Genomic DNA, 60948 nt, shown 5'->3' with positions numbered 1-60948 from the left:
GTGTATTTGGCGCCTTTAGAAGGAGGCTGTCAAATGATGTGATTCCCGCCAGCGCCTGGCTGTTAAGTCATGTTCGCAGCAACAATACGACGCACCACCAACGCGTTCCTCTAAATAGTCCCCCCAATGAAAAAGAAAAAAAAAATAAGCAGTTTCCATCTTAACGGCATCGGTACCCAAACGAGTCGATTTCCACCTCGTCTCCTAAAGGGTCGTCCCTGTCAATCAGATGATGCCGAGCTCATGCTGTCCACGTCTTCACTGGCCCTCAGTTGACTTTGAAGATGCTGAAGACGTGGGGCGAGGCCGAGGCGGTGCCCACTGCGTGCAGCCTGTAGGACGGGCCCGTGATGGCCTGGAGCTCAGTCCCACGGTCCAGCCTCAGCAGGCCGGATACCTGGCAAGGCTTGAGGAAGTGGAAGGGGTGCGGCCCGGCGGCGGGCGTGGTGCCATAGCCTTCCATACACTGGAGCTTCTGAAGCTTGTGCCCTTTGGCCACCAGGTCCAACTTCACGTACTGAGACTCCTGCTCATTGAACAACACCTGCAAAGAAAAAGGGAACCAATGGGAACATGTTTTACTGAACTGACATACCTGCTATTTGAAATAAATAAAATTCAGCCATCCTTGTTCAAAAGACAAAACTTCTCGTCAGCTCTTATTTAACACCCAGTCAAATGACTCCAGACTACAGATTCAAACCAGTGAAAATCACGTTTTCCCAATCTCATGTATTTCTTTTTCTTTTTGGATTTTTTTTCCCCCCATTTGTACCTGGCCAATTACCCCACTCTTCCGAGCCGTCCCGGTCGCTGCTCCACCCCTTCTGCTGATCTGGGGAGGGCTGCAGACTACCACATTCCTCCTCCGATACATGTGGAGTCACCAGCCGCTTCTTTTCACCTGACAGTGAGGAGTTTCGCCAGGGGGACGTAGCGCGTGGGAGGATCACATTATTCCCGCCCAGTTTCCCCTCCCCCCTGAACAGGCGCCCCGACCGACTGACCAGCGGAGTACATACCCACATCTGACTTCCCACCCGCAGACACAGCCAATTGTGTCTGTAGGGACACCTGACCAAGCCGGAGGTAACGCAGGGATTCGAACCGGCAATGGCTGTGTTGGTAGGCAACGGAATAGACCGCTATGCTACCCGGACACCCCCCAAAGTGTCGATATATGATGCACAAGGCATGTGTATGAGATGCGGTGCATCAACCACTAGCTTCAACATGACCTAACCTGTGTGTCAGTGATATTTACAAATCAGGGGGAACATTTCACATTTGAAATGACACCACTGGATGAGACTATGCATTTTTTAACAGACAGTTTGCAGATGTAAAGTTACCCAAAATATTAAAACTGCTTTTGTTGTGAAAATCTGACTAAGCCCCCTTCCTGGTTGTCAGCATAATTAAACCGTTTCCCGAAAAACCAATCAGCTTCCTGTGATACGTTAAAGCATCTAATTCCCTGATTTGATTCGACAGTCAATGAATTGTCATCATCAGTATCGGTGGGTCTGTTTGTCAATAGTTGCCTAGCAACATCAAGTCAGCAAGCTAGCTAGCTGTCAACAGTCATGTGATCTAAACGCCACGTCCCTGCAACCTCCTGAGAGTTGGCTGTGTTCAGAGACTAAAACAGTTATAAATCAAAAGATACTTCTGACGCTGAAAAAAAAACCGACACTCCTAACATTAATATTTCACAGTAAAAAATCACAAACTAAAATTAAAATCAAAGAACTGGATCTGGGCAGCACGGTGGCACAGTGATTAGCACGGTCGCCTCACAGCAAGAAGGTCCTGGTTTCAACCCCGGGGTAGTCCAACCTTGGGGTTCGTCCTCTGTGTGGAGTTTGCATGTTCTCCCCGTGTCTGCGTGGGTTTCCTCTGGGGGCTCCGGGTTCCTCCCACAGTCCAAAGACATGTAGGTCAGGTGACTCGGCCGTACTACATTGTCCCTAGGTGTGAATATGTGTGTGGGTGGGCCCTGTGTGAGGGCCTGGCAGCCTATCCAGGGTGTCTCCCCACCTGCCGCCCAATGACTGCTGGGATAGGCTCCAGCATCCCTGAGAGCAGGATAAGCGGTTCGGATAATGGATGATGGATGGACTGCATCTTAAAAAAAAAAAACTGGATCCTCATCAAAGCTCACTTATAAGTTACGCCTTTGGCTTACAAAATTGTACGAAAAGGATCTTCTATTCAGTATCTCCAAAATCTGTAATCAAAAGCGTTATTTCCCCACTCTTTAGCCACTCCCCGGGCTGGATAAACACGAATGTAAGCGAACGGTCTGGAAGAGAACAGCTGGAAGGAAACATCGAGAGGAAGAACGGGAAGATGGTGTGAGAACTCCATTCTCACACCATCTTTGTTAAAGAAATGCAAATTAAAGAAAAATAAAACACAAAAAAGTCTAAATTAAAAAAAAAAAGAAATTCAAAAATGACTACTTATGAATATCTGAAACCACCAAAGATGTGCAGAAGTTTCAGAAGCCATCGGGGGGTAAACAGGATCAGAAATTGACACAGTCAAGCTCTTTCCTCCGAAAGATGACGAATGTGACAAATGAATACAAATTGGAGGTTAAACAGAAAGGTGAGAGTCATCAAGTTGGACTGAAACACCTCCGCCACCCACGAGCTGTAAGGCCGGGCTGGACTGAAGCCAGTAAAGCCCAGTTGGTTCTTCACATGTTTCCATTACATGCAGAGCTAATGGGATTCAGTTCATCTGCTGTCCATTATGCATTAATAGCTAGCTAGCTATAACTCCCATTAGAGCTTGAGCACTGTCATTAGTCCAAACTAAGATTCGGTTTAATTATGCACTTAAGTCAATCTATCAAATATTTACTGGGATGTAAAATTCAACAAGTTCAACAAGTCTGTGTTTTATTTTTGTGTTGCTTGACATCATCTGACAGGAAACCGGTGTGTGTAACATCACTCCATGGTCCCATTCTAATTAAGCCTGCACCAGAGTTCAAACCAGGCCAAAGATGCAATGGGAATGAATGAGGAACCGGATGAATCACGACATGACTCCGTAGTGTAGAAACTGTACGTGACTGATGCGGTCTCTCGCCTTACTGATGGGCTGGTGGCCGTGAATACTGACCTGACAGTAGAGGAAGTAGACGCCCGCTTTCTCCACGGTGAAGACTCCTTGCTCCTTGTTGTATTTGACTGCTTTGCTCATGTTCAACGTCTCCTCCTCCCAGCCCTTTATCACACCTCCCTCTCCCACTGACACACAGACACAGATTATACACAGATTGATCACTGAAGTCTGGGTCTGCTAAATGACAAATGCTGAGATCCACAGACCACGCATCCTCAGATAGTGGTTGTCATGGTTCTTACCTTGCTGAGAGGAGACTTTGGTAACTAGTGGGGAGAGAGAGAGAGTGGGAGAGGGGGGGAGAGAGATAGGGGGGAGAGAATGAGTGAGAGAGAGAGGGGGGACAGAGTGAGAGGGAAGAGAGAGGGGGGGGGGAGAGAGAGAGAGAGCAATAGAGGGGAGAAGAGAGAGAGGGGCAGGGGAAAGTCAATTAAGCCTTTATGACTGTAATTGTATAGGGTTATATGATTGAAACCACTTCAGCAGATGCTGCATAAGGAGGCTATAAGGGATCTGCCAAGTCACTTACTCTCAAAATGAGAAGCCACTTTCCTCCCGTTTCCATTCTTCCCTCGCACTGAGCCCCCTTATGAAGAGGAGAGAGAGAGAGAGAGACTATGAGTTGCAATGACAAAAGGGAAGCGTCTATTTTTAGAAGGGAAAAAAAAAACCCCGGTCACAACCATAGCTTGTTGACATCGTGTGTTAATTTGCAGTAATTTGGGCTCCACCTGAATCGCTTTTAACGTGGCGAGCAGATGGAGGAGGATTTCCTTTCTCGTGCCTTGATATATTTCCTCAAACTTATTTTCAGTGTGTGTACTTTTCTCTTCTCTCTCTTTTTTTTTTTTTTTGTCTGTTGGCGCTAATCTCAGTGCCAGCTGCTTCCAGTCATCCAGAAAATACAGAATACAGTGAACGGAGAAGATGGGAGGAGGAGGAGGAGAAGAGCGGCATAGACAGAGATCTACAGAGAGAGACAGAGGGAGAGAGAGAGAGAGAGACACGGAGATGAAAGGAGATCAGAAGAGGGAGTGTGGGGGAGACGGAGGGGGGCAGGAAGACGAAGTGTAAAAGAATTGGCAGGGGAGCGTCTGAATGAGAGAGCGAGCAGTCGAGTGCATGGGGAGGAGTTAGCGAGAGAGAGAGAGAGATGGGGGAGACAGAAAGTCAAGAATGCAAAAAACAAAAAAACAAAAAAAGGAGAGAAATGAAGTGACAGATAAAAAGAGAGAGAAAGGTCTTTGGCTGTCCTGTGACCCAAAAGAGTTGCAAAGAAAGACCCCGGGCAGGAAAAACAGAGTGAAGCAACAGCCGTGGCCCCGGTTCAAATAAGTCCGATAAATTAGACCCATCTCGGGAAAGGCCATAGAGGACGAACGAGGGGCCTCGTTTCTCACCAAAGGGTTGTTTTAGCGCTGTTATCTGGCCTGCGGGGAGTGATCTCAAACAGCGATGTGGTCCACGATGCTGCATGCATATAAAGTATTTTATATCTCAAGTGAGAGCAGGCAAACACCCACCCCCCCCCTCTCTCTCTCCCATATTGGGATATTGTGGCCCCTGCCAAAATAACTCACAGGTGGGGGACCCTGTAGATTTAGGATTTGCTATGGGGTGAGCGGTAAGCCCTGAGGCGGGTCAGATTTTCTGTCTGAAACTGTCAGTCAAAGCAGAAGGGAGCACAACACCGGTGTCTTGCAAAAGCGCCGAACCTCGATCAAATGTGTGCGGTTTGCAGGTGGGGGGTGGGGGGTGTGTGGGGGGGGGGGGAGCAACTGTGATTTATTTTTTCTATCAATACTACAGATTTCTGATCGTTTCTAAAACTACTGCGGGCTGTCAAATTGGAAGGTGAAAAAACTGCCCGATTTCTTCAGAATATCGGCACGAAAAGCTGCTTTGGCTGGACGTCCGCTACGATCCCCGAGCGATTCATCCCTCGACCGACCCCCCCCCCCCCCCACACACACACGTTAAAAAACACCCCATTGTCAATCATGGTTTACTTTCCGGCAAACTGCGAACAATGCTCAAATTAGGTTATTCAGCCATTGTGACGCATAAAGGACCTATAAATACTGCAATGATAGGTCATCAAATATCACCGCTTTCTCAACAAATCACAGCCGCGTCAGTCGCATCCAGGAAAATGAAAAAAACAAAAAAAAAACACAAAACCCTGTTTCGTTCCCCCCGAAGCGTGCAGCAAAGGCCTCGCTCGCGGCCCCAGCTGGTTTTCCGGGCTCGAGAGCGCTCTGGGCAGACCTGTAATTTGGGAAACAGTCATCCCAAACTGCCTACTTTTTCCTGTGTCGACTTTTAGCAGCGGGCTGTGCCCGCGGCTCGCTAGGCCTGACCAACGCGGCTTACGGGCCAAGTCTGGCCAAAGTTTGTGTTAAATGGTCTCCCCCCCCCCACCACCACCCCACCCCAACCCCCCCCCCCAAACACAAAAAACAACGAGGGAGCAGTTTGTAAGTATATCGTGTCTGTTTTGATACGGGAGACGACTTAAGTACAGCTTGGTGACGTGCGATGTCGAATCAGTTTAGCTTTGGCTGACCTTGTTAAGTACACGACTCACGGTTCAGAATAGACGCATGGCAGATATGGAAGCACGCACACACACACACGCGCGCACACACACACGCACACGTAGCAGCGGGAAGATGGCTGCTCGCAGACTCGAACCCCGGCCATCAGGGTTTCGCGCGTCCGTCTCTCATTCGCCATTACAAAGAGCCGCTCAACGTTTGCCGCGAATTCGCAGCCACGTCACGCCGGCGGCTCTTGTGTGACACTAATTGAAGTCCCCTCGCTACAACAGGTAAACCGGAACTACATATTCGCTCGTTAACCACAAGGTTGGTGATATATAGACTATATAAGAGAAAATATGACACACAGGCTTTGGGGGATGTTCAAATATAAAATAAAGATGACATGCGCAACATATTGACTCAGCTACACACACACATACACACACACACACACAAATGTAATACCGTCTCTCTTGACTCTCTGGCCCACCAGCAACTCTCTCTTCTCCAGGATGAGCTGGACAATGGCCTTCCTCTGGGTGTTCACCTAGGAGGAGACGGGGGAGCGAGACAGACACGTAAGACACAGAGCGAGGGGGAGAGACGGACAAAGAGAAAAAGAAAAGACTCCATCATCAAGAGACCCTGGAGTTTATTATGACACCGAGTTGGCATCGGCCCCAAAAGCTGGCCGGCGTCTCATTCCAGACGGGCAAGTCACACAAACAGAGCCGACTTCTCCAGTTATCTCGCCCCCTCGGCTGCCATGTCGGCCGGGCGCAGAACGGGTCAGCCGCTTCCTCCGAGGGCACTCTCGGCACCTAATGCGCGTTTTTAGTGTTTTGCATTCCTCACATTTCTCCACTGCCTTACCTAGAGAGGGGGGGAAAAAAGGACGCTGAAATTTGTTAAGCCAGCAAAGTTTCCAATCCCTGGCCGGGGGCCTACTTAACTTCCAGAGGGGGCCCTATTTGAGACGGCTAGAAAGAGGAAAAGTGGCTTCGGGATGGTAAACTGAAGTATTTGGCGACTGAAAGGAGAAAAGGGGGGCAGCTGGACGCTTTTCAACCTCCACACATTTAAACCACCGCCTCTCATCAGGAGTTGGCTAACAGTCAAATAGACCGAATGGGGGTCCTTGGGATAGTCTCCAGCATCAACACTCCACGTGTCCAATCTAGGGTTGTTTGTGAGAGCGTGCATATTTGTGTGCACGTGAGCGAGCAAGTGCAAGAGGGAGAAAAAGAGAGAGAGAGAGAGAGAGAGAGAGAGAGAGAGAGAGAGAGAGAGAGAGAGAGAGAGAGACTTGTGTGTGCCTGCATGTGTCTGTCTGAGACTGTGAACATGATACATGGCCAACCTGTCCCATGATCTCAAATCCAGTGCATCCTGTATTTCAAAATAATGTGAACTTGAAACCGTAAGCATTTCCATTTCTGCTGTTCCCCTCTGGAGAAACTCTCCAGAAAACCATTTTCTACGCCTGAGTGCTGAGAACACGTGCTACTAATGCAAAAAAATGTAAAGCCTGCTCCCTTGAATGAGGCTAAGAGAAATGACCACCATCTGATAATAAGACTTGATGAAGTAACACAACCAGCAAATGGGAGGGAGGGGGGGGGTGTCAGATGACTTCAGATGTTGCAGACGACTTCAAAATCAGTCGTACACTCCGACCCCTTATTTTCAACGCTTCGGTGCAGAATCAGTAGGCTTCAGTGTGCAGACATGCCATGAAGTTGAGGGTTTCCAGTAAATTGGGCTAAAATTGGAAACACGACTGGCAGTCGAGTAATTAAACTTGGCGGGGGACTGGAAGCGAAAATAAGCCATGACTCCACAACTTGAGCACACTTATTGGTAAGCAATAAAAGTGCCAAGTACCGACCACATATTACCAACACAGACGAGCTGCACTCGAGAACTTGCAAGAGTGCAAAGAAAAGGAGCGGGGGGATGAAATGTGGTATTGCATTTTTCCATACACCCCCCCCACGAAGATTCCAGTAACCGCAGCCACAAAAGAAGTTGCACAACAACAACAAACACTAAAAATACACTGTATGAAAAGGGAGTAAATAAACTTGTTGATCCGGCCGTTCGAGTGCATGCGATTGAAAGGCGAAGGTGTTTGGCGGTGCACCGTTGCTTTAGATAATGACACAAACCTGCTCCAGTCGGTCCTGCAGGATCTTAAAGGACTGAGACAAGTCCCGGGTCTGTCTCCAGGTCCACGCCGTGAACAGGGCGCTGCAGGCGGCCAGCGACAGAGCCACCAGCGCCAGAAAAGCCCAGACCACCCGAAGCCTGCGCACTCGCCTCCGCTGCAGAATTCGATGCATGTTGGTGCAGACTGCACGGCTCTTTTACCGAAATGCCCGATTCAACTCCATTCTTGCAACGTACGGACTCCCACCAGATAAACTCCGGTCCATAGGTCCATTTGAAACGAGAGGAGATCTCAATACCCGTCGGAGTTTCCCCCCCCCCCCCAAAAAAAAATTCTTATGTGCTCGGATTGTTTGCAGGATTTTCAAAACTGCAAAACACCCGCTGGCTCCTCTGCACAGATCAAAGCCACCATCATCCGTTTAAACCAGGGTCCAGTGCCAGAGGATCTGTGCACGGTGCAGCCCGTTCACATCAACTGTTGCATCCTGCTCATTTCCATTCGTTGACTCAGCTTTCTTGCCTTCCCTTTAACAGCTCGCAGGGGGGTCACCGTATTAGACACAGACAGACGGGACCGCGTGCGATCGTGCACGCAAGACGCGCACGTGAAAGTACGCTTTCCTTGAGGAACCGGTCAACTTGCGACCTGTCAACTTGCGTCTGAGCACCATCCAGGCTGAAACGTGGAGAGAGGCGCAACAAACGGCTTCAGCTTCTCCAATCTCTTTCATCAAACTTGCAGGTCGAAAGAGAAATGCAAGTCAGGCTTTCACAGAGTGCCAGGTGTAACCACACAGTGGCGCTAGTGTATTGCAAAAAATAACAATACTACTCTGTTTACAGCAGGAGCGCCCATGCTTTTTCATGCCACGACCCACCTGTGGCGATGCCGAGTATTTTGTGCAGTAAAATAAGCAATTCATTCTCCCTCCCTATAAAAAACGCAATAATCATCCATCCTCACTTTCATCAATACAGGACTTCAATGTTCAGTCTTCATGCAGGGCCAACCAATGATTATACATAACAGACAAGGCATGTCAACGTTGATATTATTTTATGTGATATTTTGGGGTACAATTAAATCATTGCTGGAGCCTATCCCAGCATCCCCGCCACCCTGACAGCAGGATAAGCGGTTTGGATAATGGATGGATGAAATCATTGCATTGTTTGTTGAAACTCAATTAGTATTTCCAAGGCAATGCCGTTGCACGATGCATTTTTCCCCCTCTATCTCCAAATATAGCCGAGCCAAATTTCTTATTTTATTATATTTCTTCATTTTCCCTGAAAAAAAATATTTTTTTAATTGCTGTGCACTTCCACAAAATTAGTTCCTACCTGTAAAAAGGTTCCACCCTAGCGGTTTTAAACGCATACCTTTTGTTCCCCGCGGGCGCTGTTCTGGTGTGACACCTCTGGGCCTAGCTTCACTGAGCACGCATGCCCGGAGCTGGTGAGTCACGTTTTCTAATGCTCTGTCCATTATCATCATCTTCTTCTTTGTTTTTGTTTAAAGCTATATTATGGTGATACACACAGTATTGTGAGGCGCTGACGAAGTTATTGGCCTATCCTCCATTGTATAAATGATTTGTTATTTTGATTTAGACTATTATTCACGAGTGTTTGGCTAATTGAATTAGCCTCGTGCTAGCTTCAACTGGGCTTTGTACATGCTGGTGTCAGCTCCAGGCAGGGCCGTGGTCCCTGGGCCCGCCGGACAAAGTAGACCAGGCTCCCTCAGCCAGACACCCTCGACACACCTCCCCGCACTCCACACGACGACACTAAAACACAGTCAAGACCAGGGGAGGCCGCCGCCAGACCGCCCTCAGTGTTATCGGAATTGCCAGTCTGCATGGGCTTGCGGTTAGTTTAGCCTGCCCCGCTTCCGCGTCCCGTCAGACCGCCCTCGGGGCTTCCTTTTCGGACGCAGCTCCAGGCAAGGCCGTGGTCCTCGGGCCCATCGGACGCGGCAGACCAAGCTCTCCCAGCCGATCCAACATTAGCTCTCCCAGCCATTAAACGGAAAAAAAAAATAAGATCAAAATAAAAACGACACAAACTTAGACTTAGACGACCAAGACGCTGCATAGTCGGTACTGGGTGAAGTCGCTGCAAAACGTGAGTTCGCGCCGCCATCTTCCCACACCGGTTTCCGGGATCAACAGGCCGGAAGCTAGTGGTTGAATTTTAATGGCGTCTCCTCGTAGGTGATCGTGGCTGTATTCTATAGAGGTGATGCGATGTTTTTGATCATGTGAAGGTTTGTTTTTTTTTGTAGTATGGAGATGCAGAGGACAAGATATTTGGCTGATGCCTGTGTTTTTTCCCCCTTTGGAGGTATGCTGAAGTATTTATTTTAGCCTATGTTTCGTATGTTTTTGCACTATAAAAGAAAATGGGTTGATGTGGGTAAAATAATTTAATGGTGTGCACTATGATAAATGTGTTTTATACTGTTTTCATTGCACTTTTTGTTTTACTATATTTTGGACACTGTTTATACTGCGCATTCGTTATACAAACAGAATGTGTTTAATGTGGATAACCCACATCCCACCCGGCCCTCTGCTGCGACCCACAGCTTGAAAACCAGTGCTGTACAGGATGACAGCCTGCAATGTCCTGCATGCAGTTCAGTGATGGTGTAAAATAAGTAGTCTACCAGTGTGTGCAGACCGTGCATGGTCTGTGTACTACACACAATGTGTAGTGGATATCGCACAGTCAGTGAAATAAGCTTCATATGAAAGCAGTATTCTATAATGCCTCGGTAATTAAGAAATAAGCATGTAAATAGATTTCACATTCATGGAAGTCCAATGGCATAATGGGACACTTGGGTGCTGTTCCAAGTTTTATTTTGTTTTTTATCCCCCCCCCCCCCTTTTCCCCCCAATTGTATCCGGCCAATTACCCCACTCTTCTGAGCCATCCCAGTCGCTGCTCCAACCCGTCTGCCGATCCGGGGAGGGCTGCAGACTACCACATGTCTCCTCCGATGCATGTGGAGTTGCCAGCCGCTTCTTTTCACCTGACAGTGAGGAGTTTCACTAGGCAGACGTAGGAGGATCACACTATTCCCCCTAGTTCCCCCGAACAGGCGCTAGTGCAGCGATCAGGACACATATCCACATCTGACTTCCCACTCGCAGACACGGCCAATTGTGTCTGTAGGGATGCCCGACCAAGCCAGCGGTAACACGAGGATTCAAACAGACAATACTCATGTTGGTAGGCAACGCTACGCTACCCGGGCAACCCCTATTCCAATTATTTTAAATGTATTTTTGTAAAATCATTCAAGTTACTTATGAAAGTGCTATCGTCTTACTAGCGTTGCACTACTGATCATTTAAATCAAGTGGATGTAAGGATAAAGACATCTGTGATGACTAAGGATCTACATCAAGCATGTGTGTCAAGCCATGAATGGGTGACATTAACTACAAAGTGAATGGGAGCACAGAACAGGACATTCATTAGAACAAGGTCACACAGCACGTCACTTTATTACCGTGTAAAACGTGACAAGTTTCGTTTTTCCAACGCCGGCTCAACACAAGAACATGAAGTAACAAACGGTTTGCTTTTGCAAATGGGTGACGACAAGAGGAGGCACCGAATACATTAGTGAGGTCAACACTGAAGTCTTCCGGGAGTCCTTATGAGACCCCCCCATGAAACACAAGACAGAAGTTTTGCACAACTTTTGCCACATCAGACGACAAAAAATCCCTAAAAGGTGACTGACTGTCTTGCACAACCTACACATGTATCTGAAAGACGACACCATTAACGAGAGATGTGTGTTTAACAGTCTCAGAAACACAAATTCAGTCTAGTCTGACCAGGATGAAGATGTTTAAGAGAGAAAAAAGAAACCAAACAACACCCGGCTGACCACAAAGAGGTAATTGATAAAGGATCCGTAATGTTGCACATTACAGTTGAAAATACACTGACACATGGGTATCAATGAAAAATAATCCACCACTGAAGTAAAAAACAAATTGAAATGGTGCATTGGTTAACATTTCAATGACAAGCCAGTGACCTGAACTGCACTGAAATGCATGCATGAAATAATCAGGACCATTCTCTATTCCGGTTACACAGACGGGAACCGTGTGCTGTGCTTGCATCCATCTCTTACCAACAACACGACATGTCAAGAGTTTAATAATATGTGCTCTTTTAGCATGATTGTGCCTTTTACGCATGATATTGTTGGGAGATTTTCTCTTTTATTCGAGAGTTAATTCACAGAAACGTGTAATTGTAAGTCAGGGCTTACAGGATGCTGGATCGTCACATTTGGGTTTCTAGGTGAACACCGGTGTTGGGAATTGCATGATTTTGACCCGAAACATGGCCGGAAACCGAGTTTGGTTTTGTGCCATCTATAACCAGGGGGAAGCTGCAGACCAGGGGAGATGCGACTACTTCCCTCACACATTCGTTTGATTTCTATGTTGACTTTAGTACGTACATATAATGGGAACAGTTTGTGTAACTTTTTTCTCGTTTATGAACGATTTGATCTAACATCACAAAGTCGCTCCAATTCCATCAAACCATTTGACGTAATTGCACAACTCCATGTCTTGCTAACTTGGTAAATATTATGCCGCTAAATTATTCTGTAAACTTTTATTAAGGAAGATTTATTGGTGCAAATTGCAGCACTAAGTAGGTAGGATTGTTCTCTTTGTTGCCTCAATGGTCAAACCACATCCATTAATCCACGTCTGTCAAACAGCTGGACATGGATGAGGAGTTTCATAAAGCTCACTACGGTCTGAATGGAGGGACATTTTGGTGCAATTATAGAATATTAATTACAGTATAATAACCTTTTTTTTGTTTATATAACCTTGTCAGAGTAGTAATTGATAACCCAAGCACACAAAACCATGAGATGAAAACAGAACTAAATCTCATGTTGCAGCCCATCTGGTTAACAAGAAGAATCCAGTGCAAACACAACATTGTGCTTTACAACTATTGTGCCGTACCTGCCGTGCGGCAGACGAGGGGACATGATGACATCTTTGGTTGCTTTTGCCTTCATTTGTCATATGATACCAAAGGACACCTTAATGCCCAAGTTAAGAAAAGGTGGTCACCGGTTTTAACAAGAATCAAAACACAAAATATTTCAGCACCATGGCCATGTAAAACGTGTTTGTATTGCACGGGCCCCATTCCAATTCAAAACTTTAAAGTGCACCCTCCACTTCAGTGCTAAACCATCACTTATTTGATTCCGTAGCAAACTGAAGAGGGATCAAACCAAACGATTTGCCAATAATACTTCACAACATCATAATATTGTGATGTTTCATCATCATAACGATGTTTTATCATCATTATATTATCTTAATACTATTATGCTTGTCAAGGGATTAGCTTAGAAAGTACCAGTAATATTGAATTGTTTGGAACGGGGCCACTGACTAGACCGCTTTCCCTGCTTTCCCTGCCGCCCTGCAGGTTGACCTCCCTGTTGTAAAAGGTCAAGAGGTCCCGCCTGCCCTGCCGTGTTAGGGTTGGGCCAGCCGCTGCAGCCCCTCGCCCTCACAGCGCATACAGTGGTAGCCCAAGTCAGCCGTCACATCAAAGCAACCCTGGCTGAAGTAGAAGTCCAGAGATGGTTTGTTCCAGTCCAGCACGGTAAAGTTGAGCTGAGTACACCCTGCAGCCAGGCCCAACTAGTGTAGATGCGGGGGACATGACGGCGGAAAAGATTTAGCACAATTACTACAGTCGTTATTTATGGTTATTCCAGTTGCAAAGCTAAGTAAATGTGCACATAATGTGTTTTTCAACACCTACGTATTTATACATGAGTAACTTTGACAGATGAGAAGGTCAAATACAGTGACAGGTAGTGCCCTCTACCTGTCACTGTGAGAGAAGACTTTTTTTTTAATTTAATTTTTTTAATTTTGCCCCTTTTTTTCTCCCCAATTGTATCCATCCAATTACCCCACTCTTCCGAGCCATCCCAGTCACTGCTCCACCCCCTCTGTCCTCTGTCAATCCAGGGAGGACTGCAGACTACCAAATGCCTCCTCCGATACATGTGGAGTCGCCAGCCGCTTCTTTTCACCTGACAGTGAGGCGTTTTGCCAGGTGGATGTAGCGCGTGGGAGGATCACGCTATTCCCCCCAGTTCCCCCTCCCCCCCAAAACAGGCGCCCCGACCGACCAGAGGAGGCGCTAGTGCAGCGACCAGGACACATACCCACATCTGGCTTCTCACCCGCAGACATGGCCAATTGTGTCTGTAGGGACGCCCGACCAAGCCGGGGGTAACATGGGGATTCGAGAAGAGGTATTTTCAAGTCTCTCATACCTCCTTCCTACCTGGTGAGACGTGACTTTGTATCATGGTGGACTTTAACTCACCTGTGCTACTTTGCTCATCAGCGCTTTCCCAATCCCTTTCCCTGAAAGATAACATACATTACAAGAGATATTTGTATTCACATACGTATGCCTCATTACTCTTCCATACAACTCTTATTGATCAGAGTTACTCTGACTAAATAATGCCACGTAGCAATATTTAATATACAAATGAAGATTTGCATTAGCTTGCTCTCAATATGTGTGTGTTTCTTCTTCCGGGTCTCTGTCATTTAAGGAGGACCGATACTGAACCACTAATATTTTCTAACATCAGTTAATACTTTTTTTGTGGAGTTCCCCCCCCCCCCCCCCAAATTGTACGTGGCCAATTACCCCACCTTTCAAGCCATCCCGGTCGCTGCTCCACCCCCTCTGCCGACCCACGGGGAGGGCTGCAGACTACCACATGCCTCCTCCGATACATGTGGAGTCGTCAGCTGCTTCTTTTCACCTGACAGTGAGGAGTTTCGCCAGGGGGACTTAGCACGTGGGAGGATCACACTATTCCCCCCCCGTTCCCCCTCCCTCTCAAACAGGTGCCCCGACCGACCAGAGGAGGCACTAGTGCAGCGATCAGGACACATACCCACATCCGGCTTCCCACCCGCAGACACGGCCAATTGTGTCTGTAGGGACGCCCAGCCAAGCCGGAGGTAACACTGGGATTTGAACCGGCAATCTCCGTGCTGGTAGGCAACGGAATAGACCGCTACACCACCCGGATGACCCCAAGTTAGTATTTTAATCTTCTTGCGTTACATACTGTCTCTTTCTACTGGAAAAAAAAAACACATTTCAAGGGTAGAATACAGTTTTTCTATTTTTCTCTTTTTAAAGGAGCTCCCCCTAGTTCAGCTCCTCTCAGCCTATCGTTTTTTATTTCCGATACTCTTGATGTCATCAGACACTCATTTACAAACCACCAATCAGATCACATCATCAAACTATGAGACCCTGCCCACTCTCACTGCCAACTCCTGCCTTGTATTTGTCACTCAAAGGTTGGCTCATGAATATTAATGAGGACTAGACCACTCCCTCACAATACTTGATATGATTGAGAACAGTTACGGATAAAGGTATTAAACACATTAGTGATTTAATAGTAAAAAACTGTTACTTAGTATCTATGAACGGTTAAATCTGATACCCGATTTTGGTCCGACCTTCAAAATAATTCAGGCAGATTGAGGTTCGCCTTACTGTACCTCTGAAATCAGGCATCACATAAAGGTCCTCCATGTAGATGGCTCTGCCCTTCCATGAGCTGTAGGTGTAGAAGTAAAGCGCGTAGCCAATCTTGGAGTGACCTGAAAGCAAATGGCCAAAAACTTTGAGTCAGTGGATCAAGGCCTGCTCCGACCTACAAACAGAAATGTGGAAACACATTCATGTCGGACATAATAGCACCGCTGTGCATGGATTGTAAGGTAATGACATGTTTAACGGACCTACTGATGGGTGCTGGTTCTACTTTTAGAGGAGTAACTCTGTGTCAGCGCTGACATGTGGCCAAATCTTGACATGTTAAATGCATGTACAAAGAGTGACACGAATAAGCTGGACTTTAGTGTTAAATATGGAAACACAGACTTCTTATGGAATAGTTATGTTCCATCAGAAGACACCCGCTACTTGAAGTGATGTCGAATATCAGAGAAGAAGAAAGCCACTTTATTTTGTCATTGTACAGGTTACAATGAAATTTGTCTTCTGCATTTAACCCACCCTATTGTATAGGAGCAGTGGGCAGCTGCAGTGCCCGAGGACCAACTCCAGTTCTTCTTTCCTTTGCCTTGCTCAGGGGCACAGACAGGAGTATCAACCCTAACATGCATGTCTTTTTGATGGTGGGAGGAAACCGGAGCATCCGGAGGAAACCCACGCAGACACGGGGAGAACATGCAAACTCCACACAGAAAGGACCTGGGGCCTCATTCATCAAACATTCATAAGCACAAATTTGTTCCTATACACCCATGGCTTTTTTTTAGCTCTCAAGCTGTCTGACAGCCAGTGGCAAGGCCTGATGGTTATTTGTAATTCCTTCCCCCTAACATCTGTTGTCGACCTCTTGCAATGAGCAATCACCCAGGCTTGCAGAGACATCAGCGTTAACTAACTGGTGTCTAAATTCAGGGGTTACCAGGGTCTACACTTGCCTCTCAGACAAACCTCAGGGCTAAAAAAATTCCATGGGTGTATAGCAGGGGTTCTCAAACTTTTTCACACCAAGGACCACGTGATCATAAAAAAAATTTCCATGGACCACCTAACCAGCCAGCCAACACCCCCCCTCCCCCGCCCAAAAAACCCCCCTTTAAAACAGTCTATATTAGGCTTACAATAGCATATTATGTTTTATATTACAAATTATGTCTGCAGAATATTACAATACAAAATATGTAATAAATAGGCTACTAGCAAAATTAGGCTAGGCTTCTACCATATACCTTTACCTTGATTTTTGTGAGATGTATGTGTAATTACTGTTTCATATTAATTTTGTTCAGAGCTATTGCCTTTGGTTGTGATGTGATGAATAAAACATGGGAATTTATTTGAAATACCACTGTCAGGGTGAACTCAATGTGAATTCATCATTAAAAGAGTGAACTATTAATGTTAATTTAGCAAAAATTCGTCTTAATAGGAATCAAATCTTTGTACTGGCTCTTGTGAAGCTATGAAATTACACATTTCAAATAAGCATAACAGCTTTACAGGTAGCAGCAGTCAACAACTAATGGGAGGAATGCTGTTGCTTTTGCTGTTGCATCACTGACTCTATGTCTGGCTCCACACTAGAGAGTTTCAGTCTCATACAGGGGGCTACATCGATCTTGTTCCTCTGCTTGGTTTTCAAGCCAACCAGTGTGGAGAACCCAACTTCACAGTTGTAGGTGGTTGAAAACGGCATTAACACTTGCAAAGCAGACTCAGCCAGCTCAGGATGTTCAGGTTGGACGAGAACCCAGAAGTCTGTCAAGCATTTTTCTCTGAACGCCTTTCTCAGTGTTCCATCTGATGCAATGTCCACAAGACTATCCACCTTCCGTGCTGATAGTTTGGAACTGACGCGCTCAATGGGAGGTCGGTCTCCAAATGGATTTCTGATCCATTCAAGGTCCACATCCAGTTCTGGAAAGTATCTTCCCAATTGCGTGTGAATGCCTTGCAAATGGTCCTCGAAGGCTGCAAGTGTGTTGCTATCCAGAACCTCTTCAGCTTCGAGGCCAAAATCGGCTAGAGTTGGGAAACAGTCAAACTCCTGGCGATCAAGACGCGCGCGCCACAGATCCATTTTGATGCGAGTGGCTTTAACTTTGTCCTGCACTGTAAAAACCGTGACCGCTTTTCCTTGCAGTGCTAAATCCAGGTTATTAAGCGTGCTGAACACATCAGCAAGAAAGGCTAGTTTTGCCAGCCATTGAAAGTCATGCATTCTGCCATAAAGTTCCATCAGTTTGATGCAAAAGCAGCTTGACTTCATCGCGCAGTTCAAAGAGGCGGGTGAGAACTTTACCACGCGATAGCCAGCCAACTTCTGTGTGGAAAAGAAGTCTCGTGTGCTCACTCCCCATTTCTTCACACAGCACTTTAAAAAGACGTGAGTTCAGTGCCTTGCTTTTAATTAAGTTGACAATTTCTACGGCCTCGTCCAAAGCCTGTTTAAGACAGGGTGGCTTTTTTTTACTGCCAATTGCTCTCTGTGGATACAGCAGTGCGTCGATGCGGCAGAGGGAGCGACAGCGCGTACACGCGTAACCAGGCCCTTGTGTTTGGCTGTCATCGCCATGGCACCGTCAGTGCACGCGCCAGCACACCTCTTCCAATCAGTGTTATTCTGCACAATGAAGTTATTTAGGGACTCAAATATCGCCTCTCCTGTGGTGTTGGTTGGTAGGGATTGACAGAAAAGGAAATCATCGTGAACAGCACCCGCATGTATGTACCGCACAAAGCAGAGGAGAATAGCCTCGTTACCGATGTCCGTGGACTCGTCCAGTTGGAGAGAGAAAAAAAAGACTCGGACGTCACCAGCTGATCTTGGACATTTGCAGCCATGGATGTTATTCGCCGCTTGACTGTATCATTGGACAGAGGTACTTTGTAAAGTTCCTCACTCGCTTTCTCCCCTAGCATTATGTTGGCCGTAACCTTTGCAGCTGGCTTAACCAAGGTCTCGCCGATTGAGTGAGGTTTGCCAGCTTTCGCAATGAGTAGGGAGACCTTGTATGAGGCTTCGGTAGCTTTCGCGTTTTCCCCTGCGGCATAAAAACCTGCGTGGCTTCCTTTCTCGTGTGTCGCTCAAGCTCTTCACGTTTTCTCTCAAAACATTGCGCAGGTTTCCAGGTGTATTCCTTGTGTTTTGACTCGAAGTGACGCTTGAGTTTGGCAGGTTTCATTGCTTCATTAGCTAATATGTCATAGCACACAAACACAATGAGGTTTTGGATCCTCAGCATCTCCAGTCCAGAAAAATCCAAATTGAATGTAATCGCTACTGTATTTACGTTTCCCTTTTGCAGTGGCTTTTTCAGAGTGTTGCGCTAGCTAGCTCCTGCTGCAAACTGTTGGCACTATGGGACTCCATGCTAACACTGATGTGCTCAATGTGAGAAGGAAGTCTCTGCACCTTGTTGCTTACATTGTTCGTCGTTTCTCCGGATTTTCTCCTCAGCCACCGATCCATGATGTTTGTATTTTGAACGGTTCACTTCACTCTTTGTTAGATTCTACTTAATTTTCACAATAGTCAGGAGGTCTTTGATATGAAAATCCTGTTACTGGAACGGAAGCTAACTAGGTAACCTAGGTAACAGGCTAACTGAAGAGACATGGCTCAAAACGCAGGTTTGCATTAGACAAATTGAACAAAATTCTTCGGCTTATTTAGGCTACATTTTGATTCACTTTTAATTTAGAAAACATTTAGAAAACAGCTGTACTCGTAACTTTGCATTGGAACGCAGATGAAGGTGATTTGAGAAACACGATTTTTTTTTGCAATCCTCCCGCGGACCACTTGGGGGCGCCGCGGACCATACTTTGAGTATCGCTGGATAGGAACAAATTTGTACCCACGAACGATCGATGAACGAGGCCCCTGGGATGGCCTGGGGTTCAAACCCAGGACCTCCTTGCTGTGAGGCAGCAGTGCTAACCACTGGGCATACAATACTTCTTAGAGAAGCATCATAGTGATATTTCTAAATACGATAATAACCAAAGTTCTTGGTTGACAAAATAACATTAAGAGACTGAATTTTATACTATTGCACTCTGGTCTTCACGACCTTTTTCCCCTCCGAGTGAATCTGCACGTGAAGATGTCCATTTTCATTCAAACAATATGACCACCTGACATTAACTCATATGCAAGATCTTACGTATGTGTACAGAAGTGTGAGGCTGTACAAGGTGGACACGAGGTAGAGGGTCTGTGTTTAGTTTGTTGAAACCCAACAAACTAAACACGTAGTTTGTGCAGTCACTCTTTAAATCTAATACTGTCTTTTTAAAAAAAAAATAAGTATAAAGAAAATAAATAAATCTAATACTCGTAAATAAACCGGAAACCAGCAGCCAAGGTCGGCTGTTTTTTTCATTGTTAAAGTCTTTGGCTTCCTTTTCAGCAAGGGCTTGATCTCATGGCACGATTCCAGATTCAGAGCTGCCCCCCCCCCCCCCACACACAGAGGGAGAGGCTAATTACATGCTGACTGATTGGGCTGCTTCCATCATTGCCGGCCTTCCAGCCAGCAGTCCACCACACCTGGCCTGCCTGTCGTCTCCTGGGATATTTGAAAAAGAACCAAAGGAGACACCGACCATCATCGATCTCGGAGGAGAGGCGGATGGATGGGATCAAGTATGTTGCCCCTCCCGTTGCAGGTACTTCATGCAGTTAGGAAAAGCTTCCGGAGAGCAAAAAAAAAAAAAAAAGCGCAATTCTGGTTTCTAAGTAAGTTGATCACATTAAGCCGGACACATTCTCCCATTTTGCCTGCGATGGGACGGCTGGTAGTGGGTCTTGGCATCGGGCTGTCTTGTGCTTGTGTCTGATGGTCCTGCATCTGATGGCTTGTGAATGGTGGTGATGAGGATTTCGAAATGTGTCATTCACTTTTAAGAAATTTAAAAATGACAATAGAAATAATGTTTTTAACATCCAAAGCAGAGGTGTGATTCTGCCATTACAAACCAATTACATGATATATGATGTGTGTGATTAGTCTGGTAATTATTTTGTAAAAATGTTCAACGGCTTGTTGATGTCTAATTTATTTCGTACCATGAAAATGGTAGGCACAGTAAGCTACACCTTTTTTTTATCACTGATGCTTTGATTTGTAGATTTTATATTACTCAGTTATTGTCCTTCTATAGTAGCTTAATTTTTGTTTTGTTATTATTAAAAGGCCAGTGTAACTCTCTCTCTCATATATATATATCATCTCTCTCATATATCTCATCTCTCATAACTCATGTCTCTCATCCTCTCATATCTCTCATTGCTCACCTCTCATCTCTCTCTCACCTCTCATCTCATTCTATCTCATATCTCGCTCTCTCTCATAAGAAATGACATGGATCCACTCCACACAGATACCTACTGACCTGTGCATCCTAGCTGTGTGCACCCCTTCAGCCTCGGCTTCACTTTGGTGGGTTTATTTACCGAACGTCCATGTTTATGCTGCACGTCAACGTTGTGTGTTGTTTTGTTTTTGTTTTTTATTTGTTGCCCATTTAGCCTCTTGCTTGTCTTGCACTTCAGTCGTATAATCAGACTGCGGTGCTTTGATATCTTCTGTAATCCACTTACACCCTGCCACCACTGTTGTGCAACTAGCATTCATGAGTCTCCTCGTGTTTTTCCTTTCTCTTTCTCCTGCTTCCTGCCTCTCATCTGCTCCTGTTTCAAGTATCACTGCCTCTTCCTCCTCTGTGTCTCTGATTCGATCTGGTTTGGTTTGATGCCCCGCAACAGAAAAATCTGCCTCATTCTCGGGTGAAGAACGGTCAAATTCAAAAGTGATGCGACTCCAAATCCGATACACAGGCGTCTAATAAAGTCCTGTACGGTCGTAAATTCGGGGGAGGGGGGGAGACACACACACACACACCCCCACACACACACAGGCACACGTCTCGTGTGTCAAGTCGGAGACACGAGGCGGGTGTGTTGCACCGTCTATGGAAAATGGGCTGAGTCATGGAAGATAGCGGCGGCGGTGCGAATGCTAATGTTCTTATTACCGTCATCTATGGAAAACAGACAGAGCTCGGTTACATAAGACGTGGGTTGAAGGGGGAGCCGGCACAGCACCATGTGACTAAATAATACTGTATCATCACCACATTTACAATGCAGAGGATAATAATGTGCCCAACCTGCGTCAGCCGGCTCATGACCGGCAGGGCTGACGAACGGGGAAGCGAGTGAGGGTCCTTCAGTAGGGTTACATACAGTGCATCCGGAAAGTATTCACACCCCTTCACTTTCGCCACGTTTTGTTATGTTACAGCCTTATTCCAAAATGGATTAAATTCCTTTTTTTTCCTCATCAATCTACACACAATACCCCATAATGACAAAGTGAAAAAGGTTTTGTAGAAATGTTTGCAAATTTATTAAAAATAAAAAACTGAAATATTGCACACACCTGTCTATATAAGGTCCCACTGTTGACAGTGCATGTCAGAGCAGAAACCAAGCCATGAAGTCAAAGGAATTGTCTGTGGACCTCCGAGACAGGATTGTATTGAGGCACAGATCTGGGGAAGGGTACAAAAACATTTCTACAGCTTTGAAGGTCCCGGAGAGCACAGTGGTCTCCATCATTCATAAATGGAAGAAGTTTGGATCCACCAGGACTCTTCTTAGAGCTGGCCGCCCAGCCAAACTGAGCAATCGGGGGCGAAGGGCCTTGGTCAGGCAGGTGACCAAGAACCCGGTGGTAACTCTGACAGAGCTCCAGTGTTCCTCTGTGGAGTTGGGAGAACCTTCCAGAAGGACAACCATCTCTGCAGCACTCCACCAATCAGGCCTTTATGGTAGAGTGGCCATGAGAAACAAGACTCTCTGGTGTGATGAGACCAAGATTGAACTCTTTGGCCTGAATGCCAAACGTCACGTCTGGAGAAAACCAGGCGCCGCTCATCACCTTGCTAATACCATCCCTACAGTGAAGCATGGTGGTGGCAGCATCATGCTGTGGGGATGTTCTTCAGCAGCAGGAACTGGGAGACTAGTCAGGATCAAGGGAAAGATGAATGGAGCGAAGTACAGAGAGATCCTTGATGTAAACCTGCTCCAGAGCGCTCGGGACCTCAGACTGGGGCGAAGGTTTACCTTTCAACACGACAACGACCCTTAGCACACAGCCAAGACAACGAAGGAGTGGCTTCGGGACAAGTCTGTGAATGTCCTTGAGTGGCCCAGCCAGAGCCCAGACTTGAACATCTCTGGAAAGACCTGAACATAGCTGTGCAGCGACGCTCCCCATCTAACCTTACAGAGCTCGAGAGGATCTGCAGAGAAGAATGGGAGAAATACCCCAAATATAGGTGTGCCAAGCTTGTAGCTTCGTACCCAAGAAGACTTGAGGCTGTAATCGCTGCCAAGGGTGCCTCAACCAAGTACTGAGTAAAGGGTGTGAATACTTATGTACATGCAATATTTCAGTTTTTTATTTTTAATAAATTTGCAAAAATTTCTACAAAACCTTTTTCGCTTTGTCATTATGGGGTATTGTATGTAGATTGATGAGGGGGAAAAAAGGGAATTTAATCCATTTTGGAATAAGGCTGTAACATAACAAAACGTGGGGAAAGTGAAGGGGTGTGAATACTTTCCGGATGCACTGTAGATGTATGTATTCTGGAAGGATTTTTTTGGGGGGGGGGTGGATCCCCCCTTTTTCTCCTAATTGTACTTGGCTAATTACCCCACTCTTCCGAGCAGACTACCACATGCCTCCTCCGATACATGTGGAGTCGCCGGCTGCTTCTTTTCACCTGACAGCGAGGAGTTTCACCAGAGGGACGTAGCGCGTGGGAGGATCACGCTATTCCCCCCCCTTCCCCCTCCGAACAGAGGAGGCGCTAGTGCAGCGACCAGGACACATAACCACATCCGGCTTCCCACCCGCAGACACGGCTCCGTGACACGGAGATTCGAACAGGCGATCCCCGTGTTGGTAGGCAACGGAATAGACCACAACTGTGAGAAGATCTTAAAAAGTAATACTGATGTGTATTGAGGACTTGAGCTACCCCCTTTTTAAAAAAAAAGGGAAAAAAAGAGCGAGATAACTACCATTTGTTTTGATTTTGTGCCATCATCTATTCTGAAGTAAAAGTAGGTGTCCCCTTCATGTCCTTTGGAACTGCACTTATTGAAATGGGGAAAAAAACCCAAACCCTAACACTCAACTAAAACCTAAATGTCTGGTCTTTTTTCGTAAAGAGGGCAGACACATAGGTATGACGTCACTGGGCTTCATGACAAGGGTTCGTTTGCGCTCACCTTCTTTGGTCCGGTGCTGCTCCGGGACCTCGGCGACGATCCCGTGGAAAAACGGGTTCTTGGAGAAGCCGTCCTGCTCCAAATCTGAACAAAGGAGACAAAAGAGTAAAGAAAAATCTTACACAAAAGAAAAAAAAAACCCCCACATGGGGTGGATTAAACTCACGGTTGTCCGGTTTTAGACGACCAACTGCCTGGTTCGTGGCGCGTGCTGTGCTGAGAGACGACGGAGGGGGGTGTTGACACGGGCGGATGCGAGAACAACGACTAATCCTTCAGATGGTGGCTAGAAAATAGTCAACCGTGCCTCCTGCAAAGCCTTTGGATGGTCACAACGGGCCTCTCCTACAAATGGGTTCTTACACGCCCGTGGGATTTTACAGCCCTGAGGTTTGTCTCAGAGACCCCTGTAGAATCTGGGTGACCCCAGAGTTCAGACACCAGCTGGCTGACACGGGTGTCGTTGCAGGTCCGGGCGGTTGCGTGTCGCGAGAGGTAGACAGATGTCAAGGGGAAGAAACGACAAATAACCTGTCAGTCTTTGCTACTGCCTGTCAGTCAAAATTGAGGATTAAAAATTTTCCATGGGGGTGAAAGAACAAAAATATTTTGTTTTGGGGTTTTTTTGGGGGGGGATTTCCCCCATTTTCTTCCGAGCCGCCCCGATCGCTGCTCCACCTCCTCTGCCGGTCTGGGGAGACTACCACATGCCTCCTCCGATACATGTGGAGTCGCCAGCCGCTTCTTTTCACCTGACGGTGAGGAGTTTCGCCAGGGGGACGTAGCGCGTGGAGGATCACGCTATTCCCCCCCCCCGAACAGGCGCCCCGACCGACCAGAGGAGGTGCTAGTGCGGTGACCAGGACAAATACCCACATCCGGGTATTCAAACCGGCGACCCTCGTGTTGGCAGGCAACAGAATAGATCACTACGCTACCCGGACGTCCATGTAAGAAGGGATTTGTATGGATGTTGATGAATGATGAGGCCCAACGTCAGCATCAACCTCACGACGTTTCCTGCAGGCGTCTTACAGTAAACTATGTTGAATACAGTTCACCGTGTGCCTGTGAGAGTTGTGGAAGGAAAGTTCTCCTCTCGGTGTGTAGGTTGTGTGTGTGTGTGTGTGTATATGTGTGTATATATATATATATATATATATCAAAGCTATGTCAATGCTACTAATGTTGTTTCTCTAGCATCTGTTGTTGCCATCACCTTTCATCTTACACTGCACTGCAACTTTTACTCTCTTTATTTGTTTCTAAATGTCATTTTATTGCCTTATGTTGGCAGTAAAATGCCTTTTATAGTTTATGTAAAGCACGTTGAATTGCCTTGATGCCGAAATGTGCTGCACAAATGAATTTGCCTCGCCTCGCTGTAATTTCTTGCTATATCGTATTTTCAGTATGTCACAAACAGGGTAGGCAGCGTAATCCCTTTTCTAACCCACCCCGTATCTCGATATCCTCCACACACACACACACACACACACAAACACACACTTTAGTCATTTGCCAAAGTTCACATCACCCATAAAACACACACACACACACACACACACACTTTCGTCATTTGCCAAAGTTCACATCCACCATCACCCATAAAACACACACACACACACACACTTTAGTCATTTGCCAAAGTTCACATCCACCAACACCCATAAAACACACACAGACACACACTCACACACAGGACTGTTTTTGTTACTTGTGTGTTGCTTTTAAATGGTTGTGTTATAAAGGTGTCATACATATAGCGCTACTGTTGTCATTATTTCCTGTGTATTATTCTGATTAGAAGTAGGACTGGTAGTGTTGGTAGTGTTGGTAATAGCAGTACCAACGGACATTAGAGTAAATGTCCTGTGTGTTTTGTTTTTTGTTTTTATCCCTGTGGGGAAATTACGCTCTGCAGGGCATCTGCAGCATCCGGGGACCATCTGCAGCTCATCTTGCCATGCCTTGCTCAGGGGCACAGACAGGAGGATTTAACCCTAACATGCATGTCTTTTTGATGGTGGAAGAAACCGGGACACCTGGAGAAAACCCACCGAAGATACGGGGAGAACATGCAAACCTCCACACAGAGGACGACCTGGGATGACCCCCGAGGTTGGACTACCCCGGAGTTCGAACCCAGGACCTTCTTGCTGTGAGGTGACAACTCAGTAGTTGTACAATTTGCTGTGTGTTGACTGCTTGAACAGGACAGTGTCCCAAGACCCACATGTAGACTAAGTGGCGATAGGATGAAATGCATGCATGCATGACTTACTGCTGGTACTGATGTCATCTGTGCATACAAATAAACACAATCTGGCCTCTAGTCTCTCGTGAGGAATGAAGGCTACAAAAGTTTCTTTCACTGACATATCTCAGACTCTCTGGTGTCATCTGACATTTCCTCTTGGACATGTCTCCTGCGTCTATTTAGAGAGGTGGCATTTAGTGCCGTGGCGTCTTTCATTTTGATGCTATTGGTGCACGCAGTATTTGTGTTTTACTGATGCGCAATTATTGTTACGAAGTTGTGCGATTAAAAAAAGATTCGTAACAACGGCGTAATTCCAGTGAGAGACAGAAGGATGAAACAGTGTAAGATGCTTCTGTCACACTGTTTATTCCTGTGAGCAGTAGAAAGACTGGGGTAACCGGTCTGTAGTATCCTATAACGTGTATACACTGTTGGCACTGGTGTTGAAAGACAGTCTGGGGGATTGTCAGTATCATGTATATATAATATACTGTATAATATCCATCCATTATCTGAACAGCTTATCCTGCTCTCAGGGTCGTGGGGATCCTGGAGCCTATCCCAGCAGTCATTGGGCGGCAGGCGGGGAGACACCCTGGACAGGCCGCCAGGCCATCACAGGGCACACACACACACACACGTTCAATTTAGTGTGGCCGGTTCACCTGACCTACATGTCTTTGGACTGTGGGAGGAAACCGGAGCCCCCGGAGGAAACCCACGCAGACACGGGGAGAACATGCAAACTCCACACAGAGGACGGCCCGGGATGACCCCCCCAAGGTTGGACTACCCCGGGGCTCGAACCCAGGACCTTCTTGCTGTGAGGCGACCACACTAACCACTGTGCCACCGTGCCGCCCGTATATATAATATATATTATTATATTATATATTATATTACATTACATGTAATATATCCATCCATTATCCAAGCCGCTTATCTCTGTTGGGGTCACGTGATGCTGGAGCCTATCCCAGCAGCCACTGGGCAGCAGGCGGGGAGACACCCTGGACAGGCCGCCAGTCCATCACAGTATATTATATAGCTTAATAGTATAATATATATAAACAGTATAACGTGTCTCTGTAGGCTAGTAGTGACTGAGGGATGCCAGTTTGTGCAGGCCCATTTCCAGTACCACTCCTGATAGACGCATAATACACACACACACACGCAAGGTTTCAGTTTCTAACTGCTCGACATGCTGCATTGTCATGCAAACAGATATGGCGACGGTCGCCTGGCTGAGAAGACGCCAACATGTTTAATTTCTCACTCTAACGAGAGTCTCCCTCGGAGTTTCGGAACTTATAAACAGGACCAGTTTGTTTAAATAAAGGGTCCGTGCAGAAACACTAGACTCGGTGTACACAAAATGACGATAGGTGTATCATCACCGTACCTCGTTGTGTGATCTTTACCTGGTCCAGGACTTTCTCATACTCGGCCAGCTCCTGGGGACAAAACACAGAGTACACGGATCAACTTCACCCCTGCGGCGACGGCGGCCTGCACGCCTCGGTGGCAGCGGCCGCATCACCGCAATGTGCCCGTGCGACCTCGGCCACATATAGATCCATACATCTCGAGCAAACGTGCGCGTTTTAACGAGACACCCTCCTCTGCGGAAGGACGCACGGCAGCGATGACACCCTTCCCCGTAAAGCCGAGGCGTGACGTAAGGGCCATGCGCGCGCGGGTCACCGCGTTCGCCTCCCAAATCGCCAACACGTGTGTCCGCTCACCAGAATCATCCGTGCGATGTCTTTGCAGTCTTCCAGGCTGGCAGCGCGGATAGAGAAGTCCATGGCGTGTAAAGGAGACGGACTCGGTGCCGGGAATGTCCTCCAGCTTCCGCTGCAGACCGCGCAGTGTGTATATGACTACAGCCAATGCTGCCGGAGGAGGAAGAGGAGGGAGAACTGCCTTTACATCGTCATCGCGAACCTCGTTCGGTGGTTAACATGGTCCAATAGCGCCCCCAGTAAGAAAGGTGGCGAGAACGGAAATCAACCGGTACACCCCCCCCCCCAAAAAAAGCTCCATGTCAACCCATCCATCCATCCGCCCGTCCATCCACCCATCATCCATCTATCTAGCCAAAAGTTTGTTAATAACAGATATTTTTCTTTTTATCATATATGTATATATATATCGGTCAAAAAGTTGACTAATTAATTGCACTAATGAATTGTGCATAGTCTGAAGCTTGTAATAATGGATATTTAAATGTAAAATTGTTTGTTTTACTGGCTTTATGGGCCGTGGCTTGTTACCAGGCTCACTGTTGTCTGTGCTGTTAGTGCCAGTCATGAAGGACAAAGCGGGTAAAGTATGCAGCCTAGATAGCTACAGGCCCTGAGCTCCAGCCAGCATACTGTCAGAAGTCCTAGAAAGAATCCTGCTGGATAGAGGGCATGAGTTCACCGACTCCACAGATAACCAGTCTGGTTTTAAAGCCAAACATGGCACTGACTTGTGTATATATGCCTTAAAGGAAATTATTAACAAATACAGAGGCCGAAACTCGTCGGTTCTTATGTGTTTTATTGACGCTACTAAAGCTTTTGACGGTGTTAATCGTAGAAGGTTGCTTGTTAAATTGAGTCAAAGAGGGGGTGCCTAAATACATTGTGAGAATCCTGGCTTATTGGTATGCCCACCAGACTATGCAAGTGAAATGGGGTAATATCGTTTCAGCCCCATTTGGGGTTAGCAGTGGTGTCAGACAAGGGGGAACTCTGTCTCAAGTTCTCTACAATTTATATATTGATGATTTGTCCAAGCAGCTGGAAGCCTGTAACACTGGGTGCATGATGGGTAATACCTTGGTGAACCAAGTTATGTATACGGATGACCTTGTCATCCTTAGTCGATGTAGCGCTAGTCTCCAGCAGCTCCAAGATATATGTTGTGTATATGGTGTGGAGCATGATATCAAATACAATGCTAGTAAGAGTGTTGTCATGATCTGCAGAACCAAAGAGGTCTAAAATTTGCTGATTTTAAATTGTCTGATAATAATCTTGAGGTGTGTAACAAGGTGAAATATCTTGGACATTATATTACTGAACAAATGACAGATTATGATGATATTTATAGGCAATGCTGCGTGATGTATGCACAAGGAAACACTGTCACACAAGTTTGGTATGTGTTCAGTTAGTGTGAAGATGTCTGTTCAGAGCATATTGTACACCACTCTATACTGCCCCATGTGGTCAAACTACATATTGTACACCACTTTATACTGCACACCTGTGGTCAAGCTACATATTGTACACCACTTTAAACTGCACACCTGTGGTCAAACTACATATTGTACACCACTCTATACTGCACCCCTGTGGTCAAACTACATATTGCGTACACCACTTTATACTGTACACCTGTGGTCAAACTACAAAAAAAAAAACAAGCTTACAGAGGCTCCGAGTGGCTTATAATGATGCTATGAGAATACTACTAAACAGACCTAGATGGTGTGTAGTGCAAGTGAGATGTTCGTGGCTGCAGGAGTCAGCACCTTTCAGGCTCTTCTAAGAAAGCTCATGTATAAATGTATTTGCCGGCTCAGTGACTATGATCATGTAATCATCATGAGTTTAACTGACATAAGATTCTGTGCCACACGCTATATAATATAAACGATAATCAACAACAAAAAATGTGTTTCATGTTCAAGTGCCGGTTGAATTTAAGGCGTCGTGAATTCACGACGTTCACCACGTGTTCATAATGACGCATCGCGGAACCCCAAATGCGCCCCAATGACGCAGCACAGCAGAACCTCTACTATTCTCCAGGGCTGGAGAACAAATAAAGACTATTTCCCGCAATCCGCGCAGACCCCCCCCCCCCGTCCCGGTCGCTACTCCATCCCCTCTGCCGATCCGGAGAGGGTCGCAGAGTACCACATGTCTCCTCCGACACATGTGGCGTTACAGGCATGTTGAGTGTGTTAACCAGGTTGCCATGACAATATATCCGGTATATGTCCGGTATGTGGGGTGTTCTGGGATTTTCAATAAAAAAAAAACGTTGAGCTTTAGCTACCAAATAAACCAATAAATCCACGCCATGGCGAGTAATAGCATTCCGATGCACCCGAGGGCATGCAAATGTCCGGGGATTTAGCAAAAAAATTGGGAAGTTTTTCGAGCAGAATTCGAGGATTTTTTTTTGCTAGCAACGGGTCTACGCGAGAAGCCGAGTGAAGTGCAGGCAGCCTCGCTGAGACGGCTCATGGGTAACGAGTGACGTCATATTTACGCGCACACCTGACGTTGACCGAGGATCCCAAGGCCCAGCTGCTATCTGGGGTGCTTCGGGGGATTACTGCGAGCCGGCGGAAAATATCATCTACGAGAGGTACGCGTTCGGGTGTTGCAAACAAGAAACGGGTGAAGCAATAGACAGTTTTCTAACCAGGCTGAGGGAAAGAGCAGCGTCATGCGAGTTCAGAGGGCTGAAGGACCAGAGCCCTAGAAAGAGAGAGTTACGTCAACTCCGTAGACGTCAATGGGCCAATTATTTAACAGCAATGGCGGATCATGGGAGCCCCGGATAGTTCCAAACAGCGCGACCCGGGGCAATAGGATTTCTATGGCGAAGGTCTGTTTCTCGCATTGATCAAAGGTTAATTTACAGGTAAGAAGCTACAGTTGACATTTTAATGATGACCATTTTACTAGCACGTTTGAATCAAATTAACGATGTAATTTAAAGCGTGACAGCTCGTCAATTTCAAACAAAATGTTAGTTTTAATGTTCCTACACATGCGCATAGAATATGTGTCACGTTGGCTATATCTATATCTATATATAAATGTAAAAATCTGAAAATATTGGTTAGTAGTTACCAGAAATCGCGGCTAAGCAGTTCATTTAAATGACCCGCCAAGCTTCGTTTGGAACTATTCGGCGGCTACACCAACCACGTGACCCTGTCGCGTTCTGACCCCTCGTTGACGTAGCTCTCTCTTTCTAGGGCTCTGTGAAGGACGAGCTGATTCGAGACAGGCTCGTGCCAGGTGTTGCAAGTGAGGACGCCAGGGGGCGCTTGCTGCGCGAACGAGACCTGACGCCGACTGCAGCGGTTGAAATCTGTCGGCTTGCGGAACTGACGGAGAAACGCATGAAACTTATGGAGGGCCCAAAAGTGCACACAGACAGGGTGAATGCCGTGGACAAAACTCAAGGCAAAATGGTGGGGAGAGACCCACACTGGACCTGTAAATATTGTGGAAACAGTCACAAGCGTGGGCAGAGAGCAATGCCCAGCCTATGGTAAGACATGCCGAGCATGCGGCGTTTCAAATCACTTTGCTATAGTATGTCAGGCTAGAAGCATGCGTAAGTTCAAAGTTTATTCACAGAATTGCCTTGCCTATTATGAGCGTGAAATGCAATACAATTGGTGGGGTGTTTACATGCACCTTGGAGAAGTTGGAGGGAATTGCTACATTGAGCATTTGATTACATTTATGTTCCAGAGCTAAAGGAAAGGAGATGTTACAGGCATGTTGAGTGTGTTAACCAGGTTGCTATGACGACATATCCTGTATATATATATATATATATGTATGTTCTGGGATTTTCAATAAAAGCGTTGAGCTGAAACATGTGGCGTCGCCAGCCGCCTCTTTTCACCTGACAGTGAGAAGTTTCGCCAGGGGGGCGTAGCACGTGGGAGGATCACGCTATTCCCCCCAGTTCCCCCTCCCCCTGAACAGGTGCCCCAACCGACCAGAGGAGGTGCTAGTACAGCGACCAAGACACATATCCACAGACGCCGAGGTATCACGGGGATTCGAACCGGCGAGCCGGTAGGTAACGGAATAGACCGCTATGCTACCCGGGCGCCCCAGCTGCAGACTTCTACCAGTTGTGCGCTCGCGCACGCGGTTCCATCCATACTATTGAGGGTCCACGTCGGTCTGGCGTCCTGCGCATGCGCATTTCCCGATCCACGCTCCAGTGAGGAGCAGAGCAGAGGAAAAAGACATCTGTCAGCACACAACCGAATCCCCGATACCAACCACTGACAGAACAGTCGGAACAGAGTGATTCACAGAAAAACGGGAGACATCCCGCAAATAAAAACGAACGAAAGAACAGGGGAAGACCAAGAAGCCACAGTGCAAATGCCATCCACTCTCATTCCTCCGTGCAAAGCCGTGGAAGATGAAATTCCTCTGGTAGAGTGTGCTCTGATGCCGTCTGGGGATCCATCCCAGAGGAGATGCCTGTGACACCGCGTCGTCGCAGCGGCGTCGCAGTAGGCGGGACTCTGCGCACCCCCACACCAATGTCCCATACACCACCCACACATGTCAGCCGGGCCTGACATAACAGCAGGGATGAGGGGCAAGAAGTTGTCGTGATGGGAGGGACTTCTATTTCAGACTTTTGCCACATTCCTCTTTTGCATTGAGGGTGTTTCATGTACTGCCTTAGTGGACACGGGGTCGACAGTCACAGTGGTCCGGCTGGAGGTGGTGCCAGTGGGAACGCAGCGAGAGGACGTAGCATTGCACGTTGTTCGTATTGGGAGAGAGTGAACTCTCCTCTGTTGCTCTCCCTAAGGGTTCTTCCTATTTTTCTCCTTGTTAAAAGGTTTTTTTTAGGGAGTTGTTCCTTGTCCGATGCGAGGGTCTAAGGACAGGATGTTGTTTTGCTGTAAAGCTCCTAGCACCAGTAAAGGGGAGTGGACAGCTGATGTTGACGGTTGGGGGGAGGAGCATGAGAAATCTAGTTTGGGCAGCAGAGGTGCAGGTCACATGCAGTCTGGGCCTGGACTTTTTGAGGGATCACGGCTGTCAGCTGGACCTGGGGAAGGCCACGTTTAGTTTTGGCAGGGGTCATGTTGTGAGTATGAGGACTCTCAGTGCATGGGAGAGCTGACAGCAGGACCCCACAGATGCTGTGTGGGAGAAGTGGGCACGCGGGCCATATGCGGATGCCCAGTCCCAGCCTGAGTCCCAGCTAATTTCTGTGCAGACCCCGCATCCTAGGGAGCTGACGCAGCTGGGGTGTCCCAGAAAAGACACGGGCGGGGGGGGGGGCTCAACGTCTGCTGCTGCTCCTGTTACTCCAGGCCCCTTAGGCGCCCCCTGACCTCCATTTGTCCTTTGTCCTGGACACAGATGCAAGTGGGGAGGAGGTAGGCGTGGTCCAGTCACAGGTGTGACCAGACCGAGAGAAAGTTGTGGCCTATTACAGCAAAGCACTGAGCAAAGTTGAACGGCAGTATTGTGTCACTCGCAGGGAGCTGCTGACAGTAGTCTTTGTCATATGGCACTTTAAGTATTACCTGTGTGGCCTGTCTTTGACCATATGCACTGATCATGCCTCTTTGCAGTGGCTGATGACATTCAAGGAGCCAGAGGGGCAGTTGGCTCGTTGGTTGGAGGAGTTGCAGTGTCAAGTCAAGTCAGTTTTGTTTGTATAGCCTATAAACACAAATTACAAATTTGCCCCAGGATGCTTTAAAGCAACACAACATCCTGTCCTTAGACCCTTGCATCGGATAAGTAACAACTCCCTAAAAAAAACCCTCTAACAGACCCTTTAGTATGGTCAGTTTTTCTAGTTTTAGTTAGGAGTCTAGCTGCAGCATTTTGAACCATCTGAAGACTTTTAGTACTAGCATGTGGCAGACCTGAAAACAGAACATTATAGTAATCAAGTCTGGATGAGACAAATGCATGTATTAGAGTCTCTGTGTCAGCCATGGACAGGAAAGACCGAATTTTGGTTATGTTACATAAGTGAAAAGAGGCCGTTTTTGGTGATTTCTTTAATATGCTTATCAAAGGAAAGGCTGGGATCAAACGAGTTCACCATAACCCACCGTACGGGAAAACGGCACGACAGCACAGATGCGCTGTCTCGTCGGCCATGCAACTCAGAGGGCTGCCGGTATTGTGACGGCAGAGAAGCCAGGGAACATGAGCTGGTTCTGGGGGTGTATGGGCAGGACAGAGAAGAGTGAGGGGCGGCCATACTGGCGAGTAGGGAGCTGCAGATGGTGGATGCTATGTACTGGTGCACAGAGCAGAGACAGGACCGGAACCTGCAGCCTGTGATGGTGTGGGCGGGTGTACAGCAAGACCGCCATGGGAAGAGGTGGCAGCTCTCTCCCCGTGGACAAAAGGGCTGTAGGCCAAGTGAAAGACTCTGCTGCTGCTAGATGGAGTCCTCCAATGAGCCTGGATGGAACCAGAAACTGGAGAAAAGAGGTGGTAAGTGGTGGTGCCCAGGGGGATGCAGGAGGCAGTTCTCAAAACCATGCATGGCTCTGCAAGCTCAGGTCACTTTGGTGTGACAAAGATGCTCCGCCGGCTGCATCAAGCCTATACTGGGGATGTCTGAGGAGGGGCGTTGAGGATTTTTGCAGGCACTGAGACCTCTGCATGGCTTGCAAAAGGACACAGGGCCAGTCAAGGGCTGAGCTACAGCAGTTTCCAGTGGGAGAGCCGATGCAACGGGTGGTTGTTGACATTGTGAGGCCATTCCCACGCACAGCACGGGGGAACCGCTTCATGCTCACTGCTGTGGACTACTTCACTAAATGGCCTATGCACTGGCAGACCAGGAGGCCAAGACCGTCATTAATGCCCTGGTTGAAGGAATGTTTAGCAGGCTGAGGGTCCCAGAGTCCATCCATAGTGACCAGGGGAGAAATTTTGAATACAGGGTTTTCTCCACCATGTGTGAGCGGCTGGGAATCACTAAGACTCGCACAACACCCCTCCACCCCTAGAATGACAGGTTACTGGAGAGGTTCAAACACACCCTAGCTGAACAGTTATCTATCTTAACATTTACCCATCAGCTCAACTGGGATATGCACTTACCCCTGGTCCTCATGGTGTGCCAGTCTGCAGTGCAGGACTCCACTTTGCACACTGGCCCTCCTCATGTTGGGCAGGGAAATGAGGGCCCCTGCAGTGCTGACCTTTGGATGGGCCCTGGATGTACCATCTGCCCCTGCAGTTCCGAGCTACACCAGGCAGCTTCAGGACCATTTGGACACCGCACGTGCATACGCCTGGAGGCAATTACAGTGCGCGGGGCTGCGGCAGAAAAGGAAGTATGACCTCCACGCCAGGGGGCAACACTTTGCAGCCGGGGAGCTAGTTTGGGTCTACACCCCAACCCGGAAGAAAGGCAATAGCTCTAAACTGCACAGCCACGGGGCGGGGTCTTGCTTGGTCTTGGAGCAGCTAGACGTGGTTGTCTATTGGGTACTGTTGCCTCTACAGAGCTGCAAAGTGGCATTACACCGTGAGTCCGTGACCTGCTGGCACCATGCAGGAGCTCTGCAACACCTCAGACAACTGGAGGAGTGGGGGGGGCACCTGTGTTGCCTGCTGTGCCACCTGGGGAAGGGGGGGGGGTTGTAGCAGCCAGCCCTGATAATGTAATAAGTGTGACTCAATCTGCTGCCCTAGTGCCCAGCTCACCTCCTTGGGGGGTAGGGTAATCCCGACCAGAGCCTGGGGAGGATCGACCGGGAAACGAACGCCTACGGGAGAACTGCTCTGAGGTTTAGAGTCTTTATCCTCGGGTCGAGGACTTTAATAAGCGGGGCTTGTGTAGCATGTTCAGGTTCACTTGGGGGTGGGGGAGGGGGGGAGTATACGTGTTAGTTTTATATAGTAGGGGCAGGCGTTTTGAAGTACCGGGAGGTGGTACACTGTTGCCGGGTCAAGGGTTAGTGGGTCGGGACTAGGGAGAGAGAGACGACCTGTGAATCGGGCTTAATGGTGGTGTGTACGGCATGGCTGTGGCCATGAAAGCGACGCTCAGTTGTAAGTTTCAAAGTGTGCGTTTTATGTGTTGTTTTTTAATAGCGGTGAACGCTACAATATAATATATAATGTTTTTAGCTAACATAATGTAACCGGTTATTTTCTTGCCCGGTGCGGGATTCGATACGGGGTGTACTTCACCGCAAGGCGACATCACTAACCGCTCGGCTAAAGGGTCAGACCTGTTGGCTAGGGGCTAATGTCTCTTATTACTAGTTTACAATAACAATCACTTTCAGTTGGACTCAAATCAGAGGATGGGATGGAAGCGAGATACTTAGCCTTATTAATGACGTCATTTTGTAGTTACAAACTGTAGACGCAAGATGGCGGATGGCTGTCTTTCCCGAACCCGATCCTTCAGTTTCACACGTATTGTTCCGATTGTAAAAACAAAACCACCTCAAATAAACTTTGTTAGCGACACAGGGAAAGCCACCGACCCCCCCCCCGAGCTAAATGCTGTTTTTTCATAGCACTCTTTGAATTTTAAAGTGGCAATCTACTGCCGAGGAAGCTATTGCTAACGAGATGCTAACTCTCAACCTGTGACCGGCTGGCTTTTTTATTGGCAACATTGTTGCGGTGAGTAAATTAGAGTTTCGTCATCATAAGACAGCGTTTGACTTGTAGAACAAAGGAGGGTGGGTGACTCATGTTTCTAATGGGGATTTCTGCATGTACCATCCGCCATCTTGTGGCTGATTTTGTCCTTCAACGTGACGTAATTAGCTCATTTCGCTATGAATAATGAAGTCGTTATATATTTTCAGCGTTTTTTCTCTATAAATTATGTACTCATTAAGTAGTTCATTTAGAGCTCATTGTAAATCTGTTATTGCTTACTCTGCACCTATTCTGTTATCTGTTGAAAAATGTGATTGTTAAGGGACTGAATTGTGATTTTAGGGTAAATAAGATTTTACCTTACCTGGCTGTTCAGTCTATTCTGAGAATGGATGTTGTCTGTGCATGTGGAGTGCATGTGTGTGTCAATAATGATAATAATAATAATAACCATTACATCAAGTCAAGTTTATTTGTGTACTCCAAAGTCACAATTGCAGTCTGGGTAACACGTTAACACATTCTGTCCTTAGACCCTCAATTCATTTAGGAAAAAAGGTTTTCAGTAAAAGAAAAAAAAATAAGAGAAAATTCAGGAGTATCAGAGGAGGGATCCCTCGCCCAGGATAGATAGATATGTTATAGGTACTGAGAGTGTATATTTGTGTGATTATCAATTTACATAATGACAATTGGGATAATTATCTTAATGATCTTGATAATTATAATAATGTCAATGATCTTATATAATTGATAACTAAAAAAACAAATGTGAAGTGGTCAAAACTAAAAACTAATGAAAGCCACAAAAGACGTTGAAGACGCTATTTATATACTTACTACAAAAGGGTTCCGATGACGCATGACGAGAGCATGTGATGAAACGGTTAACTACGTGGCCAGAAATAACCAAGGAGAATGATCTCATGAATTTACACTGGTTCACATGGGCATGTCAGAAAGTCCCAATATCTCAGTGCCAAGACCAGAAAAGCAGAGGAACACCCTTTCAACACAGACAGTGCATCGTCGATGTTAACAGACCAATAAGTGGAGCAAATATATGTTTAAAATAATCAACCAATGTGGGCTATATGGCACATTCAGTTCACAGTCTTCTTCTTCTTCTTCTTTGGGTTTATTCCCTGTTTCTCAGGGGTCGCCACAGTGGATTTTACAGTTTCCATCGGTACATGGGAGGGCACAGCACAGCACCAATGGCGGCCATTGTTAACCCGGGCGTTGACCGATCTGGTATGGAACCTCGGCTGATCTGGTATGGTCTTGTCAATCCGCATACTAATTTGGTAAAATTTGCATCGGTTGCCCGTCTTGACACAACCACTAACCCTATGGACGGGGGCACAGGTAAAGCACTGGATGCCACCCCAGTATTCATGGACTTGCACCCATGCCTGTCACTACAGTTCACAGTCTGTCAGCACTAAATGTTAATCTGGAATTACTTTAAACATTAAAAAATAAAATTACTTTAAATGAAGCTGAGCTTGAGTAATATTTGTGAGTCACAACGGCCAAGAGAAGGCCTGTGCTGGTTTCCTAGTCAGATTAATCACAACACCAGTATATGTGGTTGAATATTTGCACATATTCAACCAAACGAAGGGTGAGGACAGTTATCAAGGAAGCTGTTTAAAAACTTGGAATGATATGGCCGGTACCTCCACATATACATTCTCTATGTGCAGACTTACTGGTGCTTTGATGCAGCTGTAATCAGACTGCCACTTTGACAGGGTCACTGGCTAAGGACCACTTGATGATCCTGGCATTGGAAGTTTTTGATGAAATACTTGAAATCATGGGAGGAGGATCAAAGAAGGTTGAATCGGTTCATCTGGATGCATTTACTGACAGATTGTCCCTAGGTGTGAATGTGTGTGTGTGTGTGTGGGCCCTGTGATGGTCTGGTGGCCTATCCAGGGTGTCTCCCCGCCTGCCGCCCAATGACTGCTGGGATAGGCTCCAGCATCCTCACGACCCTGAGTAAGGATAACCAGTTTGGATAATGAATGAATGGCTGCAGGTACGACCTGCAGTCTGTTGAGACAGAAGATGAGTGATTAAACGTATCCATCAACAAACCTTGTATCCAGATGACCGATTCAACCTTTGATTTTCTTACCTGGGTTAGTGAGCATGCATGAAGACATGGAAGGAGGAGTTTGTATAAACTCCTATGGTGCCTTCTTCTGGTTAGTTGATGTAAATGCTTCTGCACATTCAAGAGGGAATTGTTTATTTAGTTATGTGTGTGAAATAAACTCTGAAGTGGAATAAGTTCAAGAAAAAAAGGTCCCCCCCCCCTCATAATAATTGGTTTCCATGCTGTGAATGACCTTATTAGTGGTAGCGTTTGGCCACGAGCTCTTATACCTCGATGAAAAACACGGTTCAAAAACCCAAATCTTGAGCACAGGTGTTGTTGTAAATGTAATGATTTCAGCTTTGGGACGTTCCATGAAACTAAAATGTACTTGTTTGTGAAAATTGTAGGCATTTGGCGCAGGGGGAAAAAGTTCAAGTTGTTGCTTAACCCTGGAAACTATTTTGCTATTGTTCGCACATGTTTAAACAGAGCTACCCTCTCGCTCATTGATACTTTTCTTACATTTTGTTTGTCACGGTGAGCAAAACGCATCAGGTCAAATTTCTGGGGTGGTTCTCGGCCCTTGTTTGTTAAGCTGAACAATGCTCTTGAAATGTTCATTATCACCATCACGTTATCGCTTAAGATATGGGCACGAAAACTGATTTCAGATGATAATAAAACGTTCCAACGGTCACATTTTTTTTCGGTACAGTCGCCGTCTGCATTTGACCAAACGCTACATCCAGATGTTTCATCCCAAGAGGCAATAAATAATGGTTTAATGGTTAACACAACCAATAAATGGCACATGAACGTTTCAGACGACCAGACACTGCATTTCTCATTCAGCATGTGCGGTTAATCTTTACTAAAGTCTGAAGTACAGTTGCAGGGGCGGTAGAAATGGGAGAGGGTCATTGCATGTTGCTAAAAATAAATGGGTGAGAGTTTTGTCACAGTACAGGGCATCTTACAGAGTGCAGGGCGGGGAGGAAATGAGCTGGGTTGGGGGGGATTTTGCTCGGCTGGCTCCGAAAAGGCTTCCTAGCCGTTATTTTTTTTTTCTCCCTCGAGGAGAAGGCAACTTGTGTAACTATTAATAGCTCCCGTGTTCAGCCAGTTAGGTGGTGTCTGACTAACCCGCTCCTTCCATTCGACGCAAGCAGAAAACTGAGAGCTTGCCGCCGTTTTCATCAGCCTCTCCCTCGCTAGCAATGACGTGCGCGGTCGACCCCCTGACAGCTTTTGCAGACGCACTTGAGGGACTCACCGGCCTCTGAAAAGAGAGACAGTGAGTAGAATATTAGTCAGCGCGTTGTGAGTGGGAGAGAGACGGACCTCACAGGCAAAGTGAGAACAGAACTGAATCACTTCATTTTTCCAGTGGCCGCTTCCTATGCACAGTATTAGTCTGTTTGAAACAGTAGAATAAAATAGAATTTAATAGAACGGAATAGAACAGAATGTTGTCATTTCATTTTTCCAATGGCGTCTTCATGTGCATAGTATGAGCCTGTTTGAAACAGAGTAGAATAGAATCACTTCATTTTTCTGATGGCAGCTTCGTATGCACAGTATTAAGTCGAGTCAAGTCAATCTTATTTGTACAGCCCAATATCAACAATTTACAAATTTGCCTCAAGGGGCCTTAAAGCAACACAACATCCTGTCCTTAGACCCTCACATCAGATAAGGAACAACTCCCTTAAAAAAAACAACTTTTAACAGGGAGAAAAAGTAGGTAGAAACCTCGGGGAGAGCAACAGAGGAGGGATCTCTCTCCCGAGACGGACAGACGGGCAATGGATGTTGTGTTTACACAATTTACACAATACAGCATTGAAAGAGGATAACAGAATTATACTGGAATTATAAAACATATGAAGAATATGATGAGGAGGATGCCAAGCAGTGTCCAGACGCCACCGGAGCAGCCCAGGACCCGAGCCACACGACCACCATCACCATGTGGACAAAAAAAAATTAATCACACATCTTAGTGAGAGAAGGGTATAACATTAAACCAGGGTAACAAAATTATATGGATTTATAAGATATATAAAAAGAAAATGTGATGAGGGGGATGCCAAGCAGTGTCCAGGTGGCGACCACCATCACCATGGCGACAGAACTTGGAGGAGGACCGAGTGCATGTGCACACAAGGGAGACTCACATCACACCATCCACTCACAGAAGAGGAGAAAGGAGAAGACATCATTCAGAGAGAGAGAAGAGAACAGTTTGCAGTAATCTATACTCTATAATGTGGTGGGCAGAACAGTGGTTGGTAAATTCATTGAGACAGAAAACCGACCCGCCATGCAGTCCAGGTTGTGAAGCACTCAACTTAAAGGCAACTAACTGTAAGCTAAGACAAAAAGACGAGTTTTAAGTTTGGATTTAAAGGACTCAACAGACTCTCGTTGTCTCTGACGGTAGCAGGCAGGTTATTACACAAGAACCGGGCCCGACAGGAATAGGCCCTGCTGCCACCAGCTGACTTCTTTTTAACTGTGGGTACACACAGGAGCCCTGTATTTTGAGAGCAAAGAGCTCGAGAAGGACTCTACGGTTTAAGGAGATCAGATGGGTAAGATTTGGGATTTTATAAGTCAGCAGAAGCACCTTGTATTCTGATCTAACATGGACAGGAACCCAGTGAAGGGAGGCCAGAATTGGTGTAATATGGCCAAATGTCCTAGTTTTAGTTAGGAGTCTAGCTGCAGCATTCTGAACCATCTGAAGACTGTTAGTACGAGCATGTGGCAGACCTTAGAACACAACATTACAGTAATCAAGTCTGGATGAAACAAATGCATGTATTAGAGTCCCTTCGTCAGCCATGGACAGGAAAGACCGCATTTTATCTGTGTTACGTAAGTGAAAAAAGGCAGTCTTGGTGATTTCTCTAATGTGCTTATCAAAGGAAAGGCTGGGATCAAACGTAACACCAAGATTTTTGGCTGCCACACTTTGTGAAACCACAGAATTGTCGATTGTTATCGTTACTTGATCAGATTGGTGTCTGTCCAGTTATTGTTATTAGCCTGTTTGAAATAGAATAGGTTGCAATAGTAGGGCGGCACGGTGGCACAGTGGTTAGCGTGGTCGCCTCACAGTAAGAAGGTCCTGGGTTCGAGCCCCGGGGTAGTCCAACCTTGGGGGTCATCCCGGGTCGTCTTCTGTGTGGAGTTTGCATGTTCGCCCCGTGTCTGTGTGGGTTTCCTCCGGGGGCTCCAGTTTCCTCCCTCAGTCCAAAGACATGTAGGTCAGGTAAATCGGCCATACTAAATTGTCCCTAGGTATGAATGTGTGTGTGTGTGTGTCGGCCCTGTGTGATGGTCTGGCGGCCTGCCAGACCGTCACAGAGTGTCTCCCCGCCTGCCACCCAATGACTGCTGGGATAGGCTCCAGCATCCCCGCGACCCTGAGAGCAGGATAAGCGGCTTGGAAAATGGATGGATGGATGAAATAGTAGGGTGTCTGGGCTCAGCCTTCGAGATAGGGTGAGGAGCTCGGACATGCAGAGGGAGCTCGGAGTAGAGCCGCTGCTCCTTCACGTCAAAAGGAGTCAGTTGAGGTGGTTCGGGCATCTGATTAGGGTGCCTCCTGGGCGCCTTCCTTTGGAGGTTTACCAGGCACATCCAACTGGGAGGAGACCCCGGGGCAGACCCAGAACTCGCTGGAGGGACTACATGTCCAATCTGGCCTGGGAACGCCTTGGGGTCCCCCAGGAGGAGCTGGAGGGCGTTGCTGGGGAGAGGGACGTCTGGAGTGCCCTACTTAGCTTGCTGCCACCGCGACCCCACCCCGGAGAAGCGGCAGATGGTGAGATGAGATGAAATAGAATAGAATAGAAGTACTTCATTTTTCCAAGGGGGATTTTGTATTGTAGTAGGCAGTTTTGTTTATTTTTTTAAAGATTTTTTTTCCTGCCATTTTCCGCCTTTATTAGATAGCGATAGTCGAGAGAGAGATGCAGCAAAGGGCCTGGGCCGGATTCGAACCCAGGCCACTGTAGCAAGGACTCAGCCTTGTGTGGCACACGCTGTACCAGCCGAGCCACTGGGGCGGCCCCAGTAGAAGCCAGTTTTAACCAAGTAGATGAAATACGTTAATATATTATACTAATAAATTATACATATAATCATAATTATACTAAGAAATGATACTAACATATTAATGCGATTATACTCCCCCCCCCCCACCTTTTCTCCCCAATTATATCCGGCCAATTACCCCACTCTTCCGAGCCGCCCCGGTCGCTGCTCCACCCCCTCTACCGATCCGGGGAGGGCTGCAGACTACCACATGCCTCCTCCCATACATGTGGAGTCGCCCGCCGCTTCTTTTCACCTGACAGTGAGGAGTTTCACCAGGGGGGATGTAGCGCGTGGGAGAATCACACTATTCCCCCCAGTTCAGTCGCCCCGACCGACCAGAGGAGGCGCTAGTGCAGCGACCAGGGCACATACCCACATCCAGCTCCCCACCCCACCCCGAACCAGCGATCCCCGTGCTGGTAGCAACGGAATAGACCGCCACGCCACCCGGACGCCCCTGCGATTCTACTTTTATACTAAAATATCAGTATCATTTGTGCTACTGCTGCTAATATGCTGATAATATCTTGGCAGACTTGGGCGAGTAGGCAACTAAAATGCAAAACCAAAAGATGAAATATGACGTAGTAGAGGCCCTTAATGTCAAGATGCCTCCATTTAACTATGACACCTATTCTGATGCAAGCAAAACTTCCTGTTTAGCTTCATCGATCACGTCAAATAAATTTGACGACAGTATTCTGAGTATTTGCACACTATTACTAGGAATATAAACCCAAGGTCGGCTCACTTCTGGTCCATTCATCACCGATGAATAGAGCGATTGTTACGTAACACTTGACATTATTCAAACCTTAAAAAACAGCAAAGGAAAGAATCGAAAGAAAAAAAGAGAAAGAGATTTGGCGCTCTGATGAAGAAAATGCTGTAAAATGGCTTTCTGAATGTCAGTGTGGAAAACTCTTCTCCTCCCCGCCGCCGCCGGGGTCTGCTCGCTTCGTCCAGACGTTTCAACCCGAGGCTCTCGTTCACACCTCAAGGAGAACACTCGCTTTTCAGCCTTGATGTAAGCTATGGAAGTCTTCCCTAATTTTGAATCCGTGTCAAATAAGGTTTTCTTATGATCTTAAACACTCTTAAGTGAGAAACCAGGAGACCAAGCAAATAAATAAATTATGTATTCAAGGGACCGGACCCGGAACTGCTGCACTGACAATGAAGACGGATTTTTTTTTAACAAAGAATATTCTTTTGAGCTTTTTCGTCTCAGCTATACTTATTCTATAGTATATTCTATATCCTATAGCATTCTATAGTATATTCTATGGTATTCTATTGTATTCTATAGCATATGCCACAGTATTCTATAGCATTCTATAGTATATTCTATGGTAGTCTATGGTATTCTATAGCATATGTCATAGTATTCTAGGGTATTCTATATGGTATTCTATAGTGTATTCTATATCCTATAGCATTCTATAGTATATTCTATATTATTCTATAGCATATGCCATAGTATTCTGTGGTATTCTGTAGTATATTCTATATCCTATAGCATTCTATAGTACATTCTATAACATGCCATAATATTCTATAGTATTCTACAGTATATTCTGTATTCTATAGTATATTCTATAGGCTATACTTATTCTCTTGTACACATGTAAACCAGAGAATATTGCTCCATAAGAATCCCCTTCCACATCTGGCTACATCTGCCACATTGATTCCAAACGTTGCCCCGGTGGGATTTCTCAGGTTGGTCTTGTTGGCTGCAGAGGAGAACGCCGTGTCCGTGCGCTGATGTTCAACGTGGTCAGGTTTGATTTGGGTGCCCCTCTTGGGCCAGACAGGAAGCAGCCTCCTCTTCCTGTTTAGTCTGGCTTCTGATTGGTCGCTGAGCTGAGGACCACTTCCACAACAGTGCTGTCATCGCCACATTTGTCAATATCTTCATATGTGACGAGACTCATTAAGGCTAGACGAGTCGCGGATAAACACCCCTTTTCATGACCTAATGATCATGTTTTCAGACCATGAGCTGGCTTTCAAATCACTGCAAGCTTTAATGGGCCCTTATGTCATCCTTACGGCGTACCGTATGTAGTTGGATGTGGCACATAGTGTACCGTACGTGTATTTTAGGATATATATTAAAAACAAAACAAACAGAGCAGGCCAGTGAAGAAAAGGTTGATATAGGAAAAGTAATCAAGTGGTTTTAGATATATTGTAATTGTCAAATGTGGACCGGACATGTGGACCACAGGCCACAGAAGTAGGCTAATTAAACCATTTTCATTCTATGTTATTGTTATTACACAATCTCTCCCTCTCTCTATCTCTCTATCTCTATCTCTATCTCTCTAAATGCTAATGAAACTAATAATTCGATTTCCGCTGAGGTGTGTTCACCATGCATTTAAATCACGAGAAAATCTGGGAAAAAAAACCCCGACAGCAGCCGTCCCACCGTTCCCCGTCTCAAATGTAAACTGAAAGCAACGGCAGCCGGTAATGTTTTCATGTGGCCAGGACAAAAGAAGAGGAAATTAGCTCATCAGTAGGCTGACGCAAACCACGAGTAAGATAGCTGGAGAAGAAAAGAGTGAAACACGGTGTGTGTCGCTCTCCTCCTTGCAGTCGGCGCAGGCCTACCCACAGGCTGGCTTTATTGGCTGTAGATGGCCTTATAAGGCCTTATAAGGCCTTATAAGGCCATCTACAGCCATCACGTGTGTGTGTGTGTGTGTAAATGTAGTTTCAGTCGAGGGACCGGTGGAGTTGAAAGATGTTTTTTCTGCGACCTGACTTTCATGCCGTCCATCAGACGGAGGTGAGTCATGTGGCTTAAGGTCAGACTGGGTCAGCTGACCGGCTTGCTCACTGGGGACTCTGGTCAAGTGGGGAATTCAGCTGAGAATTAAACAATAACCACAGTAGGTGCATTTTGTCGGTAAAGGAAGTCAACGAGACGTTTCACTTTCCAATAAGGAAGGGACACGACCGAGTATTTTTTTCTAGCATAGTTTAAGTCCAGTTTTCAGAAGCTGTCATATATTAACCCCCGGGACATTATCAACAGCTCATTGTCAGTTAGCCACAGACTACGGCGACATCCTTTTTCCTGTTATCGGTGTATGCTGAAACACATAGCCCACACATCTCCCTCACAACAAAAGCAAACAAGTGTTAGCTCTGGATTCAACTCGTCAGTTGCCATGTGAGAAAGTGAGCATGACGGGGCGTCCGGGTGGCGCGGCGGTCTATTCCCTTGCCTACCAACACGGAGCTCGCCGGTTCAAATCCCCGTGTTGCCTCCGGCTTGGTCGGGCGTCCCTACAGACACAATGGGCCGTGTCTGCGGGTGAGAAGCTGGATGTGGATATGTGTCCTGAGCGCTGCAGTAGCGCCTCCTCTGGTCGGTCAGGGCGCCTGTTCGGGGGGGGATAGCGTGATCCTCCCACGCACTACACCCCCCCCCCCGGTGAAACTCCTCACTGTCAGGTGAAAAGAAGCGGCTGGCGACTCCACATGTATGGGAGGAGGCGTGTGGTAGTCTGCAGCCCTCCTCCGGGTCGGCAGAGGGGGTGGAAGCAGCGACCGGGGCGGCTCGGAGGAGCAGGGTCATCGGTCAAGTTCAACCGGGGAGAAAAATAAAAAATCAATAAATAGAAAAGGAAAGAAAATAACTTGATGTGTGTTAAATGGTGTTAAACGCTCCCCCGCTTCACTCGGTTGCGTAGACCAGGTTACCTGTCACCCTTGGAGCCCTGAAGGCAAGACCTAACCCCCCCCCCCCCGGTCAGCTTCGTTTACGCATAACACGCACACACGTATACACACCTGTAGCTATTGTAAACAAGCGGCGTTTGGCTCATCCTATGAACTTTCTCAGGACTGCTTTGCAAACTTTGGGCCTGCCTTTCACGGCCTGTGTGTGCACACAGATGAGTGTCGTGCTGAGATGACACGTCGGCCCTGCAGGCTGATAACGAGACGCACAAAAAACAAAACAAAACACACACACACACACACCCACACATACACAAACTGAACCCTCTGAAAAAAATGACTTCTGCCTCTCTAGGTCACAGATGGTGAGATCCATCCATTACCCAGGCCGCTCGTCCTGCTCAGGGTGGCGGGATGCTGGAGCGTATCCCAGCAGTCACTGGGCGGCGGGCGGGGAGGCAGCCCGGACGGGCCGCCACGGTGATGACGAGACGTTGGGTCTGATCTTAGAAATCGCTTCGAGACGAGCTATGTTACGCAACCGGGGTTGCATGAGTTACCGTTTGCGGTTGTAAATATTGCAGGAGCGATACGTTTTTATCTCTCGCGGGCAGGACGGAGAACGGGTGATGATGATGGATGTGTGGTTGTTTATCATTTGCATACTTCCCCCTCGAGGTGTACTCAACATAAAACTCTATCAGACTAGCAAACAGCGAGGAGGCAATAAAAAAAAAAAGTCCCCGGTAGACTGGACGGCTCTTGAACTCCACAACTTTTGCATATTACCAAATTCAGCTATTCCCGGTTTGTACGTTTATGATTTTTCTGCAAGTGTGTGTTGGCAGAGCAACGTTTTGTACAGTACACTGGTCTGACCCTGACCCAGTTTCTGACATGGCTCCTCCTGTCTAAACCGTCTTGCAGGAATAAGGAGAACCGCTATTTGCGAAGACGGCAAAGGATCCTCCTCGTTCTCATAAGAACATTTCCCTGAAGCCTGGCGTGTGTTATGTGAGCACAGAAGGTGAGCTGAACACACACACACACACACACACACACACACACACACACACACACACACACACACACACACACACACAAAAGCAAGGCGCATGCAGGCTAATAGCAACATCCTGAGGAAACCGCCTCTCCCCGAGACGCTTTACAGTAACCGCACATCAGAGAGGGAGTGGATTTTCGGGGTGTGTTCGTGTGCGGCCTCGCCACAGACGGCGGGGTCGACCGACCCCGCAGATCACTTCACCCTCGCCGAACATATCGCGTTTGCGGAGAACCCACTCTGATTTTAACTCGGGTCTGACGGGAAACTCATTCAAACGATTTCCTGTTATTGTCTATGTGTTGTGTGCCATAGCTTTGCAATGGTTGTGTTGTCTCGGGTTTCTCGCCAGGACACCCTGACTTTTAGGCCGCGGGGCATAATAGGCCCTCGTCTAACGCCGTTCTTCCGACAGCCGTGAGCCGTTTCCTCCCCAGGAGCGATGCAGAGAGTCCTTGAAGCTTGTTTTGCACCTCGCGGTAAAACGGGAGCGGTTGAACGCGTGTATTTAATCTTCGCTTCGACGCCAACAGTTTTGTTTTCTGAATGAGTGACTGCTGTCACGCAGCTCCTGTGAAAACTGGTTTGAGTCAGGATTTCTAATTGGAGGCGGTTCCGGTTGTTTGCACACACAACACACACACTCGCTTGCTTGCTTTCACATTTCCACGTGCCCACAAGCCCAACAGCGCTCAACTCGACCATTTTACGAGAAACACCGGAGAGCTCCTGCTCACGGCACCGGTGGTTTGAAGGTGACTGTAGGGATGGGCGATAACATGATAGTATTGTTTATAGGGGCGAAATTTGGATATTGGTATATTCTGACGCACAATTTTGTCGTCTAAATTAATAATAAGTCTGCTGCAAGCGTGTTGTCTCTGCACAGGTCAGCAGATATTGCAGTACGCACTGCTATCCTGTAGGTTTCCCTATGGTTGTCATAGTATTAATATTTTCCGGGTGACACTGTGCCAAAAGTACCCACAGTGTGACTGTATCTACTGAGTGGGTCAGTACCAATATCGTGCTTCACTTATGGGACGTCCATACTGGATTTCAGGGCTAATGCGGTTATGTCAGCCGTGTCGCCAGGACCAGTGTTTGCTGGGTAATCCTGACCCTTTAACCCGGTGTTTCGGAGAGTGACTTCAGAGCCCCATTTGCCCACCGACTCCGCAAAGTCACCCTAACCCTCGGAGATCCCGTGGAATGGAAAGTTCTTCTCTCGCTTTGAATTTGTTGTTGTTTTTAAGGGTACTTTTCCATTCGGTGTAAAGGATAAGTGCAAGTCATATTCAGAACCACAACACGTTCAGCACGGCGCTGACGGACGAGTTATACAACACACAATCGTTGTGATCATCTGGCCTGTCATAACACCCGAAGCAAAACAGGGTGACTGGTTGACACACATATTTCTCATACTGTCCCCTGTCTACTGTAGTTTACATGCGGGCCATGTTTTGCTGTTTGACATTCCTGCTTTTTGCATCACCAGCTTCCCCTGTCTGGCAAGTTCTTCATAAGAACCAAAACAAGAATGAGACTTTGTTCGTCTTGCAGCTGACACACACACACACACACACACACATACACACACATATGCAGGGAGTGGTGGCTGAAGAAATGTTCCTTCTGGATTTTCCCCATCCTGCTGTCCTTCCTCCAGGGGCAGCCAGGAGCAGTGGGCAGCCCTTTCCTTTGGCACCCGGGGAACCAATTCCAAGTGGATATCCATGTCGTGGTCAGGGACAGGACAGGAGAGTGTTGTGCGAGTTTTTTTTTTTTATTTGGGGTCCTTCTTGATGTGCGTGGAAGCCCATGTGAGCATGGGGAGAACATGCACAGTGCACACAGACGGGCCCCTGCACACCGACCGGCCTGTGGAGAACATGCAACGCCTCCAGTGCCAACAACAGCATCACGCCATAATGAGCTGATGAAGTTATGTGTAATTGATAAGGTGACCATGTGGACATAAATGAGTCCTTTGTCAAACCCATGGAGGGTATATTCATTCATAAAAACGCAATTCTGGTGTCCCAAAAAAAAAGCAGTTTGCAAACAAAGGCCTTGAAATAACATGTTGCTCTCCCTGCATAATAATACTAATACTAATGATAATAATACAGCGCAGTCTGTGTGATTGTGGAGGGAGGGGGCAGCTTAACATGTGAACAAGCATGCATGTTAACCACCTCCCTGCACACGTATGTGTGTATTGGATCATTTGGCTCGTTTGATAAGAAATTACATTTGAATGAAGAGGTTGGCAGCTCAGATTGCTATTGTCCAAGCGTTAAAGCTCACAATGGTCCTTCCATAGCAAAGGTTGTAATGGTGCCAAGGACATTTTGAGTCACCGTGCCCGTTTCTATCAATAGGTGCAAGCAAAGCCAAACAGGAATTTTGCTTTCACTGTTGCAAGAAATTTATTGCTAGGTGTATCAGAAGCCATATGTTCCCTTTATTGTTACCAGCCCTCCCTCGGTGGAGTCACTTCGATAAAAAAAGATGACTTTTGACCTATAAAATGCCTAAAAGGGGAACACATTTGAGATAAAACATTCAAACGGTGAATAGAGGCTGTAGTTCCTAATCTGATAGTGTGATGTTCAGTATTAGGGGAATACACCTTTAAGGACACAGGGAGTTATGGGATAGTAAACAGAGTAGCCACGGGAGCGGGAAGGTAGACGAGAGTCAGTCGGATTATGTGCACGTTATGCATGGAGCGAAATAAACATGCCGAAGTTCCACGGCTAATTCAGAAACGGTGTTATAATCTGTGAGAGTGAAAAGTAGATCATTACAGATAGCGTTTGCCCTGCCTCTCATTTCAAACAGTACACCAAAAACAGTAGTTTGCAGTTGAGGTCTGTGATCACATCTCCTCCCTCTCCTCCCTTTCTACTCCTCTTCTGCCCTGCAGAGTTAATGGCTTGAGGATAGGCCACAACAACAACCCAGTCAACAAGTCATGACCTTGCAGATACTACGAATGTGACTCAGCCACTGGCCAGAGTCTTTGAGACTTTCTGGCTCTTCCGTGTTTAGAACGACCTTGTGCTTCAAACTGAAATCTGTGTTTGTTTGTTTTTTCTCCATTAATAAATAGTTATTTCATCCATCTTGAGCGTGGACTCAGGTTGCATAAGACTAGCTGGCATCTTGGCCATGGTTAGAGACACTCGCCATACACCGCTGTTGAAATGTTTTGACCAGGTAGGACAAACACCGGTGCAGCGACAAACACCGGTGCAGCGGTAAACACGTTCCTCCTCAAACAGGAAACAGGATTAAAACATGATGCCGATGGCAATCAGTATTACAGTACAACAGTAGTCCCACATAGTTTGATGTAGTTTGTAATAGGGCTGTGCGATATGACGATATATACTCACTGGCCACTTTATTAGGTACACCTTGCTAGCACCGGGTTGGACCCCCTTTTGCCTTCAGAACTGCCTTAATCCTTCGTGGCATAGATTCAACAAGGTACTGGAAACATTCCTCAGAGAGTTTGGTCCATGACATGATAGCATCACGCAGTTGCTGCAGATTTGTCGGCTGCACATCCATGATGCGAATCTCCCGGTCCACCACATCCCAAAGGTGCTCTATTGGATTGAGATCTGGTGACTGTGGAGGCCATTTGAGTACAGTGAACTCATTGTCATGTTCAAGAAACCAGTCTGAGATGATTCGAGCTTTATGACATGGCGCGTTATCCTGCTGGAAGTAGCCATCAGAAGATGGGAACACTGTGGTCATAAAGGGATGGACATGGTCAGCAACAATACTCAGGTAGGCTGTGGCGTTGACACGATGCTCAATTGGTACTAAGGGGCCCAAAGTGTGCCAAGAAAATATCCCCCACACCATTACACCACCACCACCAGCCTGAACCGTTGATACAAGGCAGGATGGATCCATGCTTTCATGTTGTTGAGGCCAAATTCTGACCCTACCATCCGAATGTCGCAGCAGAATCGAGACTCATCAGACCAGGCAACGTTTTTCCAATCTTCCATTGTCCAATTTTGGTGAGCCTTTGCGAATTGTAGCCTCAGTTTCCTGTTCTTAGCTGACAGGAGTGGCACCCGGTGTGGTCTTCTGCTGCTGTAGCCCATCTGCCTCAAGGTTCGACATGTTGTGCGTTCAGAGATGCTCTTCTGCATACCTCGGTTGTAATGAGTGGTTATTTGAGTTACTGTTGCCTTTCTGTCAGCTCGAACCAGTCTGGCCATTCTCCTCTGACCTCTGGCATCAACAAGGCGTTTTCGCCCACAGAACTGCCGCTCACTGGATATTTTCTCTTTCTCGGACCATTCTCTGTAAACCCTAGAGATGGTTGTGCGTGAAAATCCCAGCAGATCAGCAGTTTCTGAAATACTCAGACCAGCCCGTCTGGCACCAACCACCATGCCACGTTCAAAGTCACTTAAATCACCTTTCTTCCCCATTCTGATGCTCGGTTTGAACTGCTGCAGATCGTCTTGACCATGTCTACATGCCTAAATACATTGAGTTGCTGCCATGTGATTGGCTGATTAGAAATGTGCGTTAACGAGCAGTTGGACAGGTGTGCCGAATAAAGTGGCTGGTGAGTGTATATACCGTGTGATCAATGAAAACGTCTATCGTTTCATATGAAGCTCTATCGTTTATTTCGCTGTGTAGCAAATCCGACTCTTTAGGGCAATATTTTTTGTCATTTGGACGACCCTTTCCACTCTTTGCACAGCACGGACGCAGGCAGGGAATGTGCATGAGGGCAATACAAACAAGCGTGGAGGACAGTGAACGCAGGCAGAACGGGGTAATTCCGACCAGCCAGGACAAAACGAGGAGCTTGTACCTAAAAGAGGGGCTGCTGCTATCGTATGGATGTGGTTTGGGTGGGAAAAGTCTGACACGAGCCAGAAAACCAGACTTTGCAAAATATGCCGCACGCCGGTCCCCACAACAGACTCCAACACCACAAGCCTCTTTTACCACCTACGCAAGAATCACATCAAACAGTACGGAGAGAGAGTCTACCGATGGGAGCCACAAAAGCACAGTCGAGGGCTCAACTGAAAATTTGTGCAAAGGTTCTAAATAAAATGAGAAAAATAATCAAATATGAGTAAGTGCCTTTTATTTGTCGAGTATATAATTCAAAATGAAATAAGAAATAGGCCTTTGCATGTGGTCATTTTATATAAACTATTTATTCATTGAATTTACAGAAAATATCGTGATATGTATCGTTGTCGTGATATGAATGACCTAGTATATCGTGATAAGTAATGTAACAATCACGGATCACCCTTTAGTCGACTAGTTAACGTTGTCGCCCGTGGTGCGGGAGACCCGGGTTCGCGTCCCGGTTGTGGCGGTCTCCCCCCCCCCCCCCCAATTCACTGCATTGGTGTCAGAAGTGGGATGGTGAGATCGTGAGGCCATCGGAAGCGTTTCTAGAAGGAGGGGGGGGTAGTGTAACCTACACGAATAAGTAGACACGTTAGCCCTTGGCTAACATGCCCCCCGAATTCGCTACATCCCACTTCTGACACAAATGTAGCGAATTAGGGGGGGGCAGCCCAGGACGCCACATCCGGGACGCGAACCTGTGGCTCCCACACCGCAAGCGACAACGTTAACCAGTCGATTAAAGGGTCCGACCCGCTAGCCAAGGGCTACCAAGCCTAGTCATCCGTGCACGTTACAGTATCGTTATCGTGATAAGAATGACATATATCGTGATAAGTGTCATTATTGTGATATGAATGACCTATATCATGATAAATATCGTTATTGTGATGAATGACCTATATCGTGATAAGTATCGTTATTGTGATGTGAATGACCTATATCGTCATAAGTATCATTATTGTGATATGAATGACCTATCGTTATTGTGATGAATGACCTATATCGTGATAAGTATCGTTATTGTGATGTGAAGGACCTATATCGTCATAAGTATCATTATTGTGATATGAATGACCTATCGTTATTGTGATATGAATGACCTATATCGTGATAAGTATCGTTATTGTGATGTGAATGACCTATCGTTATTGTGATATGAATGACCTATATCGTGATAAGTATCGTTATTGTGATACGAATGACCTATATCGTGATAAGTATCATTATCGTGATATGAATGGCCTATATCGTGATGGGATTTTGGTCATATCTCACAGCCCTAGTTTGTAACACATTAGACTGTGTTAGCGTTGGTCCCAGGATCAGTTTTTACAAGGGTGGGAACTGTTTACTGCTGGTTTTACTGTAAATCGGGTGGGCAGTTGGCTCATATCAGCATTACCTAGTAAAATTCGTCTTCTCAGGAAGCAGTTTGTATCCCTCCTGTCTGTTCACCTCTTAATCATATCCTCTCTCTCCCTCCTCTCTCTGACAATCCTCTGGTGTTTATTGTTTCAAACTTCTTTTCCGTGGCTGCTCTCTGCCGTACACAAACACGCAGCCCCAATAAGAAAATGCTGTAGTACACTTAAGTAAAAAAAACGTAGAACTTTGGGGATTTAAAAATGCACTTATAAAAACATGGAGATAGTCGGTAATTCAAAGTTTCCTTAAAAGCACAAGTATCAGCCTGTAGTTATAGTGCAAGCTTTTGCAAAAGTATTGTAACGTGCATGGATAAGTAGACACGTTGGCCGCCGGCTGACGGGTTTGACCCTCTAGTCGAGCGGTTAGCGATGCCCCCTGCGGTGCGGGCGATGCGTGTTCGCGTCCCGGCTGTGGCGGTTCCCGGACTGCCCCCCGAATTCGCTACGGTATGAGTTGTTCAGCAAGTACAGAAGTTTGTAGTGTGCTTCTCTCCAAGTCCACCTCTTGAAAGTACAACAACGGGTAACTAAAAGTACACCGGCTGAGTTTTAGCATACTAAAAATGCTTTGACGTAAACTCGGTTTTTCTAAGGTTTGGACAAACAAATCCGGTGTCTAGACACCGCAGCTCTCGCCGCCATTCCGCTTACTGTCGCTTATTTGTTGCGTTCGAATGAACTCGAAATGAAGGGTGACTGCTTCTTATTGCTGTTGTTGTAGAATCATTTCAGTCACTGTCAGATAAACGTGTCCCGATGCAGCATGTAAATTTGGTCAACTGGTGAAACGGCTCCCCAATTTATACTGTTTTTTTGTGGGGGGGGGGGGTGATGCTAATGTTGTTCTTGTCTCCTGCGCCGCTGCATCGCAGACATGAGAAGTGAGATGGTGGTGGTGTTTCGTTGAGATGGTCCATTATGTCACTGGTTTCTTAAGAATGGCACCAGTGTGCCCCGCAATGCACCGGGGTGGGTGTGACGTCCAGGACTTAACTGTTGTTGGTCCCAGCCCAGGAGAAACAGGGGCTCTACTGTTTGCCTAAACGAGACACACCCACACACACATACACACACACAGATGCAGACACACACACACACCCACCCACACACACACACACACACACAGATGCAGACACACACATGGAACCGTTTAGGGTTTTCCTCCGCCACTGTTCAAATGCCCCCAAAATAAACATTTGAGGCAGATCTGAACGAGTAAGGGCTGTGATCCCCATTAGGAAAGGTCTGTGTGACACGATGTGATGTTTATGAGTGGTAGTGGGTTTCCCATGTGTGCCGTGTGTGTGTGCGTGTGTGTGCGCGCGCGCGGCTGTATGTAAACTGAAACGTTCATCTAAAGGAGCGTGACATCACGGCCACGAGGAATTATGGGCAAAGTCAAATGCAGAATCTGGTTATAGCCCCGTCGCTTTTCACACGGGCAGGAGTCGGACTCGGTGCACCTTTGTGCTCCACAGCCTTTAAACGTAAAATGAAACACAAGGAAGCAAACGTGTAAAGGTGACACAGGTTGGACAAAAATCAGCAAGTAATCCAAGACGTAGAAAGAAATAAGAGTGATCTATGGAAGCGGAACGCTGGATGCTTTTAGTGTGAACGGTGGAATATCAAATTCAGGTTAATTCTCACGGACGAAAAAGCAGAACTTGTACATTTTTTGGGAAGTAGTGTGTGTGTGTGTGTGTGAGTGTGCACTATGAAATGCATCATGTGTCGTCGCATTTATTTATTTGTTTATTTATGTGTAAATTTGAACTCTGAGTTTATCTTGTTTTGCAAAGCAGTTTGTAACATTGTTGGGCGAAGTGTTTTTCAGATAAAGATCAATAGTGTTATCATCATTACTGTGTGCGGGCCGCATGCTTCACAACAAGGGTGTCTCTTAAACCCTTTTCCCCTCCTCTGCTGGTTCCTCTTTCCTTATTACCATGTAAGTTCTTTTTTTTAACTTGTAAGAACTGACGCTCTCGTCACCAGCAACCCCTCCTCTCTTCTTCTCCCTCTTCTTCTCTCTCTCTTCTTCTCCCTCTCTTCTTCTCCCTCTCTCTCTCTCCCTCGCCCACCCTCCCGCTCACCTAATCAGACGCAAACAGACGCGCGTTCGCGTGAGTTCCGGGCGCGCTGGCGCGCGCGCACACGCTGTTGAAAAGGCGCCGCCGCCGCGTCCGCCGGCTTTACTGTCAAGAGACGCCGACCGGAGACCCGCAGCGCGACTCCTCCGTACGGACTTGACCGCCGTCGTTTATCCCGCTGCTCGCCGACAAGCCTCCTCAGTCTACGCGCGTTGTTTGTGCTTCCAGTCGGTGAAACGCGTTGGAGCCTCGCATCTTGGACGGGGAGCTCGGGGTTTTGTTTTTTTATATGCCGGTGACTTGGCCGTAACGGAGACCTGGACGGACGAGATTCCCCGCCGACTTGACGTGCGGGTGTTTTGCCGAATTCCGTTTTTAATCCGTCTCTCTTAACCGACGGCCGGACGACTCGAATACACCCCGTTTTTCCGCCTCTCCGGTCGGCTTCTGCGCACCGCGTTGTCGGGACTTCAGGAGTTTGGATTCGTGCTCACTTGACGTCGTCTGCATGAAACTGCGGCCAGGTGAGAAGCGCTGCTATAGCGGCCGCGCAACCCCAACGTTGTTTGTGGCCCCCCGGGGCGAGTCTGACGGCTTTGCTGCTGGTCCGCTGACAGATCGTGGGAACCGTACGAACGGTGCGGCGGTTTGTTCCCCTCGCCAGCCGCGAGAACGCGCCGCAGCATCGCGTCCCATTAACTTGTGGCGGCGTCGCTCTGGTTAATGTGCAGGGTGCGGAATGCGGGTGCGGAAGCGTCAGAGGCGGCGTGGGTTACTTCGCTTCAGATGCGTTAACGAGCTGCGTTGTGTGAAGTACCTGCTCGTAAAAACGTCAAATTCACCGCCGTGTAGTGGATGACGTAGCCTTTTACCCGGCGAGGGGGGTTTATTGAGAACCGTTGAGTTTAACGAATGCTGCAGCCAAGAATGTTGACTTTCCATTTTCCCCAAATGCAACAGCAGCAAAGTTTACGCGTTGATTAAAAAGGAATAAAGCTGCTTAGACAGATGTGTGTGTTGCGGCGTTTTGCTGGTCTGAAAGTTGTGAATATGCCTGCATGGCCATGTGTGTGTTTTAAACAGTGGCTGCGTTGCAAAGTCTGACATACCACAGAGAGATGCTAGCTGACCTAAAGTGCAGGTTGATCCTAGAGAAACAGGTGTGTGTGTGTGTGTGTGTGTGTGTGTGTGTGTTTTAAACAGTGGCTGCTTTGGAAAATGTCATATCACAGAGAGATGCTAGCTGACCTACAGTGCAGGTTGAGCCTAGATGTGTGTGAGAGTGTGTGTGTGTGTGAGTGAGAGTGTGTGTGAGAGAGAGAGCAAAAATGCAACTGCATGCTGTGACCCACGCACACATCCAAGTTTGGGTCAGCTTATACTGGTCAGCTTACAACTTTCTGTGATGTGACACATTCACCAAAGAACGCCATTGTTTGAGGGGAAAAAATATTTGGGGTGAGGGGGGCTAGGCTGTTTCCTGTGTTGGGGTCTTGAGTAACAATGGCCCTCACCTTGGAACAGTCGGCGGTAGTCTCTCCAAGTAACTTCTGAGAGGCGCTGTAGGATGTTAGAAGAATGGCCCAGACATGAGAAGGGGGGGGGGTAATATAGCACAATGGCCGTGCAGAACAGCAATGTACTGCTGGAGATGGCCGAGGGGTTTCTGAGGGTGAAAGACAATGAGAGGCCAGCTGAGGCGGTTGTTGCATAACCAAAGACGTTGGTTGGCGAGGAAGTCATGTAATGCCCATGCATTAAGTCTGGAATGCGTTTGACTGTGCTTTGACTAAAAATGGACCTCAGGGGTTAGACGTGAGACCTCTGTCCTTATTCTATAGCCATGGTGCGGTTTTTTATTCTCTCTGCCTGAGTGAAAAAGCAGGCATCCAAACCAAACACTCTATGCCTCTGAGTTATGATATGCTGGTTGTGTTTGTAGTGATGGGCATCAAGTTTAGTCAAGAAATGGACGGGAAGCAGACACTTTTATCCAAAGTGACTTACAACAGAGTCCGCAATTAGCAGGTAAATTCAGATGTTACCAATTGGCATCAGAGTGGTAAATAGTTATCACAGTACTAGTAGTAACACGTTTGCTATCATAGCCAAGAGTGCATGTCCTGTGGAGTGCATTTGGTGTAAGTGCAGATTGTCAAGATCGGAAGAATTGGGCAGTCGAAAGTACAGTAGACTTACACTGCCATAAGTCAACAAACAGACATGCCATCAAGTGTAAGTAGGTAGACACCAGCAGTCATGCTGTTTAATTACATACGGGTGCAGTAGTAAGAGCCGGTGCCATAACAAAGTGCCGCCAGAGACAACTTTGAGAGCATGTGGGTTTTTTCCCCCCTGTCAAGACTGAGTCTGAGCCTATTTAATGTTTCATGTCTGGACGTAAATCAATATTCTCAGCAAATCTGTCACTGTGCATCACTACTTCAGATGATCTTGTCCACCTGTTTTGTCAGCCTTTATTTATCCATGCAGTAGAATAATGTGTGCTGACTAAGCCTTCAGGGGATTTGTTGCCTGACTGTCCAAACGCCAAAGCAAGAAATCAACAGGATGCCTCATTCCTACTCATGAAAATCTGTCACCCTTTGATACAAAAATAATAATAATAATCCCCTTCCAGAGAAGCTTGCTTTGTTAATTGTTCTTGCTGATTTGGATCAGTTAACAACATTGTCTTTATCTGCCTCATTTCAGATAAGAGTGGTGGATGCAACTACATTCCATTTGTTGGCGAAAGGTGGATGAGCGGGAGAAGGTCTGAAAAGGACCAACTCACCACTCCAAATTGCACCTCGGCTGCTCCAAAACCCATCCTTGACTGTGTCCTCAGGCCCACCATGTCTCTCAATACTTTCCACCTCATGCAGACCCTCAAGAACTCACCTGCTGCGTTTCGCCGCCGCTTCCGGCGCGACCGCACGGAGTCGCTGTCGCACGGCGACCCACTCTTCAAAGTTCATTACCTGGGCACGGAGAAAATCTTCTCTTTGGACCGCGAGCAAGCTCAAGACGCCATAGCACGCCTGCTAGAGAGCGCAGCTAATGGGAAGAAGCTGGGTAAAGACCACGCCCTGGTGGTGCGGCCGAGATACGTGGAGGTCAAGGAGCTGAGTACCGGCAGGCAGCTCACCAAGACCTACCTGCAGGACATTGCGTACTGCGCCGCGGATGCCAACCGACCCAACGTCTTCCTCTACATCTGCAAGCATCATGGGCAGCAGCTTCAGTGCCGGGTGTTTTGGTGCAGTCGGGCGGAGCGGGCACGGGACATGACTGCTTGTCTTGCACATTCCTTTCAGCGGGCACTGAGTGACTGGCAGCAGGATGGCTCAGCGACACTCCCACCGGGTGAGATGAGGGTGAAAGGCGTTGAGGAAATGCCCAAAACCCCTACGACAGCAAAGAGCAGCACACTACCTGCAAGCCTGGGGAAAGGTGAGCTGGCTTCATGGATCACAAAATGGTACTTTGTCCCAATTTAAAGCTTTTACAAATAGTTTTTCAGTGATTTATCAGTCTCAGTCGGAGTTTTTGATTCCTCAGTGCCACTAAATAATCAAGTGAAACTATCATAAGATTAGATATTTCTATATAATGTTTCCAAGTTCATGTCTCTGGGTCAGATTCCCTGTGAAATCTGCCGAAATGATTTACAGACTTAATACATCATAAGTTAGAGACACATTACATGGCAGTGTATCTTACAAATTGCTTTTTGTTCCCAAAACACTACTACATTTGTTCCTCTTCTCTACAAAACAAATGCACCAACCGCCAGAGGTTAAATATAGAGCTTTGCAGCAAGAGACGATGCTTATGTTCTTCGGTTGTTGCTCTTCAGCGAAACGTTACTTACTGCTTTTGACCACAAGAGGGCACAATATTCACAAAAAAATCCTAAACTCAGAGTTGCTTTAAAGAAAAATAGTTTTAGGTTCAAGAAAAATGCTAGTTTTAAGTTTGTAAAGCCACCTTGCTTATCTGCCTTTTCAGTACTTATCATTGCAGAGCTGAAAGTAAGACCCAGGTTGTAAGAATCTGGAATTATCCTTTTAGTCAGTTGTGTTCAGCAAAGGTGATAGAACCCAGCTAACAGCATCTGTTTGGGCATCTCCCTTTAGACATATAGGACCCCCCCCCCCAGATGTGAAATCAAAAAGGAGGTGGTAGAAAATTCAAAATTAACATTTCAGTACTTTTAATTGCACCTGTTTTTTTTTTTTTTTTTTTTTTTTTTTTTTGTGAGGAGCAATTCAAACCCAAACTATCACACTTAACTCGGGGTGTCCACTTTTGTCTTTCAGTCCGCTGGAAGAAGAGGGGCTCTGTGTCTCATAGCCCCATCCGAGCCATCTCCAGGAGAGGATCCTCCTCTGACAGCTGGAATTGAAACCCCTCAAACATGGGAGCAAATTTTAAACCGAAGAGGACCCCGCGACACTGGAGGGGAGGGAATGTTGAGAAGAAAGGAGGGACGAACCAAAGGGTTGAAATGATAGTGGGTCCTTATTGGGACGAGTGGGAACTGTGCTTTTTTTTGAAAGGCTGTTTCCGTAAACAGGGGCTTGAGAGTTTTGAAAGTTAAGGACATTAGCTGTTGACTCATGCAGGATTACAACACAATGCATTCGGCCCGTGACATGAGGGGCTGTTAACAGCTGCTATTGTTCAACCTGTCGACAGCCCTTGAGGACTTGTTATTGTGACTGGCTTTGGGTCATTTCCAAAACGTGACAGGCCCTGTTCTTCAGTTCAATGAGTCTTCAAGACACTAAATTATTTGTCCTGTCAGTGAGGCAGGTGACTTTTAGCTACTTACGGTGCCAGACAAAACCACAGCTATTAAAATGACAAAACTGGATAATGACCAAGCTGACTTTGAAAAGCTGTTCTGTTAAACCTGTTGACATTTCTGACAAGTCACGTTTGTTTCCTGGGGTGGGAGGAACCACCTCTCCCTTATTTATCTGGCATGTTTTCTGACAGGCTCGTGAATGCTACCTTTTTGTAAGCTTGTGCTAAAACTGACAGTTGTTT

At 46.9% G+C, this 60948-nt stretch overlaps 3 protein-coding genes and 1 long non-coding RNA gene across 5 annotated transcripts in view; 2 read left to right on the top strand and 2 right to left on the bottom strand.

Annotated features, from left to right (window-relative positions):
• Positions 1–268: 268 nt before the first annotated feature.
• tnfsf12 (TNF superfamily member 12) lies at positions 269–8089 on the bottom strand. Its single transcript, XM_056300752.1, has 6 exons — positions 7850–8089; positions 6147–6228; positions 3668–3724; positions 3381–3404; positions 3136–3263; positions 269–544 (listed from the first exon to the last, which is right to left on the bottom strand). Exons 1-6 carry the CDS (start codon positions 8021–8023, stop codon positions 269–271), a joined length of 741 nt encoding a protein of 246 aa, XP_056156727.1. The 5' UTR covers positions 8024–8089.
• A 3269-nt stretch (positions 8090–11358) lies between these two features.
• LOC130130664 (thialysine N-epsilon-acetyltransferase-like) lies at positions 11359–27968 on the bottom strand. The gene is made up of 6 exons (XM_056300425.1): positions 27829–27968; positions 27486–27537; positions 23818–23901; positions 15488–15589; positions 14277–14317; positions 11359–13576 (listed from the first exon to the last, which is right to left on the bottom strand). Exons 1-6 carry the CDS (start codon positions 27889–27891, stop codon positions 13409–13411), a joined length of 510 nt encoding a protein of 169 aa, XP_056156400.1. The 5' UTR covers positions 27892–27968; the 3' UTR covers positions 11359–13408.
• A 19128-nt stretch (positions 27969–47096) lies between these two features.
• Positions 47097–49353, top strand: LOC130131023 (uncharacterized). Its single transcript, XR_008812196.1, has 3 exons — positions 47097–47191; positions 47312–47411; positions 49120–49353. It is a non-coding gene; the product is annotated as an uncharacterized LOC130131023 (long non-coding RNA).
• A 6538-nt stretch (positions 49354–55891) lies between these two features.
• The window catches only part of si:dkey-19b23.8 (low density lipoprotein receptor adapter protein 1), a 6321-nt gene continuing 1264 nt past the window's right edge, over positions 55892–60948 (top strand). Inside the window, exons 1-3 of one of the 2 annotated variants that reach the window (XM_056300305.1) lie at positions 55892–56414; positions 58606–59374; positions 60216–60948. The exon at positions 60216–60948 is cut by the window's right edge and continues 1264 nt beyond it. In XM_056300305.1, coding sequence (XP_056156280.1) covers positions 56399–56414; positions 58606–59374; positions 60216–60249 — 819 coding nt within the window. In that variant the 5' untranslated portion in view covers positions 55892–56398 and the 3' untranslated portion in view covers positions 60250–60948. The remainder of the gene's footprint in view (positions 56415–58605; positions 59375–60215) is intronic. The other variant, XM_056300304.1, reaches the window with a different exon arrangement.

This window comes from Lampris incognitus, chromosome 20 (genome assembly GCF_029633865.1).
Source record: "Lampris incognitus isolate fLamInc1 chromosome 20, fLamInc1.hap2, whole genome shotgun sequence".
Taxonomy (NCBI): domain Eukaryota; kingdom Metazoa; phylum Chordata; class Actinopteri; order Lampriformes; family Lampridae; genus Lampris; species Lampris incognitus.
This window is presented reverse-complemented; position numbering and strand designations above follow the sequence as displayed.

Coding starts and splice junctions, on each gene's coding strand:
- tnfsf12 (XM_056300752.1), bottom strand. CDS start 8,023: ATGCATCGAATTCTGCAGCGGAGGCGAGTGCGCAGGCTTCGGGTGGTC. Junction 6,229..7,849: donor TGCAGGACCGACTGGAGCAG/GTTTGTGTCATT, acceptor GTCTCCTCCTAG/GTGAACACCCAGAGGAAGGC. Junction 545..3,135: donor TCTACTTCCTCTACTGTCAG/GTCAGTATTCAC, acceptor TTTTCTTTGCAG/GTGTTGTTCAATGAGCAGGA.
- LOC130130664 (XM_056300425.1), bottom strand. CDS start 27,891: ATGGACTTCTCTATCCGCGCTGCCAGCCTGGAAGACTGCAAAGACATC. Junction 23,902..27,485: donor GGTAAAGATCACACAACGAG/GTACGGTGATGA, acceptor TCCTTTGTTCAG/ATTTGGAGCAGGACGGCTTC. Junction 14,318..15,487: donor TGTGATGCCTGATTTCAGAG/GTACAGTAAGGC, acceptor GTTATCTTTCAG/GGAAAGGGATTGGGAAAGCG.